We start from the raw sequence: 68,572 nt of genomic DNA, 5'->3' as shown, positions 1-68,572 counted from the left end.
AACTCGCTAAATTCATGGTCTAAGTAATGAGACCAAGATAAACAAATAAAAAAAAACTGAAGAAAATTAAAAAGCCTAATATAAAAAAACTCCAACCTTGAAGGATGAAACTGAAAACAAAAATTAATTCTCAATCAATCTAATATTAAAGAATAAAATTAAAAAAAATAATAATTTTAAAAAACTCGTCAAAGTAAATACAACAAAGAACAACAAATACAAGGATCTATATTTGGGCTTTTTTTTTCCTTATAGTTATGAATTAGAATTAAATTAAAACAGTACCATTAAAAAGATGGTGACTGAAGGAATAAAAACTTACAATATGAGCATCTAAAAGAAGGAGCAAACAAACAAAAACCAAACTAATTAGTTCAATTCAAGATACATTAAGGGCTTCTAACCAAATCAGAACTTGTGTAATTAAAGTTTCTAACTGAGGATTTCAACCAAAAGACCAAACAGTGAAAGATGAGATACAAAATCACATCATAATCAGAGACCTTTGACTCCAAGATAAGTAGATTGCGAACTAACCAGATAGACCAATAAAAGCCTTTGCAGAAAATAATAATAGCATGTCGACACTGAAAATTGTCTTTGACCAACCCGTACCATTCCTGAAGATTCTATTCAGGGTCCCTCGATAGACAACTTAAACACCACACCCGAACCAATGCATGAATCTACCTAAAAAATTCCATGTAGCAGTACAATGATAAAACATATGATTAATAATCTTAATCTCCTCACAAAAAAAAAAGGCAAAGAGTATCCTCATAATTAATAATCCCATTCTCAGCTAAAAAACCCCTAGTGTTGAGACTAATATTAAGCAGGAGCCACATGAACATATCAATTTTAGAAGGTGTGAAACCTTTCTAAAGTAAAATAGAAAAAGAAGAAGCCCCTAAAGCAGATAAGCTATCTAGAAATTTGTAATCTGAATGAACTAAATAAATGCTAGAACTATTAAATCTCCATACATTTATATCTTCACCTTAAGAAAAAACTAAACCACGCTCCACCTCTACAATTAAACTTTCCCACATACAAAGCTCACGGGACCTGAGATTCCTCCTTCAAGTCAAGTTGACTAAATTATCAACCAAGCTATACATATCTGCAAGACTAACTGATTGCTGCAGAGAAAGATTAAATAGTCAATGAAATAATTTCTGAAGAGAAGCCGGAGTACCTAGCGAAGAATTGGTCTAAAATTAAATGTTACTGCCATAACCCACCTTGAACCCAATGTTGGACTTAAGTGGAATGACTATGTTTTTTCTTGAGGAGAAAGCCGAAACAATACCACACTGGTTTGGAGAAAAAGAACTTGCAAACACATGAAGCCCATTAGCAAAATTAGGTTGATACCTTTAAAGAATAAATTCTTGCCAACCTCTTGCCACTCTATTGTCTAGATTCCAAACCCATTCAAAGAGCAAAGCCAAATTTTTGTGATACAGAGACACTAAGCCAAGACCACCAAGATATTTTGACTTAATGGCCTTATACAAAGCCATTTTGCAATTTTCATGGGAATTCAAACTATCACTCCATAAAAAAGAGTGATTAATAGAAGATACAACATTAATAATACCCTTTGGCATATGATAAATAGACATATAATACAAAGGCAAAGATCTTAAAACTGATTTAATCAAACATATCATCCTAACCATGCTCATCTTTTTTTTCAAGTACTCAACTTAGCCCTAATAGTAGACAACACTGGTTTCCAAGTAGAATGCCTACTTGAATTGGCACCTAAAAGCAACCCATGGTATCTGACTGGAAAAGAATCATAGCAATAGAAAATCACGTTAGCCAAACCTAAAGTGTAATTCTCATCCAAGTTAGTTCATATAAGAGAACTTTTATAGAAATTAACTTTAAAACTCAAAATGATCTTGAATTAACGGAGAATCCTCTTGACATGCAACAAAGAAGAGAAATCATCCAGCAGTAATTTCAGATTGTCATTTGTATATTCCAGACGAATTAAATAATATCCTGAATCAGTCTGAAGACCCTTGAAATAACCTGAATATAAAGCCTTGTTAAATAAAATAGTCAAACTTTCCACTGTTATGTCAAAGAGAAATGGGGAAAGAGGGTCCTTTTGCCTTAGCCCATTCTCTAGGCTGAGTTCTCTGCTAGGAGAGCTGTTGATCAGGATGACCATTTCAAAGGTGGATAAACATTCAGAAATCTATTTTCTCCAAAGAGAACCAAATACCATATAACCCATAATAACATCAATATACTCTCACAAAATCGAGTCGAAAGCTTTGTGAAAATCCACTTTCAATAAGAAATCTTGACCTCCCTTGCTACGAATACCATGAACAATCTCATTAGCTATTATGAATCTATTCAAAAACTGATGCCCATCAAAGAAAGCTAATTGGTTGACACTAATAACATCTGTTAGAACATTCTGAAGCTTAGTAGATAGAAGTTTTGTCACTATTTTGTATAACCCATGGATCTAGTTAATAAGCCGAAACTACAAGAACCTGTCTAACCCTCTAGTCTTCGGAATCAACGTTACAAAGGAAGAACTAATATCCTTGGGCAACTTGCTAGTTCAAAAAAATTCATCGACCATCAAAAACATATCGGAGCTAATAAGATTCCATTTTTTTTTTAAAAAAAAAGAATGTGTACCTATCTGGACTAGAAGCTTTCAAATCATCACAGCCCCACACTACTTGCTTCAACTCCTATATAAAATGAGAATGTGTACCCTTTGAAATCTTTTTAAACCGCGAGCCACCCATTTTAATCCTTCTATAATTGAGCTTAGCAAGCATATTAGAATATATATGAATTAATAGATGGCACTTTTCATCTAAAAACCTGAATTATTGAATTACTCACTTTCTTATATATAAATCACTCACTTTTCTGTCCTCAACTGCTAATATTATGGGATACTTTCTGCAACTAACATGTTATAAGAGTCTTGCTTATCTAGGAGTCGATGTCTTCCCTACTCCTCGACCCGTCATCACCGCTCTTCACTAAGAGTCCAAACTAACTTTTCACTTGGTTTCACATATAGATCTCCATGAGCGAGGCTTATAAATATACATGATGAATAAGAAACCATCTTTAATGTAAAAGCTTAAACTTTTGAATTATAAGTTCATTTTTTCGCCATTTACTTGTCTTGTTCTCAACCTTTATGAAACATTTTCTATAACTTATATGTACAATATCTACGTTAACAAATAATATTAATATTAAAAAACATTTACTATTTGTCAAGATGTTTAAGAAATCAATATTACTCGCATGTGGTATATTAAATTATAAAGGCTGGGCTTTTATTCTTCTCACTAATTTTGGAAATTCATGCCGGGTTTGGTTCCGACCAATTAATATTGTCGCTTTTCATTTACTCTTTTTGTCATTTCCTACTTGAGTGAATGACAAGCTAGGCAAAATCAATCTCTCTCTCTCTCTCTCTCTCTCTCTCTCTCTCTCTCTATATATATATATATATATATATATATATATATATATATATATATTCAACTCTATGAAAGTGTTTCGGATTAAAATAAAATTTTTAATAAATTTTAAAATTATATTTTACTTGAAAAAAAATCAAATTATTAAGTACTTTTAATGTATTTTTAAATATTTTAAAATGAAAAAATATTTTTAAAAAATTAAATGTACTACAATCCTAAATACATGAAAGCAATTTAATTGCTAAGTGCTTTGTGTGTGTGAAAATCGGTGCTAACACCCAAATTAAATTAAACAAGATAACGATTAACCCAATCAATTCATAATACAGAATCAATTGCCAGTAATTAATGTGATTAGCTGGGACATGAACAAAAGACTAATACACAGACACCCAGGTGAGTTGCTTGAAATTTAACTAATAAAGTAAAATTTTGTTGAGATATGAACGTGTGTGTGTGATTGAGCAGTTGGGGTTATTACATTTGCACGCTCCATTGCTAAAGTTTTCAACTCACTTTGGGTTGATGCATGTGTTTGATGCTCCTCTGTCGCTGATGCAGACAGCAGAAATTGATTAAAAGATGATTTAGAAATTGTCTTTTTTCAAGGAATCACATGATCTGATCCTTGCTAAGAAAAATGGGGACTAAATGGCTTAAGGGTCCCCTCTTTCTAAAATTCAGCCATAATCTCGAATCGCTTTTTTCTGGATACATTGGAAAGTGCTTATTCAAAACAAAAAATGATTTCAATTATTTTTATTTATTTTATTGTGTTGATCGATGCTCGCAATTAGTGAATTTTCACTAAAATAATTTCAAATATTTATACTATTTCATCTCTAGTTTAAGCTTTTGGTAAGGGGAATAATTATTTTATAGCTTGTATATATTCTTGTATCAGTTTTATTAATTCATCTGCGGTTTGGCCTGAAAATTTCTGCAGGCTTTTTTTAATTTCCATGGAACTTTTTCATTCTGCCCACATGTATAGGATTTGGAATATGTATGAACCTGTGAATGGGATTACAAGATAAAGCAGACCACAGGTTCTTCTTTTTCGGTGTACAAGTCTATTCTTCACAGGGATCTTGCCATACAAGAGTTGGAAAATCTGATATTTCTTGCCTTTTTACACGATAAAGAAGGAGAAGAAGAAGAGAGAATCGGATAACTCTCTCACTAATATGATCACCATGACAGCGCTTATAAAATTAATCTCGTCACGTTAGGTGCTAATTAATTAAGGATACTGTCTAAAATTAATTTGTCCAAACTAAAATCTTAAAGGACATTAAAATAATATATAGAAACTTCATAACGAAATCAAAATATTATTGCTTATGATAAGCATAAATAACTGAGTATGTGAGTGGTATGGAACTAAAAAACTTAGAGGTATATAATATAACATTTAAGAGGTGTTTTAAAGTGTTGTAATAATTGCTTTTTAAAATGTTTTTTACTCAAAAATGTATTAAAATATAATTTTTTATTTTTTAAAAAATTATTTTTTAACATGAGCACGTCAAAATGATTCGAAAACATAGAAAAATAATTTTAAATAAAAAAATTAATTTCTCATCAAACGCTATTTGGAACGCAATTCCAAAATAGCGCCTTAGAATTATATATTGGTTAAGAATATAAATAATGGTCCCACTATAATAATAAATATTAACATATGATCAATATTCTACCATTTTCATATCTTATTTATTATTTATTAAGTAAAAAATTTAAATGTCTATATCTTACCCATTGAGTTTCATTTATAAATGTTCTGCACACACATATATATTTAATATTAATTGCATATATTTTTATTGGATTTTGAGTTGAATTTCACAATATTTATATTTTATCTATGATTCATTGAACAAGGTAATTATTTTTTAAAAACATTATTTAATTTGGTTCGGCTAAATATCCATGGTTAAATTATCATCCTAGGATGCTTATGTGCTGGAATGGATTAATAAGCCAATAAATTAGGTTTCTAGATTGCTTTTTTGTTCAAATTGTTGTCCAATATTCGTTTATACGTCATCAAAGCATGCATATTCTAGGAGAGTTCCATGTACTTTTCAGTGCATATCTCTTTAATGATAGACAATCTAATTCTTAAAAAGAGAAGCAAATCAAATTCTTTGAAAATAACAGAAATTAAATTAAAAATGAAAAATGAAAAAGCATAGCATAAGATAAGATTAATGACTTAATAAGAAGCGTGACTTAATTAGTTTAATCACTCTCATTAAAAAAAACTTAAATAAATTTTTGGACCAAATTTGTGATGTTGAATCCAATCCTATCCCAAGAACTTAAATAGTATCCCACTCATTATAACTTAAGCTTTTTATTATTATTATTATGTGAAGGTAAAACCCATTTGATTAGGTTCTTAATTAGGCCATCAGCTACTTGAAGCGTTACAGTAATTAAGAATATTATAAGAATTAATACACTATAATTACCATTATTAAATCAACAACAAAATCCTTTCCTGAATCCCAAGCAACCCATAAACATTAATATCAACTTCACACCATCAAACAGCATGCAGTCCCTCTAATACTATATATAATACACTATCAACTATAGGAAGAGGCATATGAAACTTGGATGCTATAACAATTTAAAAATATCGAGCAAATCCACAATTAGTTTAACAGTTCCTACTCATCAAAGCATAATATTTTACTTTCGCTCTATATATATATATATATATATATATATATATATATATATATATATATATATATATAAAATAAGTTCTGGGATTTTTATAAGGAGACACTATAAATTATGGGATGGAATTAAGTTTCGATTTCTACTTACATTATATCATTTTTAAATGTTTTATTTCTAGTTATATCAATGCATTCCATAACATTTTTAAATGTTATATATTGAAAAAAGATAAGCTATAAGTAATGAAACTAAGAATCTTATGGAGAATTCGTTTCTAACTTAGAATGAACGCTGGCGGCATACTTAACATATGCAAGTTAGACGGGAAGTGGTGTTTCCAGTAATGGACGGGTGAGTAACGCATAATAATCTGCCATTAGGAGGGGAACAACAGTTGGAAACGGCTACTAATACCCTATAGGCTAAGGAGTAAAAGAAAGAATCCGCTCGAGGAAGGGGTCGCGTCTAATTAGCTAGTTGATGATGCAATAGCTTATTAAGATAATAGTTTAGTTATTTTTTAATTAAATTTAATGAAAATTATGCACCAACATAATTTTATGTGACAAATGGTCTCACCCACCACACCAAAATCCATTTTTCTTAAATTCCATCAAGAAAAAAAATTCTAACCCACCAGAAAAAATGGCGGGTGCATGCTCATCTAGTGAAAAGAATAATTGAGGAGCAGCGACACTAGATGACACCACCATAATCCCTGGAAAGCTTCACTCCAACACCTAGCCTGTAAAGTCAACTCCTAGCAATACTGTGGTTCTCTTTCTCTTGTCCTCATCTATTTTTTTTAATTACATGCACGATAATCCGGATCGACTATCATTTGAGAATGAGGATGTCTGTCGTTTTATACCAGTCTAATGTTATATAATTAATAATAATATTATGCATCAGCATCGTTGCCAATATTTATTATTTATATATGTTCTTATGATCATCCATGGACCATGCATCATGATCATATATATATATGATGCTCATGCATGCCAATCCTTAATTGTTTTAAAAAAGATTTTGAAGTTTCAAAGAAGCATCATACAATAACTGCTCCAATCTTGAGTATTAATTAATTTGTCTATTTAGGGTTTTTATTTGTAAGTATTTGTGGGGTTTTCCAATCAAATGTTTATGCGATGGTAGTTGAGAGTTTTCCTATCCAAATTAATTAATTAAAAACTACAAGCTAAAATTTGGCATGCAAATTTAATAATTAAAGAGAGAACAGGACCGACGTATTGGAATATTATGGTAGATAGATTGGAGTTTTCGTGTTGGATGTCGTCCATGCATGGTTGCCACATAATATAAAGGTCGAATTAATTTATAAATTTGTTAATTCTTGTGATTTTTATTTCATTCTTATGTTAGAGACTGAGTTATTCTCTTACCAAAGAAAGAAGAAAAATGTTCTTGGAACCTGGATTAGTTGGCGTTTCTTAGCTAATAATAGAACTGCTTAATAATGATCTATAAATAAATATATAGCGGTTCCTCAATTTATTTATTTATTGATTAAAAAAGAATTCTTTAGGGAATTGATATCTGTAATTTAACAAATAATGTTTGATGAATATTCACTCACACATGACACATCACACATGGATTGATTGAGGAGAGAAAAAGGATGTACGTATTGCGATTTAAAATTGAGAAATCTTAAAATTAAGCCATCAATTTATTAAATCACAACATAAATCAAGAATTAAAAAAAAAAAAGAATCTTTCGCGCTATAATCAATCAATTAGATGGATTGAAATCAATGTAAAATAGTATTTCGTGAAGGCATCATTTCGAGTATTAATGACTACTTTAAAATTAGACGAACAAAAAACTAATCTTAGTGTGTGAAAACTAATTAATTTAAAATACAATTAAAACAAAAAAGACATGAAATAGGATAACTAAAAGTGATTACAAAAAAAAGTTCACATTCATATATATTATTATATATATTATTAGAGAATAATATAAATCATATCTTTGAACCTCACCCAATAGTTTAAGTTATTGGGTTGCGATGGTTCTTTGACATGATATCAGAGCCTTGATAACCAAATGATCACGAGTTCAAATCTCATCATCCTCATTTATTTGATACAAAAATTAAGCACAAGGTAATGTGAGTCTGTGTAAGTTTTAAACTCAAATAGTTTTTATTTAAAGGGGTGTGTTAGAAGATAATATAAATAAAACAATATCTTAATAATAATTTTCTTTTACACACTTTTGAATAATAGACTTATAGCTAGGATTGCAAGCCACATTGTGACATAACATATAGTTGTTTCGCTACATATAGTTTTAAATAAAGTAAAAATTATATAATATTTTGATTTGTACGTTGATGGGAGAAATCAGATCTCATCTCTGAAGGGTTCCTTCAGATCAATAATAGAATTTAATCCAAAATTTATAATTATTCCCCTTTGCAACTAGCTACAAGTGGATTGAGGGTCAAATTTACTATACTAAACTACTCTATATATAGCTGTCAATACGTATGCATGGTAGGAAAAGAGAATTAAAGAAGATAAATTTTATTTTATTTTCAGGAATTAAATTGATTGCACTTCATTAATAACGTCAAAGGCAAGTTTTGTCTTCTGGTAATCTGACTTAGGAATGGGTACGTACAAAATGATGGTATATATACAACTTTACCTAGCCTGGGTCTATACACACACATTATCAAATTAATATCAATTTCTGGTAAATTGTTCTTAAATTAATTACTAATTTATTAATTTAATTAAATGCCTGGTACCTGCCAAGAATCGACAAATACCCAAAAGAAATATTATTCTGGATATATTCTACACTGATGTCACTCATATTCATAAGGCATTGTCATAATCATCATACGAGGCTCCTTCCTTCCTTAATTTTATTTAGTCTCGAAGTTGAATGTGTCAACAGTTTAAAATACATTTCAAAGCGTCAATGACCATCGCCATCTTCTAGTTTTTCTATCTCTGTCTTGCAAGGAAAAATAAATAAATAAATAAATAAATATTGAAACATGAGAATGATCGATCATGCACATGAAATAAGTTACTTTTATAACACGAAAAAATATTGAGAGCGGCCTGACACTCCAATTTAATTAATTTATTTTCTTTTAGTGCTCTTTAATTATAAATTTAATTTAACTAATTAATTAGTTTCAAAACTTAAAGTTAATTTTTTTCCCTTAAAACTAGATATAATTTTAGGATTTGGTCATATACACGAAAACAAAACATTATGCAAAATTATTGAAAAAAAAACATGCAAGGTACCCATAAATATTTTTAAAATTCCTTTTGAAAAAACATGCTAGGTTGGACCCATTTTAACCCAGCATAGATGGTTGGGTTGGGTCCAGCCCATTTATTTTAAAATAATATATATAATAACATTTAAATGTAAAAAAAAAAAGAAATTTGAAAAATTTAAAATTGATAACAAAAAAGAAAAGAAAAGAAAAGAAAAGAAACAACACGATATAAGAGAAGGAAAATGTAATACTCCATCTTACTAGCAAGATATTATTCATTTTAGCCCACAAGTCTCACGGATTTGTTCTTGACAACAACGCGTGGCCCCAAAACACGTCTTATTAGTCAAGGTGAGCATGTTCATATAAGACCCTCCCTCAATTCCTCACCCGTTGATATGAGATATTACAATCCACCCTCTTTAAGGAGCCCAACGACCCCGTCAACACCAATGGACAGCTAGTGAGTTGAGCTCTGATACCAAATTGTAGCACCACACCCCACTAGCAAGATATTGTCTGTTTTAGCCCATAAGTCTCACGGATTTGTTCTTGGCAGCCACGCATGGTTCCAAAACGCGTCTTACTAGTCAAAGTAAGCATGCTCATGTAAAGTCCACCCTCAAGTCCTCACCTGCCGATGTAGGATATTACAAAAAAAAAAAGATTGTGGAATCCGAAGGGATGAGAGAGAAAAATAAAAAAAAGAGAGGGAAAAAAATTCGTGATGCTATGTCATGGGTGCTATGCTATGGAGAATTAACCTACACACGATATTTTTTTAGGATAGGGATGTCGAGAAGGTTCCATATACACTAAAAAAGCCATTTTTAGAGGTTGTATGATACCTAACACATCGCTCGAAACTCGCTGCCACCTCTTATACGCTAATGTGCCTTTTTCACGTGCCATCCTTTTCCTTCCCTTTTCTCACTTTAGTCTCTGAACCATTAGAAATTATCAAATGAGTCCCAATTTTAATTCCATCAGAACTCAAGCTCTCTTCTTTCAATTTAATCCCTATTTCTCTAATAACACATCATTTTAACCCAGGATTCCATCCAATCAGAGTCTAATTAAGGCTAGACAATAGTAAGAAAGAAGTAAAATGGAAAAGAAAGAGATAGTTACACAACATATTTTTGATTTAGGATTGTTTCCATGACATAGGTCATAAATTTTGATGTTAACCTGGATTGCTCGATGTCGGTCTATTTTGTCAACTTCTTGATATTGAAAAAAGATTACACCCTGAAATCGAGTCATTTTAAGTCTTAATTACATGATAAACATTGCTTAAAAGGCTGTATTTTTTAACGTATATGATTCTCAGTTTGTTTTAGTAGATGCACACATTTATTTTTTGTTAATTACACAATCTTAATTTAAAAAAAAAAGTTGTAGCAAGCACTAATAGTGTTAGCACTTTTTTTTTTGTAAACTCCATAAGGAATTTTAAAGTTAATTAATAATAAAGTGAATAAACAAAACAAATGAGTAACAATATTTTTTTAAACTCTCAGCTATTATGGGAATGACGATATTCTTATGAGTTTGAAGTGAAATGTTATGTAATAAGGGTCAAAAAATAAAATCAAAATCAAAATACCTAGAAAATAGAAAACATAGAAACATGAATAAAAATTTAATGAAATGATTTATACAGAATTGAAAGTACCATTGTGTAATTAAATGAAACTTGAAATAACCCAAGTAAAATTTATTATAAATAGGTGTTGAGATTTGGGAATTTTATCCGAAAATTATAAAAAAATACTATGGAAAGACAAAGTAGGAATTTGACTCATTGTGAAGATGTATATGGAGTGAGAGGCTTATCAGAGAAGCTATTATTTTCTTTGAAAGTGACTAGCTATAAGATTAGAGAGAGAGAGAGAGAGAAGGGTTTTGTGAGAATTTTGCGAAAAATCACACTAAAATTCATCAAAATAAACACTAAAGGGAGGCAAAATTGAAGTGATCTAAGAGAGCTAATGGAATTTTAAGCTAGGGTTTGGGATTTTCCTTGGTAAGAAAAGAGGAGGAAGGGAGGGAGAAGGAGGAAAAAGGGGAAAACTTGTCTTCAAGACCTTTACCACCATTTTCATGGATTTGGGGTGGTAAGCCAACTTGTTTTAAGTTTGGATGCAATTATTTTTGATGAATTGATGAGTAATTTTGTTATGGGATATTATGCAATGACTAAATTGAATGAATTCATGTGTTGATGTTGTATTTTCATGCTTGAATATGTTATTAGAGTCAAATGGATATTAAGTAATAAAAAAAATTGATCTCCCTCTTGATAAATGTTTCGGCCAAGGAGGGGAAGAATTAGAAAGGATGTTGTTGAAATATTTTAGCAATTAAAAATAAAACAAAATGAAATTGGACTGTTTAGAACATGTAAGAGTTAAAAAAAAAAATCTATATTTTTTCACTAGGTGGTATTTCAGCCAAGTGTGAAAGTGTGAAATGTAGAAATTAATAATAGAAATTTCTTATTATTAGATGATATGGCATTGTTTTAATTTAAGAAGGGGATAAATTAATTTAATTGAGAGATTAATAAACAAAATTTAATCCCTATGTAATTATTAAATTTGCAGGGAGGACAATCTCAATATAATCATTGACTTATTAACCATGATAAACGTTCAAAGTAATTAATAATTTCCCTTTCTTTTTCTAATAATTTTTTCAGGGTTCGTAGATCCATCCAACCATAATTTATCTTATATATTTAACTATGTATTTATTTACTAGAAAATAATTTTTTAAAATAATTTTCTAAAAAGTAAATAATTTTTTATGTTAGATAATGTAATATAAAATAAGTTGGAAAACATTTTCGAGTATTTAGTTATGCCATAAAAAATAAATTGAAAAATAATTTATTATTGTTTTAATTTTTTTCTTCAATTTATTAAAATAATAAGGATCAAATCTAACATATAAAAAAGTTTAAGGAGAATAAAATTGAAAAAATATTTAATTTTATAAATTATTTTAAATAAAAAATAACAATGAAAATAACAGAGATCAAACCTGACATATAAAAAAGTTAAAAGATGATGAAATTAAAAAAAATTATAATTTCATAAATTATTTTAAATAAAAAAAATACAATTAAAAGAATAGGGATTAAATCTAATAGATAAAAAATTTTAATTAAAAAAATTAAAAGAGAAAATCAAAATAATAAGTACAAATGTTGATATAAAAATCAAATTACTTCAAATTCTAAGGGATGAAATTCAAAATAAAATATATAACAATAAAAATATTAAGAATCAAATTTAATATAATCAACAAATAACAATATATTTTTTATTTTTTCACAATTTCTAAAAAGTAGTTTTCACTCAAAATAAAAAAAAATATTATTTTTCTGAAAATTAACTCAATTTGTTTAATTAAAAAGTATTTTAAGTTGATCAATTTTTTTAATAATAAATAAAGAAAACTTAAAAAATAATTTCCAAAAAATTAATGTCAAACAAATTGCACCTAAATAATGGTTCCAAATAGCTTGACCACGAAGGGACCCTTCACCTTTCCAGCAGACATACTGTAGCAGCTCACGGTGCTCCACAATATATATGCTTCAAGAGGCATTATATATATATTAATTGGGCAGGCTACTGTCTCATAGTTTAATCATCAAATAAATAAATAAATAAATAAATAAATAAAATAAAATAAATACTTCGTAGAAAGATTCTTCCATGCATGATCGATATCACTCTCACATCATTTCTAGGATATTTTAGATTTAAAAATGAAAGTCTGTCTCTCTCTTTCCATCAAGCTATTGTCAGTCTTTAAGTAATAGAAAGATTCCATTGTTTTCTCATACATTCATGTCAGTATTACACGTAAAATATGATGCATTCACTCGTTAATGGTTTTCTATAAATTTGATTTGACCACTGTATCTTGGTTTCCAATCTAAGAGTATGTGTATCTGTTTAACATGGTATCAAAGTCTTTCATATCTAATAGTTTAAGTTATTTGGTTGAAATGGTTCTTTAACATAGTATCAGAGTCTTGATCATCAAGCGGTCATGAGTTTAAATTTTATTATCTCTATTTATTTGATAAAAAATTAAGCATGAGCTATTGTGGGTCAGAATAATATAAATTATATCGTGGAACTTCACCTAACAGTTTGAATTATTGAATTAAGATGATTTTTTAATATATTTGTGTACGTAGCATACATGAGGAAAATGATTTCAATATTATCATAATCATTAAATAATCTACTTTTTAAATTTGGATCTGAGTTTTATAGAGAGTGATGAATTTAAAATTAAAAAAAGAAAAGAAATCCAAAACAAAAGAAATGGAGAAGAAAACATGAAAATAAATATGTTTTTGAAATATTTTTGAAATAAATTTTATATTTTTAAAATAAAAGATAAAATGAGGATCTGTCATTTCTAGTCTTTATTTTTTTATTGTTTTATCTCAAAATAATAATAATAAAAAATGTTATTTAAGTGTTGGTGAGATGTTATACATGTATAAGGGATTGATAGCAAACAATAAGATGAAAATGAGAAGAAAATGAATTTATATATAAATAAAAAGAATAAACTTAAAATGAATTAATGAAAAAAAAATTATATATTTTTTATTTTTTCAATCTCAACATCTCATTCAAGGGATTTCTTTCTTGTGTGTCGAGTGATCGAATCATGGCAAGATACAGCCCACAATAGGCCCGGGATGGCTTTAAACAAGCCTCAAATAAATGGGCCAAAGCCCAGCGAGTCTTAAGACATTGCTACCTAGTTTTTGTGGCGCAGCCTCTCGTAGTCGTAGCCAATCCACTTCATTGAATCGTGGCCAGAAAAATTCAAAAGAAAATCCAACTCGCACATCGAAGTTTGAACCGACAGTTGTAAGACAGCAAGAGAGGAAATTAAACAATTCTATACTTTATTCATCTAAAAAAAGAATGCTCTATTTTACTTTTCATTTATTTATTTGGTATTATGGTAGTTTTGATTTTTTAAATTATTTTTTATTTGAAAAAACTCATTATTTTAAAAAATCAAAAATATTATTTTGATATATTTTTAATTTTAAAAATACATTTTAAAAAATAAAGGTAGAGGGATTTTCTAGGTTTTCCAAAACCAATAAAACTTGGCATTTCAGTACAGAGGTTGTTACTTGGTGCAAAATATTTTTTTTAATTTGTTTTTGTTTACAAATATATTAAAATATAATTTTATAATTTTTTATATTAACATATTAAAATCATAAATATAAAAAAATTATTAATTTAATTTTTTTAAAATAAATAATTTTTTAAAAAGCACTCAAAAACAAGTTACGAACTCTCAAACAAGTTCTCAATTGTACTGTTTTTCTTTTTCTTCTTCTTTCTATTTATTGATTCTATGGAGTATGAAGTATGAACCTTGTAATTTTCTTAACTAATGTAGCCTTTTTAGGGAGGGTCAAAAAGGAGTCCACATTTTTTATTCTATGGCAGTGCAAGGAGCCTTGAAGTTTGCCCTGCTCCATTCCCCTTTTTCTTTTTCCCAGAGGTAAAAATACAATATCATGAACAAAAGCCAGGAAAACTTGAAGGTACAAAAAGACTAAAAATTGATTAGAATGTTATCCTATCCCTGTGAAATCCAAAACAGAACAAGAAAAGGAAAAGGAAAAAATGCTAACCAGAGACCATAATTACTAGTAGCCCCACCAAGAGTGACAGTTACTCTTTGCAAAAGGAAAATGAGAGGACATGGCCTTTTATAATTTATAAACCATTGTAGTATCACATGGGAGTTTTTGCACTTTGGAATGGCTTCTCATCCCTCGTTGTTCACCGCCTTCTTGCTTTTCATTTGCACTGCATTGTTCTTGATCGCATCTACTAGCAGCAGTCAAAATGTTACACTGTCTTTGTACTATGAAACTCTGTGCCCATATTGTGCAGATTTCATAGTGAACCATTTGGTTAAAGTCTTTGACAAAGGACTCATCTCCATTGTCAATCTCAGATTGATCCCCTGGGGAAATGCTTTCATCCAATCTAATGGCAGCTTTGTTTGCCAGGTTAGTACAGCAATAATCTTTTGTTTTTTTTTGTTTTTTAGAGGTTAATTCTATGTTTTGAATTACATTTTTTTATGGGGGGGTGTCGAAAACATTGCAGCATGGTACGAATGAATGTTTCCTAAATGCTATCGAAGCCTGCACTGTAACCATTTACCCTGATGCGGTAAGCTTACCTTGACGAAATCAATTTCCCAATAGAATCTTTAGTCATGTTCATGGCCTACTTTAATCTGCAGCTTGTGGTGGATTGATTTTCACTTTTTTACCTTGATTTAGGTCAGGCATTTTAGATTTATACACTGTGTTGAGAAAATGTCCTTGGAAAACAAGATGAACGAGTGGGTTAATTGCTTTGGTATGAGTGGGCTGGGCAAAGCACCAATTGATTGCTACACAAGTGGATATGGGGAAGTGGTGAGTTTCGTTCTTGTTAACCACAGTATGATTATCTGATCCTATTTACACCACTGCCAAGTTTCATTTCTTTGATTGTTTGAGTTTGAATGGTGATGAGATGCAGCTTGAGAGAAAATATGCAGCTGAAACTTCCCAGCTCAATCCACCTCATAGATTTGTGCCATGGGTGGTTGTGAATAATCAACCACTCCGAGAGGTTAGTCTATTATAATTCTGAGACTCTAGCTAGTTAACAGCAGCATGTCACCTTGTCTTTCGAATTCAATAGAATGTATATGGATGCAGGACTTTGAGAATTTTGTGAGCTATGTCTGCAAGGCTTATAGAGGGACTAGAATGCCAGAGGCCTGCAAATCACTTCCTCTGGAGAGCAATTCATCGCAGAAGGAAAATCACATTAATTCAGTTTGCTATGTAGACCAAACTAGCAACCTGACATCATCAGCACCGGCAATAAATTGAAGTCCCGAGATCAACCATGCTCGATGGTCTCAAAGAATTAAGGTGGAATCTTGACTTACTGATATGATATTGTTGATCAATGTGCTCTAGTGGGTGTATGGTAAACTTTCCAGCTGATATATAGTATTCAGATTGAGTTTTCTTGTGTTGGTCTGTAGAGATCAGTCTAGCCAGAACAGAATGAGAAATACTACTTGCTGTTGTGTTTAGGTCATTGCAGATGTAGCATTAAGAGCATGCTTCGTTTTACCTTAAAGCAGCATCACAGGGTTCTTAGACTTTTTATAACAGCAATTCCTTATCCCTTGCAGTGGACTGGAATATCTTTACATGGATTCTTCCGCACCGAAAACGAGGAAAAAGAAATGAAGCCCGTAACTTTAGATAAGAATGAATTAAATCATGTTAGTGTTTTTATCATTTATTTTTAAAATATTTTTTACTTAAAAAAAAATTAAAATAATATTTTTAAATTTTTTTTATATTATTATATCAAAACAATCTAAAAACATAAAAAATTTAATTTAAAAAAAAAACACTTTTGTATCATAAAAACAAATGATGCTGAAATCTTATATACTCAAGACGCTCATTTTATATGCACATGCTAAAATAATTGTAACAAAAGCTAAATGGTATAGGAAAATAATTATAGATCAAGAAACCTTTTATTATGGATTGTAATAGTAGTTTCACTTTCAATTTCTCATCTTTTCGTAAGATGTTTCTTTAGCTTTTCGTTTTCTTCCACAATGAATGGGTGGTGTCTGCGCCATCAAAGAGGCATGTGTGATGATTTTCAGTGGCCAAATCTTGTCATTTGTCATCTCACTAGATGCATAATCGTACCCTTTTCCACATGATGTGGCGCGTGTAGATAAATAATGATTGGATTGCTACCAGTAATCGATTGTTTGTGTTTTTTCTTTCTTTTCTCTCTCTTGACAACTAAAGTGTACAATTGTTCTCTTTATTTGTTGTTTATCAAATCAGTCATGTTTGTCGTACCCAAGGTGCTTGGGTCTAGACCCAAGCGCAACTAAAGTATACAATTGTTCTCTTTATTTGTTGTTTATCAAATCAGTCATGTTTGTCGTACCCAAGGCGCTTGGGTCTAGACCCAAGCGCTGAGCCTGACAACTATGTCAGACCTGCGTGCCTAAGTCAAAAAATTTAAAATTTTTCAAAAGAATGATTGGACTGCAAAAATAACATATAGCATAAAAATAACATACATAACTTCAAAAAACCCCAGTTGCATATCATATAGCATAAAAATCTAAACTAAACCTTTCTCGTGGGATCGACCCCTTGCTTGCTCTATACTATTTTGTTTATTTAAGCTAGGGTAATTAATTTGTGTGACCATGACATCGCAACATTGGGTCTAGTAATCATTCCAGGCCCAAGCACCTTGAGTCAGGTAACCATGTCAAGTCCAAGCGCTTAGGTCTAGAAACCACGTTAGGCCCAATCATCTTGAGCCTGGCAATCATGCTAGCAAAAATGTCTCGGGTTTGGTAACCATGTTAGGCCCAAACTACTTGGGTATGACAACCATGTTTGGGTATGGCATGAATGTCAAAACTAAAGCACTTGGGTCTAACATTCAAAAATAAACGCATAGGTCTGGCATGTTTATCAGGCCCAGGCGCTTGGGTCAAAATAAAATTTTAAAATATCAAAAATTAATAGTGCAAAAGCAAACTTAAATCTATAATTTGAAATTTTAAGGGTCAATTAACTAGTTTTATTAAGCTAGAGAAGAAGGGAATAAGTTATAATTAACGCTCTCAAGCTCAATTTTTGTTGTCCAAGTATAGTTATTAGACTCAAGTCGCTTGGGTCAAGCATTTAAAAATAGACGCATGGGTTTGGCATGGTTGTCAAGCCTAGACGCTTGGGTCAAAAATAAAATTAAAAAATATTCAAAAATAACAGTGCAAAAGCGAACCTAAATCTATATTTTGAAATTTTAAGGACCAATTAACTAGTTTCAATGAACAAGAGAAAAATGGAATAAGTTAAAATTAACGCTCTCAAGCTCATTTTTTGTTGTTTAAGCATAGTTATTAGACCTAAAACGATTGGGTTTAGCATTGATTTCAGACCCAAGACGCTTGAGTTTGGCAAATAGTTGAATGGAGGTTTAAAACTTAACATGCTTGATTAAGTTTAATAATACTATTAAAATATTTTTCACGCTCTTAATATTTTTTTACATTTAAAAAAAAATTGATATTGACCTGCTACGGAGCGCGGGCCAGTATACTAGTTATAAGCTAATTACAACATTTCCACCCCAATTTATAAAAATCATCATCATCGTCATCATTTCCACCCCAATTTATAAAAATTATCCTTTAAAAACTAATTTTATCCCGTTGGGGAATTTACATGATTTGTCACTAAGTTGACATTTTGTGTACCGATTTATTATTTCATCTCATCCAAAATTTAGGTTAATTTACTAAGGATGTTAATGCATCACAAAAATTTCTCCTCTCTAATTTATTATTTTTCAATTAAAAATTAATATATATAACACTAATTTACTGATTTTTAAGCCAGAGGTTTACATAATTACTCTTTCTTATTTTTTATTCTTCTGTGGGATTGAATTGTTTTTTTTATTTCATCCTTAAATATTTGGTTTGTTGAGAATTGAATTTTATAATTTTTTATATTTGGTGATTTCAGTTAAATGGTTCGGGTCACGGGTTTTATAAGCTAATAATGATTTTTTAAAAAATTAAGTTTCATGATTTTCTTTATTTCCCTTTCTATCATGTTACATGTTCTCATAACCTAACCTGTGGGTTTGGTGGTTGAACTCGGTGGGATCAAGCTCTTTTTTGGTTTATAATTGCTATTTTTTTTATCCTTTCATATGATTGATGTTTTTTTCTTCAATTTCATCATTCAACATTTGATTAGTGGAAAATTAGGCTTTGAGGTTTTCTAAATTTCATGCTTCTGGTCAAATGACTCAGGTTATGGGCTTAATAGGTTAACATGGGCTAACTTTTTTTTTTGTTTATTTTCTTAGTTGGAAATTGAGTTTCTTGATTGAGCCCTAATTTGAGATTTCACGAGTTATGATTTTGAAAGATTAACTCAAGTCTAAGAGATTCACTTCGGTTTACTTGGGTTTTAATGTTATTAAATTAAGGTTGTGTTTTTTTATGTTATTAAATTAACTGAACTTATTAAACTCAGTCGACTCAATGACTTAAGTCTAAAATTTCTTTTACTTTTATAGAAATTCTCGCATCGCTTTAACTTTGTTCTTCTTATGTCCGGAAAAATTTGGCTTGGCTTACAGTATTGTGCCAACCACTAATATAAGTTTACTTGGGGACTTTTTGTTAGTCTTTATTTAAAATTGTTTTCCTGTTCCAGCCTTTGATATTTGGTTCATTATAATTGGGATTTTAAACTTGTTTTGGTGTGGGTCTTATGGTTTTATCATGATCTCACACCCTAGATCACAGGTTTCATAGGTTAACCATTGTTGGCCCGGGTTGATTCAACGTGTCGTCGTCTCAATATTTTTTAAAAACAAAATGTCATCTAATATATCACCATTCAAGTGTTTTAAATGTGTTTAAGCCATTATGCATCAAGTTTTTTACTTCCAAAAAAATAAAGCGATATATGGTGTAGCGCGAGCCAAGAAGCTATATATATTATTTTGTTTCTCTTATAACTCAAAACTGACCTAGGAACTGTAAATCCTAACGATGTTTTCCTTGAATGTCGCATTAAGATAAACAAATTGATTCTAAATGTAAACATTTATATCAGTGTAGTTATTCTTGCCTTTTCAATGATTTTTGTTTTTTCTTATTACTCAAAATCAACCTAGAAATTGTAAATCTTAATTAGGTTTTTCCTTGGATGTCACATGCAGCGTAAATGAGTTTATATCCATGATTGACGTGTATAAATATATTTTCATGTTCTTCTTAGCCCTTTTTAACATGACAAGTGAATTTGGGCTAGATTGATGTTATTTTATGTATTCCCATTTAGAGCGAGTGGGGACACAAAGCCCCATTTCTAACATAACTAAAGAATATGGTCTAAATCCCACTCAATCATCATCATTCTTCAAGATCTAACATCTATATTTCATAAGTGAAAATTAGGCCTCATTATCGGGCCAAGATCCCGAATCAGTACCTTAGATCCAAATAGTTTCTTGCCTTTAATAAGTAAACACACATATTTTAGCTTACTCAAACTCTTAGCATGCATGCATAATAGGTATCTTTTATCATGAAAAGCAAAATCAAAACAATTTAAGTATGATGTTTTAAGATAAATTTCATATTTTCTTTGATATAACTAGCTTTTTACCTATGGCCTTTGAAAGACTAGTTAGGGTTCCTGGTCACTATAAAACTAGATGGAATTTTTTTTTTCAATTTTATCCCCATCAATCCTAATCAACTTGCCTAGATGTCCCTTGCAACAATTCTAGTCCTAGGTCTAAACTCTAATCCTTAAAGAGAAGAAAAAAACCTAAGAAATAGTTATAAAGTTAATATAAGGATTCCTAAACTAAATAGAAAACAAAATTATAATGACAATATTTCATTTTGCAAAATTAATCCTGCATCGATTTTACTAGGTTGGAAAGAATTAACTTGTCCTCGAGTTCATATTGTCTATAAAAACATCCAACATATCCTTCTTCAAGTAGAACCTCCTCATTCAGAAATTATCGTCCATCATGAACTAGTCTTTTATGATCTCCAACCATTGTAACTTGAAACCACATTAAAAAAACCACTAGGAATCATTGGTTTCTGATACAAATTGACGCAGACAAAAACAATACAAGAAAGACAGCAAACACAAGTAACACAAAATTTTATCAAATAGGGTCAACACTAAAAATCCTAATTCAGAATTTTATTATTGAATATTTCTCTTCAAGTAGTTTGTTGAAATATAACATAAAAAACAAATGCAAGCGGAAGCTATAAGGATAGCAATAACATAGAAAACATAAAAAGTTGATAAGCAAAAAGGTTGCAGATGTAAACTCTAAATTCACAATTTTATTTTCAGAAAATAAGACTATGAAATTTGTCTTTTTATGAGATTTACATAACTTTTAATTAGGTTAAAAACCCTATCTTTACTAGAAAATAAATAAACATTAGAAAGCACAAAGGAAATTAAAGCAGAATTCGAAATAAAAAAAATCCAAAAAACCCTAGTAAAAATAACAAAATTGATCCAAAAAAAACAACTCCTAGGCCTAATTTTGAGAAATCCAATGGTCTTCAAACTACCTGTAGAATCTGTAGAATCACTTTGAAAGCATGAAGGAAATTAACGCAGAATTCAAAATAAAAAGAATCCAAAAAAACCTAGGAAAAATTAAAAAAAAAAAAATTGATCCAAAAGGCAACTCTTGGGCCTAATTTTGAGAAATCCAATGGTCCAATGACCGATGAAATGGTTCTCAATTGGAAAACTAGAAATCTGTAAAGTCACTTAGAAAAATTTGAGCTCGATATCCAATGCTCTAATCTCCTGTTATTGCCTTTTTGACATATCTTACTAATCCATAATAATATATATTGGGTCATCCACATAATATATATATATATATATATATATATATATATATATATATATATATGTCAGATTTGTATTTAATTATGACATTTCTTATCTGAATGCTAATAATCTTCAATGTTTACAAACTTAGTTGCATCAACAACCACATTTATACTAGTAATGACCTAAATTGAAGAAGAAAAAATAAAATTTTTAAACTGAATAAATAGATAAAATAAAATTATCAAGTGTGATATTTGATTTTTTAAAATAAATAGGAAAAAAATAAAATACCATAAAATAAAACTATTTTTTAAATAAAAAACAAAATAAAAAAAATAATCATACTCGTTGTATAAAGAAAATGAAAATATTTTAAACATATAGATATGAAATTAATTAAGGGTATTGTTGTCCGTTAATGATGATCAAAACTACACCCTTTATAACTTGATACTCTGTGGAGATCGAAACATCTACGTACTATGCTAACAGGAAAAAAAAAAAAATGGCTTCTACAAAACAAGTCTTCTCATTCATCGTTGCTTCCTTCTTGGTCTTCCTTCTACCTCCATCTCATGCTGCTTCTCACTCAGATTTCGAAGATATCAAGATATCATCCTCTATCGATTCTCAAATGGTTAACCTCTCTGTTTACTATGAAGCATTAAGCCCATCTTGTGCAACCTTCATTATCCAAAATCTCACAGGTGTCTTCGACGATGATCTCATCACCATCACCAATCTCAGGATGGTACCTTGGGGTAATGCTCATGTCAACGAAACAGACAACACCATCATTTGTCAGGTCATATCCATCTTCTCCATCTTCATTTGCTATTAAATTTAAATTGCCATCTACTCATCTGCCTGCCCGTACTTTATAATTAAATGGCGTTTTGGTAGGGCCAAATTTTTTTCTTTTTTCTTTTTTTCCAACTACATGGAGATCACCATCTGCTTTGGATTTGGAATGATAGTTTGCATTGCCAAAACTTGAGAGACTTTTAAGGCTCGATGGATTGAAGCAGCGTAAGAATTGTTTATATGGAAAGCTAAGCAAAATTGTTTTAACTCATAGAGCCAAAATCTGTAAGATCCTACGTTTCCAAACAGGACAATGGAATACCAGAAAGTGAAGGATTTACTGTAGACTCACCATTCATTAAGAACGAGGGTCCATTTTCTGTTTTTTCATGGTTAAGTATATGACCTTGTTGAGTTTGCAAGATGGAAAGAAGAGAATACATTATAACCATCAAAAATCAGCATTACGCCTTCACAGTCATTTCCATTGAAGGATGGCACCAGAAAATGTTAGCCCAGTTAATGCTGGATACCATAGTGATAAAGATGTGCAGCCACCATAAAAATTTTCGTGTTTCTTTTCATTTCTTTTCTAGTAATAGCTTTATTTATCTTATGCAAATCTAAATTTACCAAATTAGCAGAATGGTCGTGATGAATGTTTTCTGCATAAAATTCAAGCCTGCGCCATCAATGTCTGGAATGATGTGGTATGACCTCCTTTCTATTCTTGATCCATAGCTATAATCACCCTATGCATATGTTCATAATAACTCGAAGCAAAATTATTGCCAAATGTTTTTAAAATAAATTATTTGAAAATAGATTTATTCATCTATTCTCTAACGCAGGACAAATATTATGCACTGATTCACTGCATGGAGTTCCTTGTTATCGATGGAACGCATTCGGATTGGCAGTCTTGTTTCAACTCGCTTGGATTGTCTGAAGAACCTATTTTGGAGTGTTATAACAATGGAACTGGAGCAAAGGTAACATCAAATACTTTTTTAACTTCATCATTTCGCAATTCTGATATTTCTTCTGTAGCACTATGATGTCTTTCTTGTTCTTTCATGTTGATTATGCCTTAACATTTAAGGCAAATTGCTATGCAGCTTCAAGCTTTATATGGTTATGAAACTGCACATCTTGATCCGCCTCATGTGTTTATGCCTTGGGTAGTCGTGAATAATAAATCACTCGGAAAGGTTAGTCCCTAATCCTTGGTTTCTCTCTTTCTCTCTAGTGTGCAACTGATAACCCTACTACTTATGCAGGACTACGGAGATTTCACCACCTATATCTGCAGTGCATACGAAGGCAAAGTCAAGCCAAATGCCTGCAAATCATCCACCTAATAGTGTCAGCTCAATTAAGGAGGAAAGTCCTATCCATACAGTTTGATACCATGGTGGGGCTAAGAATTTGACGTTTGTTGAGAACAATAAAGAGAATTCCAAGGTTGAAGAGAGCTTTCTGGAAATTTCCTGTAAAGGGATTCAAGTAGTTTACTCTAGTGCATTTTGGCGAGTTGCTATGATATCCATATGCAAAAACTAGTCTAGCCTATTCAGAATTGTGCAGGTTTCAATGCCTGAGTTTCGCATTGTTGTACTTTTCGCTCTCTTTATTAATGAGAAGAAATCTGAATAAGATGTTAAGATTTGATGGTGTAGGCGTACATAACTCAATCAATTTAATCCATCCTTTTATCCTGATAGCGCAAGTTTCAGGCATGTGAGCTGGAAGTCAATAACTAGTAAAATCTGGAGACTGTAGTTTCTGCTGCCAAAGCCATGGCCTGTTAACACCATAGGAAAACCTGTAGACTAAATGTGTGTTGCCTTAAACTTGACCTGTTAACCTCGCATCCTTTGTCCAGAAGCCCTGCGGGACTCTGAAGATGATTTCACAAATAGAAAATCAAGTTCCCACTGAACTTCAGCTTCAGCTCCAAGCTTTAAACAGTCTCATCCTGTGATTATGTCATTCTAACATTATACTTTTTCGAATTCTACCGCTTATTGCTAAAACACAATCGTAGATTAAGAGAATGATTTGTGTAAAAATGCTTCCAACAATTCATCATTAATGGCATTATTATTTTATGGTCACAATTCTGGCTCAAGATCTCGGATCATTCCGGATTTCTCATCCAAATCTCCTCCATTCTGTTCTGGTTCCGAATAAAATTGGAAATCTTATAAAGGGGAGAAGAATGGCTCGTCCTGAGTATGAAATCTAAACAGTTTCAACGTGGCTTCAGGTTACAACCACGTTGGATTGGTGCAGACAGGTCAGTATAAGTGGACTTCATACATTAGTTTTGGTCTCTTAAAAAGGTATTTGCGTTCATCAAACAGGGGTCTGAACTTTAAGCTTTGGATATATTAGCTTAGAGGGTACTTCCTTTTCAAGAGTGTGGACCGAACGCCCCAAGATTTCCAAAACTAAGAAAGTAGTTGTGTTTACAACCAAGAGCAATAAGGCTATGGGGTTAGGATCATTATACATGAGTGTCGTCTTACCATTGAATGATTATAGACACCTTTCTTTATAATGAAGTATATATTTTTGGAGTTTAAAATTCTTGAGAAATAATTTAAATTTGTGGACTATTTACAAGTTTAACGATTTTATCTCTTAAAAAAATTGTTTGTATATTTGCTTAAAATTTGATTGAGTTGGTGTTATTTTTTTTCCTTATTAATTTATTAAATGAGTGAATTTGTGATGTATAAAAATGATTTAAGTTGGAATACTATTAAGATATTTTTATCTACTTTAACTTTAAATTAAAAAGTGATTCATTTTGATGGGGAGGATGAGATTAATGGAAATGATCATATGTCTATTTGATAACTTTTTTTATATACTATTATAAGATGAAAATCCTTATTTCTATGTTAATAATGGAGATAATGTTTGATTATTATTTTTTTATTAAAACCTTTTATTTTTTTCATTATTTTGGGATTTTGCTTGTGTTAAATTACTTTCAATTAAAGTTTTTTTTCTAATCTTAACTATTTAGAAATATTTTAAATTTTAAAATTATATTTAGATATATAATATTATGTTTGTATTGTATAATTTAAAATTAATTTATCTTTCGATTTGAATTGGAATCATATATGTTCCATTACATCTATTTTGAAAGCATTGAATCTCATAATGAAATACTGAAATATTTTGAAAAAAAAATTTATCTTCCAATAAAAAAAAAAAGAAAAAAGAAACGCCAACTAAGACAGAATTGATAACCTTGTTTTATCATATACAATTTTTTTTTCAACAAAAACCAACATAACACAGCTGTGAAACAAGAATTCATGGACAGACCTACTTGATGCTGAAAACAAGAATTTCCAGGATTTGGCAGACATATTAGAAGTTAATTTAGAAGCATGTGCCTTGTATCATCACAAATTTATCATTTTCTCGAATGGGTAAGACATTGAGATTCTTACAGTTCATCGATCGATCGAGCTAATTAATTTTTGTTTCAACTTGTAAGAAAGTGGTTCCCAAAATGACATGGAAGTTAGATGTCTTTGTTGAGGATTTTGCATCATGCATCATGGCTGGTCATCCTCTTAAAAGTTTAAGGATCCTAATTAAGGAATAAATTAATTTTCAGGATATTTTCTAAGACCTGCATAGTTTGTGGATGACCTGCATATTGCTTTGCCTGTAATTAATGATATTAAAATTTATACAACAAAGTGGAAAGGCCACTAACACTAGTATGAGCAGCAGGAATGGTATCGGTACTGATGGCAGCAGATATATATAATCTGCAGAGACACAGACAACAGACAACTCAATCATCCTCATCTATTTTCTTCGAAGCTAAATTACTCATGGTATATATTAAAATTACAAGTTAACTTGTAAAATTATATAATTTTACAAGTTAATTTATATTTATTTGTAAAATCAAACTAAATAAATAAAAAACCAATAAAATACATGATATTACGTGTCAATTTATATTTACTTGTAAAATCAAACTAAAAAATTAAAAACCAATAAAATTAGACTTGATTTTAGCAAAATCAATACACTCGGTAAAATTGATCCAAGTCCAATTTACATGAAGTATAAACAGTTCCAAAGTCCTTTTCCTTCCTCTATGTTAAACCTAGACTAGCACTAATGTTCATATATAAATTAGATAACTGATGGAAAATAAACATTATGGTTCGTCAAATATTGATTTGTTTGATGTCATTGATAGTGTAACATGAAAAAAAAATAAAAAAAAATAATAATAACAATGAAAAGATTTCTAATAATACTAAAATAAAAAGTCATGGAATTAAAAATAATTTAGATATTCAAAATAATGTCAATCCAGATAATTCAAGTAGTTTTGATTTAATTATATTGATATTATTAGTGTTAATTATAGTAGTAGCAATAATAATTTTCTAGATGGTGATGATCTTGATGAATATTTTAGATGTGAAAATTTAATAAATTATAATCTGAATAAAATAAATAAAATATCAATAAATTAAATAAAAAGATTTCAGGTATTGTAAATAGATACAATAAAATAAAAGAGAAGATGTTATTTTGTACATTAAGTAAAAAAAAAAAGAATTGAGACAAAAATAAACAATCCTATGCCTTCGTAACATGTATTCCCTGGTAGCAAACTAGCAATCAGCTCACCTAACTATTGATTTCCTATTCATTTTTAGGTTGTATCCTGTTGAAGAGTGTGACGTTCATGCGGATATTTTGACAGCAGCATGATTGGAGATGTACTTTCTAACTAGGTTGTCTTGACACCCTTGATATTGCATAGAAAATGAGGTTGATTTCCTAGCATTTTCAAGCTTTGCCTAAAGCTTACATGGCTCATAAAAATCTATCTCTTCTGAATGTAAGCAGCCAAATGGTTTTGCTTTATGGGTATGATGTCAGATCCGATGTAAGGATGCATGTTCCAGCTCTTTCAATGGCTGAGAGTTTTTTGACACTGGGCAGTCTAGACACTTGAGCTCCATGGCCTTGGCTAACATCTTGAAAAAGTTCCTTAAAATAGATCTTTTTTTATGCAGCTCTCTCTCTCTCTCTCTCTCTCTCTCTCGCTCTCTGAATCTGCATGTGCTTTGGAATGTTGAGCAATAACTTTGGCACCTATATTTCTCAAGTTCATTTAATTGAATTAAAAAAAAAGAAAAAAAAAAGGTAACAAATGACTGGAAAAGCAGCTTAGGAGCTGGCGTCTGGGTTGCTGCAGGGCAATTGGTATACCATTAATGCATAAAGAATGGTGCCAGGAGTTTAATTGTTTTGGCGACAACCATTTTCTAACACTGCAAGAGGGTAGGTATCTGATTATTAATGGAACGCCTATATTCTACAAGTTCATGTTTCATGACTCTTTTTGTCCATTCCACAGTTGCCCTCCACTTCTCTTTCTCACTGCGTTGGTAACTTTTGATCAATGGCCGTGGTGACACTGTGTTTTCTGACTTGTAACACAGTTCTTGAGCTCTGTGTAACTTTGTCACTTGTGTCTGACTGACTGAAGTTGACCAAGTGCTAGCAACGGAAGCAACCAGCCAACTACTAGTCATCCTAACCAATATGAGAGACGGCATGAGTTTTTTCTTGGAATCACTCTTCTTTCACCCTACTCGTGTACAGCAGAGACTGGTCGTTAACAGCTCAGAGCAGGATGAACGGCTGCTTTCTGGTCTCTAAAATTATCTCCCATGGAAAAAGTGCAGAAGAACCCTCGCATCCTCTGCCTTAAATCGTTTCCTAACGGGGGCTGACAGGAGAGTAAATGCACTTAACTATTATAGCAAACTTATGACGACTTGAAGAGCTTCACCTTTTCAATCTCTAGGTTGCACATGCCAAAAACTCTTTCGATGAGATCACTGTCGTGGCATTAACGCCAGCCACTTAAATGTTGACGACTTGCTGCTAATCTCTCGTTTCCTGAGCTCGATATTCCACCATGGTTTCGTCGAGTGATTTGGTAGGCTCTTGCCATAACTGTTAGACGATTAGGGTGGTCGGTGGCCAAAGTTTATGCTGACTTTAGTCTCATGCCAAACAGAAAGGACACAGTGTACTTGGCTGAAGAGACGGAGAAAAAACCATAATATAAATCTATTTTTATGATAATTTTAAAATAAATTTATATTTAAAAAAAAAAACATGTCACTTCCATCTCCGTATCTCCAGTATTTATGTTTAATTAACTCCATTTTAAGCTGGTGCTTCAATAAATCAGTCTATCAGATGAATATGTTCTTAAAAAGAAAAAATGTTTGGTAGGTTTCAGCTACTACTCACAGAGCATTGATGGTAGGGCATGAGGTGTCACATTATCTGACTGGGACAAAAAAATATTTCTCGTCACTTGCTAGACCTATAAATACCGCACACCACGTTGAGTTTTCAATGCACCAACCATCAAAAAGAGATGGGCTCTTCTCCATTACTCTCTTTCCTTGTTCTCACTTCTCTGGTGGTGTTGTTCGTCACCCCTTCCCATTCTTCAGAGTATGATGTTGTTCAGGAACCAGCGCCTCCTGTTACGTCCAGGAAAATCTCTCGCAATTCTGAGAAAGTTACAATGTCTTTATATTATGAATCTCTTTGTCCATATTGCAGCAGTTTCATTGCAGGTCCCCTAGCTCAGGTCCTGGAGACTGATCTCATGACCATTCTCAATCTCAGACTGGTTCCATGGGGAAATGCTATTCTAGACTCCAACAATACCATTGAGTGTCAGGTTGCAATTTCCATCTTCAGTATTGTTCTTTCTTTTTGTTTCTTGTTCTTTCCATTGTTTGATCAATCACCGTTTACTTCGGTATTTTGCAGCATGGGGAAGATGAATGCTATCTGAACATCATACATGCTTGTGCCATCAACCTCTGGCCTGATTTGGTAAAACCTGCTCTCTCTGATAAATACTTAACTGTGAACAAAAATAAACATGGTGAAAAAACAAGCATTTATTGTAATTTAGAAGATACAATTCAGCCACAGAATGAAATTGATCTTCAGTTAATTACTATGCAGAAGAAGCACTTCGATTTCATCAAGTGTATCGAAAAGCAATATAAAGCTCCTGATAGAAATCGAGCAGAAGAATCCTGGGAAGAATGTTCTGGTAAATTGAGACTGTCTACACAATCCATCAAGAAATGCTATGACAGTGGACATGGAAAAGAGGTTTGGTTCATCCACTGATCACATTTTATTTGATTAAAAAAAAAATTAGATTTGCTTGCCTGGAATTCAGACAAGCCTAAAGGTAGGCGATTCAGATTTTCAAGAAGGTGGTGCGCAGTTTTGGATGCAAAGTTACTTGCTATGGCTCTTGGCTTCTTTATACTGCATTCTAAGTTTAAATGCTAGAACTGATGTTTCAAGTAAATAAACATGCAGCTTGTCCTCCAAAATGGCAAAGAAACAGATCATCTCAGACCGCCTCACAAATACGTGCCATGGGTGGTAGTAGATGATACACCTCTCCTTGATGTCAGTCACAACCCTTCTACGATCTCTATTCCCCTCTGAACAATATCCTTGTTCGTGTTTATTTATTTATACATTTATTTTTTTAATGCAGGACTATGGGAGTTTCATTCACTATGTTTGCAAGGCATACAAAGGCAAGTCTTTGCCCAAGACTTGCAGTTCACATCCCAACACCTCAATTAACAAGGACACCTCACTCCAATCAGTCTGTCATGCAAGCGAAGCGAGGTCAGGTGACAGTTCAGGAAAGCACCAGATGAAGATGGAACCCCTTGCATGATTATTATGCATGCATCCTTTTATTATAGAATAAAATAAAGGGAGTATGTACCTATGGCTTTCAATTTTCCAGGCATGGTTCTTGCACAAGGAACTCCCCAGGTGGATTCCTGTAGTTCATAAACCATAGGGTGATGTAATTAGCGGTTCTGCAAGCATATAAACAAAAGGGAAAATGCATTTAATAAAGTTCCACTCCATGTGCTGTGATTTCGTAGCTTTCATCCAGAAAAATCATATCAACATTCTCCTTTTCTCCATTCTTTTGAGAAAAATATTAGCCTTTTTTGATAATGAATAGAATAGTAGGGAAACAAGGTTTATAAACTATCACATTTCATTGCTGCAACAAAAGTGAACATACAAACACTAGAATGCAATGCCTCACAAGAGCACCATCACATCTGAAGGGACGAAAGCCAAATACATTCAACAAAAGAAGACCACCTCCTACAAAATAAGTGACCAAGTATATTACAGAAAGACGCATTAAAACCAAGTAGAAGCACACAAGCCAGCTGAAGATATCCAAACAGCTATTGCTTATTTATCATCTCCCAGATGCTCTGACATATTTCAAATGAACTTATCTTTGTCGGATCAAATTCAAATTTCTCAACAGCCTTGTTATCTCTATGCACAATATCTATAACCAATATTAAGGACAGTCAACCTTCCACAATTAGCAAACAGCATTGAACCTGAAAGAAAGACACCCGCTAGGAAGAAAGAATTTCAACACAATAAAAAAAACAAAACAAAAAGAAATCCATGTGAGTCAATTGTAATATAAAGGATACGGCCAGAGATTTTGGAGTGATCATCCAAGTCCGGAATGATATTAGTCACAGATGCATACATTGAAAGCATCCTCCTGCAAGCACAAACAAAAATGGGAAGCATTACTAGGTATCACACAGTCATCAACACCTCGTCTTTGCAATACTTATTAAAAAAACAAATGCACATTATAAGATTCAATATTCACAACTGGGATTGAACACAAAGACTTTAAAAGAAATAAACAATCGAAATCAATCTTCTGCATTACCAGTTAATCAAGCTACTAATAACATATAATCATTTTCGGTACGCGCAAAAAGATAACACAATCACAATTTTCTTTCCAAACAGTTCAAGTAACACATAGTAATCAATTCTTTCTTTCTATCTACCAGGTATGAAGAAATACTCACTGTGCTCTGAGCTCATCTTTCTCGTTTTTCTTCATATTTCGCTTTCGTTCCTCAAAAGAAACCCGTTGACACTCCAAATCACTAATCTCATTGTTGATCACTGTGTTTAAACAAAAAAAACAATAATCAATTCCCAGTACCACCAAAAAAATAATAACAAATAATTATCCAAAACAACTCAAGTAAAGTACTTATCTGAGCTCCTCCATAAGAGCAGCTTCTTTTTGAAGCTCCGCTTCCAATTCCTGCTCCAGAATCTCCATGTCGGCATCGGAAACAACTTCCGCTTTCGCCTTCTCCGTTTTCTTCTTGCATTCTTCTATCTTTTTCTCATAATCTGCTCCAAATTGCTAAAACCAATCAGATCTACCAAAAAAAAATTACAAATTAAATTTAAAATCAGCAAACAGAGACCTTCGATTAGGGTTTTGGAGTCGTTGAATTCAGCATCGCAAGAGGATTTGAGAGAGTGTGACTGTTGAAGACAGTGACTCAAGTTGTTAATGTCTCTTTGATCCTTCAAAACGGCGACGAGATCGTCGCTGAATGAGATTAGTTTCTCTACGTCGATTTTTCCAGAGAAATCCCCCATTTCTTTTTTTTTTTAGGGTTTCTGTAAGATACTGTGAAGTGTTCGAATTTTCGAAATTTGTTTTGTTGAAGAAAGCGGAAGGATAAGAGAGGGAAAAACTCGAGAAATTAATTGTTTGATTAAAAATTGGGAAACGATGTCGTTTCACTGGTCGCATTCGACCTTTTGTGAATGAATTAATTAAAGAATTTAGGTGAAAAAGATAACTGTAAATAAAGAACAAAAATATATTATATGGATTTTTGGAAATCTTTTTATATAATTCTAAAATAAAATTTCATTAGTTGATGATACTAAGAGATTAAAAAAGAATTCCTAGCAGAAAATTACCACCTTTTCTTTTAACAAATTAAATTTAATTGAAGGAAATTATAAAACAATGAAATTTAATATACTAGTTTTAAAAAAGAAAGACTTCTTCAATTTTTTCTATATTATAGATTTAATGTGATCTAATTACCGAAGACAAGTAAAAAAGGATATTTTTAGTTTACTTAAATAGTAAAATTAGAGGAATTTATAACCCTGGACTACTTTTTAACCTTAATAAAATTCATTACAAGTTATTATTTTCGGTTAGATTCGATTTTTATCAAAAAAATAATTAAAACAAATTTTTTTTAAAAAATTAAAACCGAACAAAAACTGGTTTTGGTTCAATTCAGTTTTTAAGATAAAAACCAGATCAAACCGGTTTGACTCAATTTTGACTCGTTTTTTTCCGGTTTGACTCGGTTTTTTCTAGTTTTTTCGGTTTTAGGTTTATAAAACTGAAATCGAACTGAACCAGTTGATTTTTTTAAAATTTTAATCGGTTTTTTTTTTCACCGTTCAGTTTTTTCAGTTTTTTTTCTCGATTTAATTAGTTTTTTTTGCTAACCCCTAAAATTTATCATGTCATTAAAAAATTGTGTTTCTTTCTTTAAAATATTTTTATATACATCTAGAAGGGGTTTTTTAAAATTATCTAAAAAAATATATGTTCGATTAACATGTTATTAAATAAAAAAATAGTAAAATTGCACCGAACAAGTAAGAATAACACTATCACATATTTTTTTAATCATTTAATAGATTTATGAGCATGGAGTTCTTTTTTCATATATAATTATAAAACTCCAAAACATTTTTTCTTCAAAATTAAAAAAAAAAACATAAAATTAGAAGGAGAATTAAGAAAATAATTATTAAATCAACTAAGAAAACTGAAAATATTGCATCCTCCATCATCGATGCCCTTTTTATACAAAACAGAATTCTTCCCTGAGCTAGACAGACATTTCTCTTCTACAGTTAGAACTTAGAAGTAATGAATCTATGCAACATGGAGTAATAAATTTATTATTTTTATATTTACTTGAAAAATAATTTTTAATTTTTCTAGCTTTAATTTCTCCATGTAGAAACTCTGACTAACGGAGTTGATTTCCACTCTAAAATCATCTCATTTCCCAGGTCTCCCCCGATCTTTACTCCGTAAGAACTTTGCTTGCCTCCCACCATTTCTCTAGCTTCCTCCAGGTTCACTCTGCTCACCCTCCATCCTTCTAACCCATTTCCCAGCTCAAGATTGCAACCTTGCTTCATCTCCACCCACTTTTGGTACCAATCCTGGGAAGAGATGTAAGGTGCCACGAACAGACACTCCAATGCCATTCTTGCTTCTGTGAGATGAACTGGGAATTTGGACTCGATTGAATCAAGCAGGGCTTTGTAATGCGCCAAATGCCCTTCGAAAAATGATCCGAAATCGGAACTGTTCTTCAAGTTTTCACAGGAATCACCATCACCAAAAGTAATAATTCCCCTGCTGCTGGAGTTGCAGAAGGCAGAATTGGCCAACAAGGCTTTGGCTACCCTTAGGAACTGTTCAACAAGCTGTCTGCTCCTTGCCCTTCCCATGTGTGGAAGTCTGAGCATGCTGTTGAAGATTAACCATTCTTTCCCACCACCTCTTTTATTTGCCTTCTTTTCCTCATTCACCAAATCTTCAATTCCCATCTCCTCTACCTTCAAGTTTAGACCAAAGTATCTTGCATGATCAAGAAGTCTCCTTTTCGCCGCATCGAAACTCCAGACCATGGGAGCCCAATTGCAGTCATCCTTTTTCCATTTTATTGCTGTCAATCTCACTGCCTTTTGTTGGTGTGCAAAGGCCTCAATCAATGGAGGCCATTGAATGCCTTCCCCAAGATCGAAGTCCACTATGTGTATTGTCTCTGCATCAGCTGGAATAGCTTCAAGGATTGCTGAATTGGCAGCAAAGTGAGCAAATCTCCCATATGGGAAAATTTGGTAGAATGCCCTGAAAGCTGCCTCAAAATTCCTGCAGGATTCTCGTTTTATATAATCCCCTTGCTTCTCAAGATCTTGGCATAGATTAAAGGCGAGACACTCCAAGGCTTCACCAGCAGGGCTAACTTTCTCACTCATACATCTCATGATCACATCTGCAAGCTCACTCTGTCCTCCATCCATGGCTTCTCCATAAGCCTTGAGTAAATGAAAGAGACTCACTTGATTTTCAAGCTGTAGCTCTTCCCCTGGTAATTCAAGTGTTGACTGTGGAATTGGTGTGGTGTCCATGGATGCTTCACTTGATTTTATTGAAGGGCTAGGACTCCAAACATTTTCCCCTTCACTGGATAGCTCCTGTGAAGAAGAATTTCCCTCGCTCTCGCAGAATATAAGCTCCATGTCCTTGATGAGATTAGGCTCAAAGCCCTCCATCAAAAAATCCTCAACGCGAGGTACCTTGACTTGGACGTCATCGGAAGAAACTGGGGATTGGACAGACTGATCACCATTGAAAACTGTAGGAAACATTGAGGAAATATCATAGATATCCTCATTGTTGGCAAACGAAGAAGAGAATTGACAGGCATCAACATACGCATCCATGTCAGTACCATAGAAACCAAGTTGGTCAAGATTAGCTGAGCTTATGACCCTGTAGAATGGCCATGAAGGCTGGAAAACTTCTGGTTGCATCATCATTAATTTTGATGAAAGGTTCAATTAAATGTTAGGTAGAAAAGAAGAGTTAATTTGTTGTTGCTGCTTCTGATCATTTTTTAGAACAAGATTAGTGGGTATTTATACAAAGATTAGAGAACAATATAGAGACAGATTAGCATAATAGAATATGATAGCAGGAAATGAACATTAAATTAAAAAAATAAACGGTCCTGCCAATCATTCTCACAGGCTTTCTATAGAGTTTTATTCCCATCAAGTTACCAACCGAGCCTTCCTTTCTTTGTATTTGTAGCCTCTTAAAGACATATTATATTCTTCATGCATATCCATTTATTTAGATACTTCTATTTTAATCCAAGAGATTAGGTTAATTAATAATTTAAATTTCGAAGTAATTACCTTACACTATAATTACTTTGTCTTGCACGTATACACACACACACACTAATATTTCCAATGGGGCACCATTTCCTAGCCTTTTCCTTAATTCATCCCACCTAGATGTGTACGATTTAATCTATTCTCTTGGAAGAAAACAAGGTACGTAATGGAGTAAATAATGCAGAATATCCATGTCTTTGAATGGGGTTTATAGGTATTCGGGAGTATTCCATTGATTGTTTTTTTAAAGTATTTTTACTAATAATATTAATACATTAATTTTTTTTGTATTATAAAAAAATTATTTAATCTCCAGTGAAACGAGTTAAATTAAGGCATCAACACTTTATTTTTTGTATTTATTGATACATGTAGTTCTTAATATATGTAATTAAATTTATGTATAGATTTTTTTATTTATAAATAAAATTAAAAAAAACATATTTGAAAATTTTGTGTATTTATTTTTTATTAAAAACAATTACCCAACCCGCACAATAAATGGGTAAAATAACTACTAACTTACTATTGAATAATGAATACATACAGAAGGCATTACAATTGGTTCAATATGTGAAGCAACAGCCCACAAGGGGAAAGGTGATTTCATACGATCCTTCAAACGCCTACTTGTGCATTGTTTTTAGTGTTTATAAATTAAATTTCTTGGGGTTAATTTATTCAAACAAATTAGACCTCTTCCACGAGCCTTGGAGTCATCAAAATATTTTCCTGCCAGGAAAAGACAAGCAAATATACAGTAAATTTCTTCTGGGGTCTGATATATATAAGCTACATTATTAATTACTTTGATGAGTTAATTTATTACGGTGGAATGAGACTACGTGTTTTTACCATCTTCCTGTCTGTAAAAAGAAATATTTCCTCTCTGTTTTCTCAGATATTGGAGAATGTCAAATGCTTTCTAAATTACCAATCGACCCCACTTAAATATTAAAGAAGAAATTACGGTCCATCAACTTTCTTTTTTTATATATAACAATTGATGATGTTAATAGTAAATAGTTACTAAGACAGGGAAGTAGTATTTTTACAACAAGATTACCTTTCATTATAAATTTGAGGAGTTTGCCTGTTCTTGCTTGTCGTAGCTCAAAATCTTACTAGTCATAGTTATTAAGCTTGACATAAAACTTTGGTTATAACTAGAGTGAATTGTCCTAAATTAATAAAATAATTATTTTTAATAAAATTAAAATGAAATTGTTTTTTAAAAAAATAATCATTTTGGTTGGGTCAGGATTAACTTGAAAGTAAATAAAATTAAAATAAAATTTTAACCTGATCTAAGCTAGAAAATAGATTAATGGAGTCACGAGTTGATTTATCGATCAGTGTTCATTTTGGTTGAGTCACGGTTAACTTGAAAGTAAATAAAATTAAAATAAAATTTTAACCTGGTCTAAGCTAGAAAATAGATTAGTGGAGCCGAGTTGATTTGTCGATCAGTGTTTAATATCATGAATTTATAAATATATAGAGTTTAATAATATCATTAAATTAAAAAAAAATTATGGATTGTAAATTGATAAATATTGAAATGGACGACTCATCATTTAATTGAACGTTTTTATGAACACTTCTTTGCATTTTATTGGCACTTAACATTTCAAAGATGGACGAAACTTCATGTAAATTTCTCGATGTTTTAAGCTTTTGTCCTTTCATGCATTGCGTTCTAACAACACGTGTATTGGATAATCATTAAATTAAAATGAAAATCACATCTAAACACACAAAGATTTGCGTGGCACTGATCATTAATTACTTAATTTAGCTCTATAATTATATTTTCTTTATGGAATTCGTTTCATCATCTCATTATTTTAATTACTTTGTAGTGGGATATAATTGGCTAAGTAACCCTTAATTTACTTGAACACTTTAACCACTCAAAGTGGCATAAAATTTATAAATTAATTAATTACTAATCGGGTGTTCAAGCCGAGTCAACCGGATTGTAAATTAATTACTAAATCTTCTGCATTTAACTATGTTAATTTCAAAATCAATTTAAATCAGTTTCCGATCATATGGATTTATTCATCCAGTGGACCAACCAAGCTCGGATTAAATAACTATAATATAGTTTTTTTCAGGGCGTGCGTGCGAAATGCTATGTAGTTGAGTGAGGAACGTCTCTGCCAAATAATTTTGTCATTTCTTTGACTTTATAGACCAATGAGAGAAGAAGCCTTGTCATGAATAGTGCCATAATATGTAGCCTAACAACTGCCGTGACTCTTTCTTCCTGCTTCCACTGCCACCATACGGGATCTTTCCCTGTTGCTTTAAGTCGGACATGCTTTGTTTCCACACACAATGGATAAGCATCGACTTGCTGATTAATTCATTTATTTAGCAAATAAAACCTTTTCTTTTTTTTTTAGTTTAACATGGGTGTCCAGATCAGCTTGCGCGCACCTCGACTAATTCCACGGGCCCTGAAGTTAACGACTATGTAAACCTCTAGTAGCCATCATATGAACAACCACAGGGCTCGAACCTGAGACCACAGAGGGAACAAACCTCTTGGTCCCAAGTTCTTATCACTTGGCCACCATCTAAATGGTTCAAATAAAACTCTTCTTAATTTGATTAACCAATACCATTCCTTGTACGATAATTATGATTGCGATTGATTAATTTTTAATAAACATGTTTTCCAGTGCTTTATATTTTAAAAATTTAATAATTCAATTAGAAATCATTTACAAAAATTTTTTTACTATAAGACAATAATTAATATCCATCCTATGTTTCTAAGATTTGTTGGGACTCTTTTGCTGTTTTAAAAAAAAAAACAAATGTGGTGGATAGTTATATCATAAAATTTGCTCGAGAACATGTTACAAATCATTTTCTTTTAAATTTTTATTTTTATTTTATTTTTATTAAAAATTATTTTTTTTATGTTTTTAAATTGTTTGAAAGTGTTAATCTTAAAAATAATTTTTAAAAATTAAAAAAATATATCATTTTAATACATTTCTAATTAAAAAATATTTTGAATCACAAACTCTACTATAATTCCAAAATAGACCGTTAATCATTAATTATTCCTGCCTATAATTAATCTCTCCAAGTTCTTAATTCTTGGTATAAAGTTTTGTAACCTTTATACCAATACCTTCTGCTAGTTGAGCTGGGAAATAATTACGTTTGCTACTAATACGCAATAACATGATCTCTAAAGGAAAATATATATATATATATATATATATATATATATATATATATATATATATATATATAAATAAGGGATTTCCTAATTCCATTCTTTGTTTTAAATTAATTAATAAATAAACTTAATCAAGCCATTATGATAATCCAATTAGCTGTTTCCGAACTAATTAATTGTGATTTCTTAGGATAAGATGAAGATTTCAATCTCTTGATAAACCAACGTTTTATTTGTTGCATATACAGTGTATGTATTTTTATAATTTATACGTACCCTAAGAATTGTATTATACCGATTTCGATGTAGTTATAGCAACCCTTTGGGATTCTTAATTTGTTGCATAGTCATGTTAGAATGGTATCGTTTATTTTCAAAATATTTTTATTTAGAAATGTTAAATTAAAATTATTTAAAAATAGAAAAAAATAATTTAATATATATATATATCTTTTTTTTCTTTTTAAAACAAAAAAAACTAATAGATTCTTAATCTAACCAGCTCTTTGTATTTTACCTCGGAGCCCTGCATCACAAAATCATTGCAAATCTAACAAAACAACAAGAGAGAGATCGTTTGTTCATTAAAAAATCTGTACAGTTTAACATTTTTTTTATTATTATCGTGGGGTGTCCAGGCCAGCTTGCGTGCATCATGACTATTCCCCACGGCCCACTAAGCATCCTGCAAGCTCAGTGAACAGGTAAGGCACCGCGGAGGTGACAGGCGTGCACATAAAGGATCGAACTCGGGATGGGGACGGAACAAGTCACACGATTGACCATTGAGCCAGACCCTCAAGTGAACAGTTTAACATTCTTGTTCTAATCGGAAATGTCTTTGTCTGTGATATATATCCTATGATCTGCCATGGTTTTAGGAACAAAAATGGCATGAGAATTAATCAATTAGTCAATGAATGAAACAAGTTCATACATTAATTATAGAAATTAATCCCAACATGCATTACCAAAGATTTCATTATCTTAAATATTGGATTATGTGGACTCCATTAAATATTGGATTCCATCATAATACAGATAATTTATACATCAAAACATGGGGGAATTCTTAAACATAAATTCATATTTAATTTCCAAGTTTGAATAAAAAAAGAAAGAAAAATAATGTGAATATATAAAATTAGTCTATTTTATGAGTTGTCATCGTTATTTTAAAATATGAATTAGTCCGGCATGTCGACTTAGGACCCAGTCGACCCAGGATATGGACTGATATGGATTAAAAAATAAAAAAAAAAATTAGTTAATTCAAGGTCTAAACCAGTCCTAGTTATAAAAAGACATGATTGGTCCCATCAAAACTCGATCATCAACTTGTTGATTTTATTTTTTAAAAACAATTGATCAAAATTAGCCTTAAATCATGTTTTAAGATTATAGTTGCTATTGAGTTGTCTTCTTTTTTTTTATGAAATCAAGATTAATATGTATATAAAAGATAAAGGAAATTCTTAATAGAGAAAGCAAAACTTTAACTACATAGATTATAGCCATGGTTAAAATCTATCGATAAGAAAAAAAATAAGAAACAAACGGTCCTATTAATAGAGCAACAGCACAAAAAAAACTAATTTTTTACTACCGAGTAGTTTAAAAATATTTATACAAAATAAAGAAAAACTAAAAATGTCAACACACTTTCAAATCAAAGCAACAAATCCGTTCATACTAATCAATTTCTACAAACATGTATGTAGATAGATAGCATTAAAATTCTGTAATTATATTTTATTTAATTCCCAATTAATAAAATTAATTAATCATCAATGTCTTCTTTTGTCATGCATGATGCATGGAGAGATTGTCGAATATTCTTTTTTGGATTGCATGAGGAAAGATACATGTGGAAAGGTACGTACCTGCCACGACCGTCCAATGATTAAAATTTTGAAATATTTATTCTTCTATTAACTAATTAAATCGTAAGCCAATCAGAGACATTCGTTTCCCATGCCACCTGAGGAGGTGTCCAATCTAGTGACAAATTAAACTAAGTGTTGTTGTATTCCCTCCTCTGCGGTCACAATGGTATCTGCCTTCATGCTTGGACTTATGTTAAAATATTATTTTAATATATTAATAGATTTTTTCAGAGATTTTTATTATTTTTATGCAGTATGTTTTTTAAATATTTTTTATTTTAAAATATATTAAAATAATATTTTTTAAATTTTGTTATTTTTGAAATTAATATATTATAATAATAATAAAAACACTAAAAAATATTAATTTAAAAACTTTACAGAACAAAATTTAAAAATTTAAAAATATATAGCCTAACTACACTCCCAAACAATGAAGAAATGATAAGCATGAAGAACTATGGTTTACCTTCAATGTCTTTCATGTTAATAGCCAGCAATTTGAGTGATTGCTATAATATATATCAATAGCTCAATATTATAGAATATAGTGGTTCATTTACTTTTTAAAAATGTTTTTAAATTTCAAATGTATCAAAGTAATATATATATATATATATATATATATATATATATATATATATATATATATATAAAATTAAAATCATTTAAAAATACATGAAAATCATCAATTTAATGTATTTTTAGATAATAAATAATTTAGAATACACTTTAAAAAATAGATTTGAACATAAAAATAAATATTCACTAGTTTGCAGTAAAAATAGATACACAAAAGATATTTTAATTTATTACAAATTGGGTGTAGAAAGTGTTCGTTCTATCTTTAAATTTGCTTACAATTCAAATAACATGCTTACAATTTAATGATTTTATCAAAATATTCTCTAACTTTTTTTATCCATAAGAATTCTTTTGTTGTTTTGATAAATTAAAGGTGCGTATTGTTATTGTTGCTGATGTACAATTAATATTAATTAGTTACCGGAAAGAAAAGATTTAGTCGACATTAATTATGCCATCGACAGTTATGGCCTGTGAATATGATTCATCGATCGATTTGTTGATATAATAATAATAATAATAATTAATTTAGTGCAATTAATTAACAATATTATTTAAGTGGGAAAGAAGGATAAGATTAAGAGAGAGTGATGGCAACATTTGCAGCCCAAAGTCTTCTTGCATGCATTGTTTTGTTCTCCTATAGTTGTTGAACCATTAACGTAAGAACTATGTTTTTTTTAGTTCTTTGTTTATGCCATTAATGTCCTGCCACAGGATCTCCGACATGCCCCCTTGAATCAAACAACAAATATAGCATTGATCTTCCCCATTCTCTTATCTTATTCTAGTTGTTTGTTTATGAAGAAGGAGATTAGGTAACTTTTTCCTCAGGGAAACCTTATCCGAACCCTTTTTTTTTATAATGAAATGTTCATTACCTTTTTCGAGCTAGAATTTGTCATCAAACTAATCCACAAAACGAGCACTCCGCTTTGAGATGTGTAGCACTAATTAGTAATTAGTTATAGCATAATTTTTAGATTAGGTAAACGTTTTTGTACAGAAGAGAAGAAAATAAAGGAGATAGACAAGACATGTCTCCATGAACTTCTATTTTAAAAAAATAAATTCATACCAAAATTATCCTAGAAAAATATTTATTTTAAGTTTTTGTCTCCTTCATTCCAACCAAACATGTTGTATTACTTAATTTTATCTTGGGATATTAATCAAGCATAATCATAATCAATTAAAAGATATATTTAGTAGTTTAATCTTATTAATAAGTGATCATCAAGGTGGCAAATCAATCACAAACTATTTGTTTTTTAAGAGAACAAGAAGAAAACAAACTGGTCATGAAATTTCAAATTTGAAACCCAAATTTGAGATTTTGGTAACAAATTTTTATGACAATTCGACTCTTTTTTTTTTTTTTTGGCAATGATGCTCGATCTCAAGGGTTGAGATAGGTAGTAATTAATTTGGATATGAATTCAGGTCGTCCCTTATGAAAAAGAAAAGCATAATATATAGTGAATTTTGCATGCCTAATTAAATACGTTGCCTGAACTTTTGGTAACTAAGATAGAAAAGGCCAAAGCATGAATCTACCTACCTATACCTACACATTAATTAATTAGCAAACATAAATTTAGTGTTTTGAACGTTGCATGAAATCTTGAGAAAAATCCTTTTGACAATATTATTTTACAAGGAAGGACAGCTTGACTAAAGTTAATATTAACCTTAATTCGATTGGATAACCATCAATCACAGTAAAGAAAAACAACAAATTAATTAACTTCGTGAGATTAAGATGTGTTTGCCTTTGCTAAGACAGTGCCGGATAAGGTGCAGAATTTCAATTAGACGGGAGATCGATCGAATTCCTCAAGGGAATGAAAATTTGTCTTCCCTTATTTTCTATATATAATCCAACTCCATAATTATAGTTAATGTTCTCATCATCATCCAAGTTGTCAAACAAGGTGGTTTAATTGATATCAGCCCTTCTTAGTTAGCCAATCAATATGAGAGACTTTGAGTTCTTTCAGCTTCCAAGCCCACAATGCTACTCTAACAACATACAAAGGCATGACTATTTATATTTTGAACCAGCCATGGATGCTGATATACACCATTTTGAGTCCTCTCCTCCTCTCGCAACAACTGATTCAACTTCCAATGAGTTGGAAGATTTTCCTGTTGATTCTGATTTAATGAATATTAATGAATATTCACCGCTTGATTTTGAGGAGTTTGAGCTCATTTGGAGGGACCAAAACGGGTACTTGTCAAAGGGGCTCGAGGAAAGTTGTTCTTTTCAACCATATATATTCTAGTGAAGGAAAGGTGACCGAAAAATGCAGCCCTAGACCATCCACTATTTGGAGTGCTGGTGCAATATCAATATCAACCATGGATGCTTCTTTGATCCAGCAACCGCTAACCTTGCCAACAGGATGTTAAATTAATTAAGATTAAATAAAGAAAGGAGGCTAGAATTCTAAATAATCGGTTTATTACGAGTGCTTAAGTTAACCTAAATACAAAGGAATTATATATAAGTTAAACTGAAAATACTATTCTACCCTTAATAAATAAAATTAGATAAATATTACTTAACATCTCCCCTCAAACTCACGATGCGGCATCTACAAGCATCGAGAGTTTGCCAACTAGAAAACGAAAATGAGATATGGAATGTGTCTTGGTAAAGAAATCTGCAATCTGCAAGGAAGAATGAACAAAAGGCAAAGTAATGGTGCCATGCTTGAGATGATGACGAGTAAGATGACAATCGATCTCAATGTGCTTAGTTCGCTCATAAAAACCGAGTTGTGAGCAATCTGAATAGAACTCTGGTTGTCACAATTCATAGGAGTAGGATGAGAAAAGAAAACTCTCCTATCAGCAAGTAACCAACGTAACCAAACAATCTCTTTGGTAGTAGATGCCATGACAGAAGCTGTAGGAAAGTCGAAATACCAGATTGTGCAGAAGCGGAAGACAAAATATCACTCCAAATTTTTTTATTTTTCTTGCAAAAACTTAATTCAAATACCAAATTGCAGAAACTGAAGAGAAGACGAAATACCAAAAGAATTGCAGAGACAGAACAGAAATACCAAATTGCAGAAGCTGATATCAAATTGCAGAAACTGAAGAGAAGACGAAATACCAAAACAATTGTAGAGATAGAAAAATCTTTTTAGTTAATCTTTCATAAAATATATAGTAATTATTTTTTAAATTTCATAATATTTCAAAGAGATTAGTATAATTTATCTTTATTTTTTCTCTTATATTTAATATAAATTAATCATAATTATATGACGGACTTATAAAAATAACAATCATTTATTTTTAGCAATCAAAATTAAACTCTAAAAGAAAAGGCCAAGATTATATATTTGAATGTGCATGTATTTATTGCAAGTATGTTTGAGATTATCACATATGATATTTTTTATTTAAAAATATATTAAAATAATTTTTTTATAGATTTTATTTAATTTTTAATATTCAAACATCAAAACCGTTGAAAATGAATTAATATCTTGTCAAAAGTATTACAATGTATCGTCATTTTCAAAAACCTCTTGAAACCGTGTCAAATGGGCTAACAGGAACATACCCTCCTCCCTTCATTTATTCCCTACAAGACTTTATGCAATTTAATGGAACCCTAATATTGTAGTTCTAGAAACAGTAGAATCAATGATTTTACTTTTAGGAAGAAGGAAGAGTTAGAGAATTAAGTTGCTTGTTGGGCAATCTTACGTGTGGTTCTTGTTGTTAATCTTGCTTGAAAGGTTTTTTGCATGTTCACAAGTGTCAAAATCACTTTGAATTTCCTACACTCCATCGCCGGCTCTCGAGGCTGACGACATGAGAATTTTCAAGTCTTTCCAGCCAGCCAAAAATGCCACGAATAATCTTCTTTGGGTGTACTGTTTTCATGCATTCCATCCTTTTGTCTAGGCAGCTTTGATATTTGATTTATTCTTTGCCTGTCCTACGCCACATGTTCTTGAGATAGGCTTGGACAATTTCAAGTCTTTATATCTTCCCAGTCATCTTGGGGGGTTCTCACGAGCTCCATCTTTTTGCTTAAACACTATTCTTGTCTCAAAAGTTAATTTCCCAGTTGCAAGTTTATCAAGATTCCATGGCCTCCACGATTTGTTTGTTTTTGTTGTACTTGTTCATTTCTATGATTGTTGAGGCTCAAAGTGTAGAGTTCATCTTCAATGGATTCAATGCAAGTGAAAAAGACCTCTCAATTGATAGAGCTTCTATTATCAAGCCTAGTGGTTTACTAAGGCTCACCAACAAAACACAATATGCTGTAGGGCATGCATTTTATTCCAAACCAATACAGATGCTTGACACAAGTTCAAATTCTTCTCCAAATGCTTCATCTTTCAGCACAACCTTTGTCTTTCAGATAGTCTCTCCAAAAGGAAAAGGAGGCTTCGGCCTTGCTTTCGCCTTAGCTCCCTCCAACCAGCTTCCCGGGGCTGACGCGGAGCATTACCTAGGTCTTTTCAACTCTTCAAATGATGGCAATAGCTCGAACCATATTTTTGCTGTTGAATTTGACACGGTTAATGGGTTCAACGAGAATTCAGACATTGAAGGAAATCATGTCGGAGTCAACATTAACAGCATGCGTTCGAACTCATCGAGGGCAGCTTCCTATAGCGAGGATGACAACGCAAACCTGTTTGAAGATTTGATGTTGGAGAGTGGTGAACCTATTCAAGCCTGGATAGAATATGATGGCGTGGCTAAACTTGTTAATGTAACAATAGGTCCCATGGGGCTAGGCAAACCGATTCAACCACTTATTTCTTATCGCGTAGATCTAAGCACAGTTGTTAAGGATAGCATGTATGCTGGTTTCTCTTCCTCTACTGGTAAAAAGACAAGCTCTCATTACATACTGGGATGGAGTTTTTCCACTGAAGGAGCAGCCCGTCCGCTCGATCTTTCTCGACTTCCCGTCGCACCAATATTTGAGGACAGTTCATCCTCTTTCCAACCCTCAGTGATTGCTATTATCGCTTCTTTATGCGGTGTGACCACTATTCTGTTTGCAATACTGTTCTTTCATGCTGTGTACAGAAAGTGGCCTCAGTCTGAGGCTCTTGAAGACTGGGAATTGGATTGTCCACACAGGTTTCGCTATCAGGATCTACATAAGGCAACTAAGGGTTTTAAAAAGAGTGAGATAATTGGGGCTGGTGGGTTTGGTGCGGTGTACAAAGGTAGATTGCCCACAAACGGAAATGAAGTTGCTGTTAAGAGGATCACTACCAATTCAATCCAGGGTTTGAGAGGATTCACTGCGGAGATCGAGAGCCTGGGACGTTTACGGCACAAGAACTTGGTGAATCTCCAAGGATGGTGTAAGAGAAATAATGACCTCCTCCTGGTTTATGACTACATCCCAAATGGATCCCTTGCCGGTCTCCTTTTCATTCGGGGAAACAACTTTGTACTGAGCTGGGAGCAAAGATTCAATATTGTTAAAGGCATTGCAGCAGGGCTTTTGTATCTGCATGAGGAATGGGAACAAGTGGTGATTCACAGAGATGTCAAGTCAAGCAATGTCCTGATAGATGCAGGAATGAACGGGCGGTTAGGAGACTTTGGTCTAGCCAGGTTGTATGATCATGGCACCATGTCGCACACCACAAATATTGTTGGCACGGTAGGGTATATCGCACCTGAATTGACACGGACCGGTCAGGCTTCTACCAGTTCCGATGTGTACGCATACGGTATTTTGCTCCTTGAAGTGGCTTGTGGCAGAAAGCCCGTTGAAACGAGTAACTTCATCCTGACAGATTTCGTGATTGAATGCCATCAAAAGGGTAGAGTTCTTGATGCAGCTGATCCAGAGCTGAACTCTGCCTTCGTGGTCAAGGAAATGGAGGTGGTGCTGGGGTTGGGTCTTCTGTGTTCTCATCACAAGCCTGAAGCCAGGCCAACCATGAGAGAAGTCATACGGTATCTCAACTGGGAAGACAAGCTCCCAGTGATTGATGATCTGGGCTCTTCTGATTCTCCATGTAGGAGCACAAGATATATGGGAGAGGTTTCCATTGAAATGATCACAAGTTCCATAGATGCTGGCAGATAGCAGAATCCATCTTCCTCCTGTTTCTTCCTCGTCAACAGCCTTTTTAGCTTACAGTTTTATGTACGTTGACAACGGTTAATTTTCAAGTCTTGTATTGGTTCCATCATTAACCATTTATTCCCTCCCAATAATGCAGAACAGTACATTGATTCTTGACTTTGTCATCATGATTTTAATTTGGTCTGAACTCAACTTGCATTGGTTTACCAAAAGCGCCAACACGTTCTTACCACCGGTATAATAGAATATTAGAATATTTATTCCGGCTTTATATTTTAAAAATATTTTTTTAAAAATTTTATTTTATTTTATTTTTTTTAAAATAAATTTTTTAGTATTTTTTTTATTATTTTGATATGCTGATATTAAAAATAATTTTTAAAAAATATAAAAATATTATTTTAATATATTTTTAAATAAAAATTATTTTAAAAAATAATCAATACCATATACTTAAAACAACTTAAATTCATGACTCAAGGAAGCCCTTCGTCCAGTATTTTAATAATCACAATTCACAACAATTGCTTCTGTCTTTTGCCAGAATTTTATGTTGAATTGGAAGTCACACTGGAAATAAAATATATACGACCAAATTATAAATAGAATAATATTTTATTGAGTAAAATGCAATAGTTCCTGGTCTAAAATACTGAAAAATAAATTTATATTGGTTTGGGAAAACACAGATTTTCAATAGTTTTTCTTTATGAAGTTTTTATTTTTTTCAAAAAGAAAGCGTAAAATGATCAATAATGAAATTTTAATATATATATATATATATATATATATATATATATATATAAGATTGTTAAAATCATGAATTAATTAGTAAATTATATAATTTTATGAATTAACATATATATAATATATAAAATCAAGTTAAAAACTTAAAACTTTGTAAACTCAATTAAACTCGATCCAATCAATAAACTCGGATCGAGTTTACGAGTTTTTCAAAAGCAAGAAAATTAATTGACTCCCCTTATAAAATAAGGATCAGGGCTCTCAAGTAATGATGTAATATTTATTCCTCTTCCTCATGTACGGGTTTTTGCTTCTTTTTCTCTGCAATGATCGATCAACATCTGTCACTTTCTTTCTTTGACAAGTTTACTCTGCACTTAAATTGTTGTGTTCAACTGTTGTTCAGCTAAAGGGTGAATAAAAAATCAAAAAATTGATTAAATTAAAAAATTAAAAAAATAACAGAAAAAAATGAACAATGAAAAAAACCAATTAAACCAATTAGAATTTTTAAAAACTGACTGGTTTGGTTTTGATTTTATAAGCCTGAAACTGAAAAAACCGAACCGAACCCAAACCGGAAAAAAACTAAAAAAACCGAGCCAAATAAAAAAACAGAGTTAAACTAAAAAAAACCGAATCAAACTGAAAAAACCGGTTTTTGTTCTAAAATAACTGAACCAAAACCGGTCGGTTTGAAACAGTTTCGGTTTGGTTTTGGTTTTAAAAAAACAGGTTTGGTTACTTTTTTTTTGGTAAAAATCAAACCGAACAAAAAATAATCACTCCTGGTTTAGCTGTTGTGTTGCTGTGAAAACTAGCAAAAACCAGAGTTCTAATATCAAATGTCTAGATTCCAGGACAAAACTACATCTTTTTCAAGAGGAGAGGGACTGGAATGTAAGTTGTTGCATACAATTTCTGCACTTCTAGAACGCTTCTCAACGCCCAAAATCACCTAATAGATATTCAATAACCATAAATATTTTACCTTATCCCAACCCCTTTTTCTAATGAAATATTCATTACTTTTTTCGAGCTAAAATTATTAGTCATCAAACCAATCCACAAAACGAACACTCCTAGAAACTAATTCATTACTTTTTTTAATGAAATATTCATTACTTTGAGATGTGTAGCACTAATTAGTAAGTTATAGCATAATTTTTAGATCAGGTAAACGTTTTTGTATACAAGAGAGTAAAATAATGGAGATAGACAAGACATGTCTCCATGAACTTCTATTTCAAAAGAATAAATTCATACCTAAATTATCCTAGAAATATATATTTAGTCTTTTAATAAGTGATTATACAATTTGTATTCCTTTTATCTTGGGATATTAATTAAACATAATCATAATCAATTGAAAGATATATTTAGTCTTTTAATAAGTGATTATACAATTTGAGGGTCTCAAATCAAACACATACCTAAAGCTTCATGTTTGTGTATTCTGCATGCTGATAATGTTTTCCCTTTTCCTTTGCATTCTATTCATGGAGTGCACATTATTTAATGCGTCTGATATGCGTGCACTAGCTACTCTTTGGGTGTATTTGGCAACGTTATGTTGGTTGTATTCTTAAAAATTTTAATTTGATTTTTTATTAAAAATTAAATTTTTAATATTTTAAAATCGTTTTGATGTGCTCATGTAAAAAATAACTTATAAAAATAAAAAATTTATTTTGATGCATTTCTAAATGAAAAGTAATTTGAACTGTCATCGCTATCACAATTGACAAAATGGTGTAAACCATATTCTAAAAAATTTAGAATTTTGTTTTTTACTTAAAATGATTTTTTTTATGTTTTAAAATCGTTTTGATGTGCTGATGTTAAAAATAATTTTAAAAAATAAAATAAAAATTATTTTAATACATTTCTAAGCTAAAAATATTTTGAACCGCCACTGCCACCACAATCCGAAACAGTCTCTTTAAGGCTATGCTGTGTTTTTTTAAAATTTTATTTTTATTTTAAAATTAATTATTGTGAGTATTTTTGAATTTTTGGAGTTATTAGAAATAAATTTTAAAAAAATAATAAAAAAATTATTTTAAAACAATTTGAAATAAAAAAGCATTTTTAACAGTGTGTCAACAAACACTACAGTAACAAAGTTATTGTTACAATAGTATTCATTGTTTGTTTTCTGCTTACCCAGCTCAGTCGCATAAAGTAATATTTGACTGAAATCGTGGTGACTTTGAATTCACTAGAAGAACAACCCAGTAAACGGCTCAGGGACTGCGTCGTGAAAAGAGTGTCCCTTTTTTTGCCCTTATTTTTATCAAAACTATTGACTGGATTTGATGAAGCTAGTGTTGGTTTCTTAATATTCATATAAGCAGTGGAAATAATGAAAAAATTATTTTAGATTTTCTATGATCTTGATATATTTAGAGTGGTATAAAATTTACCTAAAGATATAATTTTTGGCTTTGATTAAATTTTTAGGGTTACGTTGTCGTAAATTACAAGTGTGTCTAATTGTTCGGTCTTGAATAATAATCCACACAAACCACCAATAAAAAATAAAAAAAATTGATAGATCTAGAGTGCTAACTCTAATTTTGTGTTTATATTGTTTTTCTTAAAAATTGTCTGACATAACTTTTTTTCTCTCAAAATAATAGACTTAGTTTTATATTTATAGAGAATTCTAAAAACTATATAAATAATAAAATATCAATTTGTCCCTTAAATAATATCTATGTATTATTTAAAGATAATTCTAAAAATTTAATCAATCAACTCCCCTGTTAATTAGTTTAGGACTAAAATTATAATCTTTGAATTAAATACATTATAATGCTTAATTTCTAAACTTATTTTCAATCAAGTCACACTTGATTAATTATTCAAATTAAATTTTTACTAATAGTTCTTAATAAGTGTGACCCATTAGGTTCCTAATATGTTGACTTAAATATGAATTATAATTTTAAATAAATAGAGTTAATAAATAAATAAATTTTGAATATCAAGTGCACCGTTTAACAACATGTCATAATTTCTCAAATATTAAAAAAATCATAAATAGTTTGACTTAACAAGAATAACATTTGAGTTAAAGTTGAGTGTTTGTTTAAGTGTGCATCTAACATAGTGGTGGTTTTTGCGGTTGTGATTTGAAAAAATAAATTTTAAAAAAGTTATAAATTATAATTTTTATATAATCAAGATTTATTAATAACTGATTTATTAAAGCCTTAGAATTGGGCTAAAATTTTATTTTTAAAATCACAACAAGTCCACGAAGCTTGAAAGTTAATGTGTGGTTTGCATTTTGTTTATGAATGGTTTTTTTGTATGATAAAATTGCAAGAATAAAGAAGAATTTAATAATTTGATTTGCTTATGGATAAAGAATTATGAACTTACACATAAGTTGTATTTCTAAAATTTAATGAAAGAACAAAATTTTTAAAACTTCTTTAACACATCAAGTCCACGAAGCAACTTACCTCAGGTAGGGTGTGTTAAGGGTGCTAATACCTTTTCTAACCACAATCAGTCCTTTACCCGTGAATATCTGACAAGACCAGTATATTCGGGTTTCCTAGTAGCCTTCAATTAAATACTAGGTGGCGATTCCAAGGAACGAAGCAAAGCAAACCTTTACAAAAAATTCACCAGCCCGATGCCGCGTGGATTCTGATGTGCGACAGAAAGCATCGCACCACACTCTCTTGAATAGAACATGTTTGGGAACACGGTCCAACTCATGTCCCAAAAAAATTTTAATTTTTTTTGTTTAAAATTAATTTTTTTTAATGTTTTTGAATTGTTTTGATATGCTGATATAAAAAATAATTTTAAAAAAATATATTATTTTAATATATTTTTAAATAAAAAATATTTTAAATCATAAATCATAATTTTTATCATCTAGATTCAAATCTGATGGGATGGATACTAGAATCTGACGCCAGGGTAAAAGTTGATTCGCCCCTGGAGACTCATTCAAACTTTGATGGCATATTTTACGAGTGTTATGCACAATTCTTCGATGACAATGATCGATTCCATCACAAAGAGACACAATAATCAAGATGCAATGCACTAAGACCAATTCTGACGATGCATCACAAAGAGACACAACTACTTTTCTAGATAATTTATTAAGTACAATTATTTCACCTGGGAATGCGTTATTATTTGTTTTATACAGTGTTATAAAATCCGGGTCGGCCTGCCTGAACCAGTGAATAAGATAAAAAACCAGCCAAAGAAAAAAATTGGTCAAACACAGTTAATCCGGTAAATCAACTTGTGACTCAGTCAATTCGAGCTAACCTGAGTGAGACCCGGTATATATATTAACTTTATTGAAAGATCACTGAGGGAAAGCAAAAGGAAAGCTAGAGTTTTTGCACTAATTTCTTGCAAAATAGACAACAACCAAGAGATTTACTTCTGTTGGTATTTCCTGCAGAATAGACAATAATTAACAGAGAGTTCATTGGAGAAATCTACAGATTCTCTATCTCTTTTACGTTGATATTGTGTCCAAGCTAAATTATTTGCTTTTATGATTTTCGCATCTGCAGCTCTGCTACTTGCTTTTCACATTTGGGTTTTTTTCTTTGAATCTTCTAGCCCCTATTGGATCTCCCATTTCACAGCTTACATCATTCCCTTTCTGTCATTGATTTATTATTTGTTAAATTCATGTTTTTTTTTTTAACTTTCTCATACCAAACATTCTCAGGACAGTTTCATAATAATTTGTTAATGAATATACATTATAAAAAACATGCTCCTCTTGGTTTGTGCTCTGTATGATAATCTGGAATAATTAATGTTTTTACGAGTCTTTTATCTGATAATGTTTTTACATTTTAATCTGGAATAATCCAATTTGTGCACATTCATTTAAACCAATTACTGCCATACATGTCTATCATTACTCTGTACCATGAATCAATTATTACTCTGCCGAATTGAAATTGCCTGTATGCTTTTTGGCAAGATGAATATCAAATTATTATGATGATGAGCAGTTATTTTCATTGCTTCTATGAGTTCCATATTGCAAGTTTTTTAATTTTGTTATTTGAATTAATACTGAGTAAGAAGTTGATTTCTTCTCTCTACATTCTCAGTCTATCATAGTCCCAGTTTCCCTAATTTCTCATCTTGGTTTATTTGATTGCTCGTCCTGTAAGGGGAGGGGAAAAAAACAAAGATAATATTGTTTACAGGGGATGCTCCCGTGATTAAAATTTGAATTTTTTTTAAGAATATATTTATCTTAAAAAATTATTAAATCAATATTTTTTTAAATGTATTTCAATAATTTTGATCTTTTAATATAAAAAAATTTTAAAAAATTTAATCATATCCTATACTACAATACGAAGACACGCTAGTACTATAAAAATTTAGTTTTTGGATAAAAATGAAAAGATTGTTAAAAAGGAACGACCTTCTCAATTGAATATAAAAAACTTCAGTAAATATTTTAATTTTAATTGAATGAATCAACAAACAAAAACTATTTTAAGATTCTGTCAAAATCATATGCTTTGGAATTAATACATTAGGTAAGAACAAATTGTGGAGGTGCTTTTTATATACATGCATGCATAGATTTTAATAAGATTTTGTTTAGAAGTGTAGTTGTGATTACAATTTAAAGTATTTTTTATTTAAAAATATATTAAAATAATATTTTTTTTATTTTTAAAAAATTATTTTTAAAATTAGCACATCAAAAACAATCTAAAAATATAAAAAAATTTAATTTTTAATTAAAAAATTAAATTTTTAAAAAATACAAATTCACCCGTATTTCCAAACAGGCCTATTTTATACTTTTATTCTAAAATGCCGTCTGTCTATATCTATCTAAATCATACATTCCATGTCTTACAAGTCTTCTCAAATAATTAAGTAGTATTCTAAAAGGAATGGGAAAGCACTGTAGCTTTCCCATGCCTTTTAACTTTCCCCCGTCATTTCCTTATTATTAATATATTATATTATTATAATTATTATATTATATTATATTATTCTATTTTATTGTAACATATCCTAAAAAGTAGTGTAGCTGTCTTTTTTTTTTTAATGAATTTTTTTTGTTTAATTTAGTTTGTTAATGTTAATTTTTTTTTATTTTGTTATCAGATTTTTATGACATGATTTCCGGGTTTGATGAGTTAACCTGGTTTGATAAGTTAATCCAGATTTTTTTTCTTTTTAATTAAATTTTTTCATTTAGTTTAGTTTGTTAATGTTAAATTTCTTTCTATTTAATTATCAGACTTTCATGTTTGTGCTTACATCATCCCTTACATAAGAAAGTACTGGAACACACTTAATAATACACCCTAATAATACAAACGACACACTTAATAATACAAACGACAAACTAGTACAATACTAATATCAACCGACAATAGGCTCATGCTCTAGAGAAAGATTCTGATCTGATAGGTTGTCCAGATCACGAATAGCTTGGACTTGTAGGGCTAACACATACTCATCGTCGGCAAGCATTTCCAGCTCACGTGGTTCCAAAAGCGTTTGTATGCCCATAATTATCTGCTTGAGTTTTTTGTTTTTGTATTGGATTTGCAAGTCATGGAGATGAGCAGAGTATTGAGGGTCATATAAGTCATAGTCCATTTCTTCATCAGGATCTGTGCCCTTGGGCCATACTTCATCCGGAATAATGTTGTTCTTGAGACATTGTTTTTTGCAAGGTCCGGAGTTTTGGGAGGTTATCTAGGGGGCTTTCATAGAAGGAATATGTATGAGTTTTGTAGATTGCAGCTTGTGGAAAACTCATAACCAGATTGTATGTAGAAGCTTGAAAGGGCCTGTGGAATGTGAAAATAGAGAGCAAATGAGCAAAAGCTTGCTTAACAGACTTGTTACGACTCAGGCTGCGATGTACTTCAATCCAGCAGGTTTGTGGATGTGGGAATTTGGATTTTTCCTGTTGGAGAAGAGAGATCCATTGTGTGGGGTTGTGGAACCAAGTGAGGAATTTAAGGGTGTAGTAGCAAGAGTCTACCGGCCAGGAAGTCCGATGAAATCGAGAGAGAAAGTAATCAGTGGGAAACTCAATAGCAATATGGTATAGGTGATAGAGATACCATAAGAAAAAGTAGAGTTCTTTGGGGAACAAGCCAGAAGGCTTAAAGGTGAAAAGGTGAATGAAAGGGTATTTGGGATGAATGCCTAGGCTTTGGAAACAAAGAGAAGACATATCATAGTTAAGAAGGAGGTAGTCTTGGAGGCTAAATAGTTTGTCTTTGGTTTGCAGGTTGAGTGTGTGGTTAAGCACCAAGTCTCGGGCAAGAAGGGGTAAATCGTCTGCAGGGAAGTCTTGTTCAGGTGGAGGTGGATTGGAAGAGGAGGCCATAAGGATCAGGGGAAGGAGTAGTTTTTGGGATTTAGGTGGTCTGGTAAGCATGTCTGGGATCAAGTTCTTGGTTCCTTTTATATGCTCGACGGTGAAGGTGTACTTGGAAAACCACTCTGCTAATCGCAAAAGTTGTGGATGAGGAAGCATCTTTCGTCGGAACTGTAGCATCTTTGGAAAGGAGGAACAATCCATGATTACTGTAAAGTGATAGGCTGCCAGGTGGAACTCGAATTTTTGGATGCCATACTTTACAGCTAATATTTCCTTGAAAGTTGAGTGATAGTAGGTTTCTGACTCCTTGAAAGACCCGCTTTTGTAACCGCATATGTGTCGGTGGCCATTTTTATCTTCAAGGAGGACAGCACTCCAGTACTGGTCATTGGCGAAAACCATGTTGAGTCTGTGGGTTCAATTAATCCTTGAGCCTGTAAGTGGGCACATTCCTCTTGAGCTAGCAGCTTGTGCTTAGGATTCATCCTGGAGTGACTGGCTTTCGTTGGGTTGATGTCCTCATTAAGCTTGAAAGGAAGCTTAATAAAAAACTGTGGATTTTGCCATAATGGTTGAGAACATTTAGCAAGAAATTCCTGATGAGAGTTTGAACATGAGTGTTGGATTATTTGAGCTTTGATGAGGGCGATATGGTCTGTGGAAGAGGGTTGTATTTCATAAAGGGAAGGGGTAAGAGTATAGGGAAGGAAATGGGTTTTATACTGAATACCACGGGGAAGGATCTTGAACTTAGATTTGAAGTAAACGTCAAACCCAATAACCAAATCTTTTCCAGGTAAAGGAGAACTAAGGACATGGGTTTTGACTGAACATTGGGGCAGGATTTGTATGGTAATGGGCCTTTTGGTTTTGTATTGGGTGCAAAAGACTTGGTTATCAGCGGCTCGGAAGTATTCTTTATGGGTAACTCAACAATGTAGTGGGTGAACTTTAGGGTTAAGAATGGTTCTGTGGGCTCCGGTGTCAAATAAGGCGATGCTTTTGATGGGCTTAGCATAGGTGGATGTAAGAATAGTAACAGGGGCTAAAGGTATTGGATGTGAAGGGGTAAGTGTAGGTTGGGCTTGGTAAAGTTCATAGATCTCGTCATCAGAACTTTCATCTGCCACAGCGGCTATGGTATCAGGAGTAATCTCATCCGTGAGTGAGAATAATGATTCCACTTCATCATCATCAGGATTGAACTTTGTGGTTTGGGCTAGGAAATCAATTAACTTCAAGGACTGGGCCTTCTTTTGTGGACACGTTTTGGCAAAGTGACCTTTGCGCTTACAAATGAAGCATCTGTTGGAGCTGGAAGTGAAGGGCTTAGGACGTCTAGTATGGCAATGTCGTAAGAACTTCCATTTCTTTGGGCGGCCATGAAAAGAAGATCGGTGAATTTTCTTAAAATGCTTCTTATTTTTTATGGGGCAATTGCAATCAGCATTTGATTAGCAAATCTGGTCTTTTGCAAGCACAGAGCATAGTTTTATCAGGCTGTAAGATCTTGGTAAAATATTTGTGTTGATCGCACATTTTGTTGAGGGCTTCTAACACCTGATGAAATATAGTGCCGAGAGATTGGTTGTTAATAACTTCTTTTCTGATTTTGAATAATCTGAAAGTTTCATCAGCCATATCTCTAGGTATGGATGCCAAAAAGGCATGCTTAAGGCTTGGATCATCGAGACCAGAGAGAATATGGTATCTTCGGTACATTTTTTTAAAATGTCGTTCAAGATCAGATCTCAAATAGGAACAACACTTCATTTTAAAGTACTCATACCGTGCTATTTCCTTATCGTTTAGAGCTTCACCAAGGAATTCATAATGGAGCCAGCCCCAAGCTTCCGAAAGAGATGCACTGTTTACAAATTGCATTTGCCGATAATCACCTAAGGCATGGAACCAATCCCATAAGGTACCAGAGAACTTGACAGAAAATTGTTGTAAGGCATCTCTGAGGGTTGCGCCGTCCTTGAGCATATAGCTAGTGAGCCATGAATGAAATTCATGGATTTTGTCTCGTCATTTGACTCGTGGTATGTCATCCAGAGTAAAATAACCACCAGTGCTTGGAGAATTGATATGGGGTTGATAATGGCGAGGATTGAGAGGTACCTCATCATCACTACTAACTAGTTCATCCACACTCACTATTGTGGTAGAAGTTGGAGGAGGCACGTGGTAAGTTCGTGAGGATTGAGGATCTGTAGGAGGATCAGCCATGAGTAACGGTGGTATGGGACAAGGGTCAGAAGAATCATCTTCAGTAAAAGATTCTTCAGAAGTAACAAGTGTTGCAGCATCAGAATCAGAAGTCTCTTTGTCAGAGGTATGGGCAAGAGGTTTATGAGTAAGGATCTTGGGAATTGTCTGTTGGGAATATATGGTGAGAAAAGACTGAATAGGGTTGGAAGGTTGATTACATGACCCCAGTGAGTAGCTGTTGAATGCCTAAGAATGGTCGTGTTAAGCAACTCTGTTAGGGTTTCTGTCTAACTATATAGTGGTATCAGAGCCCTTCTGGTTTGCGAGTGACCATGACTTCATCCTCGCCGTCTTCACCTCATCCCTCTTCTCTTTTAACTTCTTCTTCCTCTTTTCATCTTCCTCCTTCTCCTTCTATTCGCCAGTATACCTCTACTAAACTTAACTATCTCTATGAGGTTAGCCTTTTAGATGATACCCAAAAAATTTCTGAAACAGATCTTCCTCTTGTCAACCCTTATCATGCTTTTACAAAAAAAATCTCCATCTGTTATCCGCAGTCTTAAAACTCTCATCAAACAACCTTCACGTGTGGTCAAAGAATATGTTCAAGCTTCCTCTTTTGATCAACATAAAATTCCTGCTACTTCTCGAGAACAATTTGTTACTCTTGAAATTCAAATTGAATTTCCAGGACAATGGATTTCTCAAGGCTACACGCATATTCATTTTGGTGCTATTTGGCTAGCCTTATCTTACCATGGCCGTAAAGGCTTACCTGTTGCAACCCGATTAGCTCTTTTAGATACCCGATATCTAGAGTATCAACATGCATGCATTGGTTCTCTTGAAACCACCCTCAATTGTGGCACGGTAGTTGTTACTTTCTATCCCAACTTCAATATGGCATTGGACGATCCTCAACTCCATAATTTTTTAAAAGTCCAACTACAGATCACTGGTGCTGATCAAGTTTTAGACACCTATCAAGCCACTCTTCATTATCAAATGGCTTACCGGGTCCAAAATCATGCCTTTGATTTAGTATTCCCTGTTACCAATGATGCTTTGCTTATCACTGTTGATACCAATCAAAGAGCTACCTGTACTCATGTCCCGAGGCAAATCCCGAACGAGGATTTACAAAAGTTACTCCCTTCTTTTTGGATTACAAATTATGAAAAGTTGCATCAAAACTCTGTCCCTATACAATCCACAGAACCTGAGTTCACCAAAAAAGCTGATGGTACTGTTGAAATCATCTTCAAGAAAGGAGACTCTTCCCCTTCTACACCAGGAATCTTTTCCTCCTCCATCTCAATGGTGCAACCCGCTCAAGCTCCTCTTCCAGTACCTGTCGAGTCCTTCTCCAAGGACGGCTGCCCAGTCTATTCCTTTTCTCAGGACAGCCATGTTTTTTGGGACATCTGTAATTGTGCGAGTTGTTGTAATGAGGACTTGGAAACTGACTCCCCCAAGCAAAATCGAAAATCCTCTGGTCAAAAGCTGAAAATTAGATACAATCAAGGGGACTGCACAATTGACACTTTGGGGTAACCCTCTGGCAAATTTGACTACCTTGTCAAATATACTCCTCCCTCTTGGGGATCTCCAGAACACGTCCCCACAGTCTCCATGTATCAACCTACAAAATCTTATGATGATGATTTTCCTACTCTACAAGAACAGGTTAAAGACAGGGTTCGAACTCTTCCCCAAGTTCACAACCCTCAAGATGTAGATGCTGATGGCCGCCCTAAACAAGTCACACAAGCCGAAGCCGTTCTTAATTGGCAAAGTCAAAATGCCATCACTCAAAATTTTGTTCTTCATAAAATTGAATCTAAGGTTGACCTGGTGCAGACTAATCTAAAAAAGATGACAGTCTCTGTTGATTCTAGAATTCTCCATCTCGAGCAACTGTGTGTTGAAATTCAACAAAGGATCTCCACCATCCATGAGTATTTACTCCTTCAAGCTTCTAATGGCAGACAGGTAGACCCTCAGAAGGAACATGAGATTCAGTCTCTCAAAATACAACTCAAGTCTCTTCAGGCTGAATTGGCCAAATCCAAATCTAAGCCTTTACCATTCCCTGAACCTCCACAGAATAAGATGACAACCCACAACCTCCACCCACTACATCTCAACTATTTGGCAACCCAGACACTGAAAAACTTTTCAAGCGTCTCCTTAAAAGAGATAAAGGGAAAACCCCAGCACCAACCATTTCCAAAAAACCTCGATCACCAGCCCCTCTCATCTCTTCATCCTCTGACTCTTTTGACTCAAAAAAGTATGACCCAGATGACCCCTTTTAAGATTCCCAGGACCCTTATCAACTTATGATTCAGTCCAATCAACCTTCCAACCCTATTCAGTCTTTTCTCACCACATATTCCCAATAGACAATTCCCAAGATCCTTACTCATAAACCTCTTGCCCATACCTCTGATAAAGAGACTTCTGATTCTGATGTCGCAACGCTTGTTACTTCTGAAGAATCTTTTACTGAAGATGATTCTTCTGACCCTTGTCCCATGCCACCGTTACTCATGGCTGATCCTTCTACAGATCCTTAATCCTCACGAACTTACAGCGTGCCTCCTCCAACTTCTACCACAATAGTGAGTGTGGATGAACTAGTTAGCAGTGATGATGAGGTACCTCTCAATCCTCGCCATTATCAACCCCATATCAATTCTCCAAGCACTGGTGGTTATTTTACTCTGGATGACATACCACGAGTCAAATGGCGAGACAGAATCCATGAATTTCATTCATGGCTCACTAGCTATATGCTCAAGGACGGCGCAACCCTCAGAGATGCCTTACAACAGTTTTCTGCCAAGTTCTCTGGTAACTTATGGGATTGGTTCCATGCCTTAGGTGATTATCGGCAAATGCAATTTGTAAACAGTGCATCTCTTTCGGAAGCTTTGGGCTGGCTCCATTATGAATTCCTTGGCGAAGCTCTAAACGATAAGGAAATAGCATGGTATGAGTACTTTAAAATGAAGTGTTGTTCCTATTTGAGATCTGATCTTGAATGACATTTTAAAAAAATGTGCTGAAGATACCATATTCTCTCTGGTCTCGATGATCCAAGCCTTAAGCATGCCTTTTTGGCATCCATACCTAGAGATCTGGCTGATGAAACTTTCAGATTATTCAAAATCAGAAAAGAAGTTATTGACAACTAATCTCTCGGCACTATATTTCATCAGGTGTTAGAAGCCCTCAACAAAATGTGCGATCAACACAAATATTTTACCAAGATCTTACAGCCTGATAAAACTATGCTCCGTGCTTGTAAAAGACCAGATTTGCTAATCAAATGCTGATTGCAATTGCCCCCTAAAGAAGAAGAAGCATTTTAAGAAAATTCACCGATCTTCTTTTCATGGCCGCCCAAAGAAATGGAAGTTCTTACGACATCGCCATACTAGACGTCCTAAGCCCTTCACTTCCAGCTCCAACAGATGCTTCATTTGTAAGCGCAAAGGTCACTTTGCCAAAACGTGTCCACAAAAGAAGGCCCAGTCCTTGAAGTTAATTGATTTCCTAGCCCAAACCACAAAGTTCAATCCTGATGATGATGAAGTGGAATCATTATTCTCACTCACGGATGAGATTACTCCTGATACCATAGCCGCTGTGGCAGATGAAAGTTTTGATGACGAGATCTATGAACTTTACCAAGCCCAACTTACACTTACCCCTTCACATCCAATACCTTTAGCCCCTGTTACTATTCTTACATCCACCTATGCTAAGCCCATCAAAGGCATCGCCTTATTCGATACCAGAGCCCACAGAACCATTCTTAACCCTAAAGTTCTCCCACTACATTGTTGGGTTACCCATAAAGAATACTTCCGAGCCGCTGATAACCAAGTCTTTTGCACCCAATACAAAACCAAAAGGCCCATTACCATACAAATCCTGCCCCAATGTTCAGTCAAAGCCCATGTCCTTGGTTCTCCTTTACCTGGAAAAGATTTGGTTATTGGGTTTGACGTTTACTTCAAATCTAAGTTCAAGATCCTTCCCCGTGGTATTCAGTATAAAACCCATTTCCTTCCCTATACTCTTACCCCTTCCCTTTATAAAATACAACCCTCTTCCACAGACCATATCGCCCTCATCAAAGCTCAAATAATCCAACACTCATGTTCAAACTCTCATCAGGAATTTCTTGCTAAATGTTCTCAACCATTATGGAAAAATCCACAGTTTTTTATTAAGCTTCCTTTCAAGCTTAATGAGGACATCAACCCAACGAAAGCCAGTCACTCCGGGATGAATCCTAAGCACAAGCTGCTAACTCAAGAGGAATGTGCCCACTTACAGGCTCAAGGATTAATTGAACCCACAGACTCAACATGGTTTTCGCCAATGACCAGTACTGGAGTGCTGTCTTTCATGAAGATAAAAATGGCCACCGACACATATGCGGTTACAAAAGCGGGTCTTTCAAGGAGTCAGAAACCCACTATCACTCAACTTTCAAGGAAATATTAGCTGTAAAGTATGGCATCCAAAAATTTGAGTTCCATCTGGCAGCCTATCACTTTACAGTAATCATGGATTGTTCCTCCTTTCCAAAGATGCTACAGTTCCGACGAAAGATGCTTCCTCATCCACAACTTTTGCGATTAGCAGAGTGGTTTTCCAAGTACACCTTCACCGTCGAGCATATAAAAGGAACCAAGAACTTGATCCCAGACATGCTTACCAGACCACCTAAATCCCAAAAACTACTCCTTCCCCTGATCCTTATGGCCTCCTCTTCCAATCCACCTCCACCTGAACAAGACTTCCCTGCAGACGATTTACCCCCTCTTGCCCGAGACTTGGTGTTTAACCACACACTCAACTTGCAAGCCAAAGACAAACTATTTAGCCTCCAAGACTACCTCCTTCTTAACTATGATATGTCTTCTCTTTGTTTCCAAAGCCTAGGCATTCATCCGAAATACCCTTTCATTCACCTTTTCACCTTTAAGCCTTCTGGCTTGTTCCCCAAAGAACTCTACTTTTTCTTATGGTATCTCTGTCACCTATACCATATTGCTATTGAGTTTCCCACTGATTACTTTCTCTCTCGATTTCATCGGACTTCCTGGCCGGTAGACTCTTGCTACTACACCCTTAAATTCCTCACTTGGTTCCACAACCCCACACAATGGATCTCTCTTCTCCAACAGGAAAAATCCAAATTCCCACATCCACAAACCTGCTGGATTGAAGTACATCGCAGCCTGAGTCGTAACAAGTCTGTTAAGCAAGCTTTTGCTCATTTGTTCTCTATTTTCACATTCCACAGGCCCTTTCAAGCTTCTACAGACAATCTGGTTATGAGTTTTCCACAAGCTGCAATCTACAAAACTCATACATATTCCTTCTATGAAAGCCCCCTAGATAACCTCCCAGAACTCCGGACCTTGCAAAAAACAGTGTGTCTCAAGAACAACATTATTCCGGATGAAGTATGGCCCAAGGGCACAGATCCTGATGAAGAAATGGACTATGACTTGTATGACCCTCAATACTCTGCTCATCTCCATAACTTGCAAATCCAATACAAAAACAAAAAACTCAAGCAGATAATTCTGGGCATACCAACTCTTTTGGAACCATGTGAGCTGGAAATGCTTGCCGACGATGAGTATGTGTTAGCCCTACAAGTCCAAGCTATTCGTGATCCGAACAACCTATCAGATCAGAATCTTTCTCTAGAGCATGAGCCTATTGTCGGTTGATATTAGTATTATACTAGTTTGTCGTTTATATTATTAAGTGTGTCGTTTGTATCATCAGGGTGTATTATTAAGTGTGTTCCAGTACTTTCTTATGTAAGGGATGATGTAAGCAAAAGCCTCACACATAGTATAAATAGAGGCTGTGTGTAATATTAAAAAGGCAGAACCTTAGAAGGGTAGACCTCAAAGGAGAAGCCTCTTCAATAAAAGAACTTGTTTTTCTAATTTCTCTGTCCTTCAACCTCTTTACATTCAAAAAACTAGAAGGCTTTGTTATCATTCAATAAGATATGACCCCAGTGAGTAGCTGTTGAATGCTTAAGAATAGCCGTGTTAAGCAACTCTGTCAGGGTTTCTGTCTAACTCTATAGTGGTATCAGAGCACGTATTCCGGGCTTGACGGGTTAACTTGGTTTGACGGGTTAACCTAATTAATTCTGGGTAAACCCGCCAATTTTTTTTTCTATTTAATTATCAAACTTTCATGACGCGGATCCCAGGTTTGATGAGTTAACCTGATTTGAAGGGTTAACCCGGTTAGTTCAGATTTTTTTTCTTTTTCTTCATTAGTTTTTTCTTCCTATTGGTTTTTTTCTTTATTTTTTTCTTTTTAATTAATCTATTTAGTTATCACACTTTTATGACACGACCTTATAGCCAGACCCACATCCAATGCTCTTGGGTTCGGTGTTGCAGCCAGACTTACTTAAACTTAAGTTATATAAGTTTAATATTATTATTAATATTATAAATATTACTCTTGGATCAAGCGTTGCAGTTAAACCCAAGACTTTTGAGTATATCTTTGCAGAAAGACCTAACACTCTTAAATCTTAGCCTTTTTTGATATTTTTTATACACGAAAAAAATTAACTCGTGGCGTATACCTTTGGTTTTTTTTCCTTTTTCTTTTCCTTTTTAAGCCTTTTACTGTGGAATGCACAGTGCAGTACACAGTGAAAAATCTTATGTCTTTAGTTTATTTTTTCTATAGTTTCTCAATATTAATTTTTTTCTTCATTAGTTTACCCCAGTTGATTCAGATTTTTTTTTCTTTTTCTTTATTAGTTTTTGGCTTCCTGTAGGTGTTTTTTCTCTTTACTTTTTCCTTTTTAATTCATCTTTTTTTTTTAATTTAGTTCATTAATATTAAATCTTTTTTCTATTTAGTTATCACACTTTCATGACACGGATCCCAGGTTTGACGAGTTAACCTGATTTGGCGGCTTAACCCAGTTGATTCGGATTTATTTTTTTTTCTCATTAGTTATTTCTTCCGATTTTATTTTTTAATATTGCATGCAGTCAACAGTGAAAAGACTAATGCCTCTAGCTTTTTTTTTATACCTTTCACTGTGGACTGCACAGTGCAGTCCACGATGAAAAGGCTGATGCCTTTTTTTTCTTCTTTTTAATTAATTTTTTTATTATTTTGTTGATATTAAATATTTTTTTATTTAGTTATCAAACTTTCATGACACGGATTCCGGGTTTGACGGGTTAACCTGGTTTGACGGGTTAGCCCAATTAATTATGGTTAACCCATCAGTTTTTTTTTTCTATTTAGTTATCAAACTTTTACAACGCGAATCCAAGGTTTGACGGATTAACCTACTTTGAAGGGTTAACCCAGTTCATTCAGATTTTTGTTCTTTTTCTTCATTAGTTTTTTAAAGAAAAACTTATGGATTACTACAATGTTTCCCTACATGGCTTTTTTTTATGAATTTTTTGTTCCTTTTTTTTTCCAAAATAGTCTTTGTCGATTTTGCTTCGTAGTTTTTTTTTCTTTAAAACACTGTGGATTGTTGCAATATTTCCTCATATTTTTTTGTTTTACTACAATGTTTCTCCATATTTTTTTTTTAAAATTATCTTTGTAAATTTTTTTTAATATTGAGTTGGTTGAGAATTCAGCTTTAATTTTCCCCACATGTTTTTTTCCTTTTTTTTCCATTTTTATTGCCTTTTTTTTCCCAAAATTGTCTTCTTTTTTGTGTTTATTTTATTTTATTTTTTAAATATCGAGCTGGTTGAGAATTTAGCTTTGTAGTTTTTTCTTTAAAACACTATAAATTGCTACAATGTTTCTCCACATGGTTTTTTTTTCCTTTTTTTATGATTTTTTTTCCAGAATAGTCTTTGTCGATTCTATTTTTTTCATATTGAACTGGTTGAGAATTTAGCTTCGTGGTTTTTTTTCTTAAAAACATCGTGGATTGCTATAGTGTTCCCCATATGAATTTTTTTTTGTTATAATTTTTTTCAAAATTATCTTTATCGATTTTATTATTTTAAATATTGAGCTGGTTGAGAATTACAACTGTAGATTTCCTCATGAAACACTATAGATTGCTATAGTGTTTCCCTCCATGTTTTTTTTCCCTTTCGATTTTTTTTATGATTTTTTTCAAAATTTTCTTTGTTTAATTTTGTAAATATTAATCTGGTTGAGAATTTAGCTTTGTAGCTTTTTCCTTGAAAACATTGTGGATTGCAACAATTTTTCTACATATAATTTTCCAAGACTATTGGGTCTGGTATTGCAGCCAAACCCACTTAAATTTGGGTCATGCAAGTTTAATGTTATTATTAATATTATAAATATTACTCTTAGGTCATGCGTTACAATCAAACCTAAGATTTTTGGGTATAGCTTCGTAAAAAGCCCTAACATTTTTAGATTTTAGTTTTTTTTCATATTTTTTATGCGAAACAAATTGACTTGCGGTATCTCGCGAGTCATGTAACTAGTATATTTCTATAATTGATGGTTTAGATAGGACAATCATGATAAGGCCAACAGTTTCTCTATACAATCTTTTATTGTGTATTATTTTTTACTTATTTTTGTCATAGATTCTCAATTTTGTTAAAAAAATAAATTTTATCAATTTCTTCATCAATGCATTAGAAACTTCATGATAATGGCATGCGAGAAGTGTTCTTTTGTTGTATGAAATAATATTTTTTATTTAAAAATATATTAAATTAATTTTTTTTAAGTTTTTAAAATTTATTTTTGATATTAACATATCATAATAATCTAAAAACATTAAAATAATTAATTTTAAAAAAATTAAATCTTTTTTAAAACATTTTTACTTCACAAATAAAACAAAACCATGGAGAAGCCAATTGGAATATGAATATGAAACAAAAGTAGAATAAAGAGGACGTGTAATAGAAAGGAAAGAGACTGGTTGGCCAGCAAGATCGGCCTCTTTGTTCGAAAGCCGAAACAAGCCTAAACAAGGCACCGAGGCTTGTGGCCAAACGATCTTGCCAAGGTTTCTTGCCTCTGCATCCAAGTTCAAGCTTCAGCATCATGTATGTTTGGTATCTTTGCGGTATTTTATTTGTTTGCTGAGTTTACAAGGTTTTCAATAAATTCAGGAATTAGTTACAGTAGATGTAAACTAACCTGAAAACCTGGTTATATATATAAAAAAAACAGGTACATGTCAACAAACCGATCTTACGTGAGCCATGACGATTAAAGAAAAAAAAGAGACCCTTTTTCTTCTTTCTTTCCTGTATATCGATATTCATAGAAATTGAATTCATATCATGATCATGAAATAATAGAATATTTAATTATTTTTCCATCCCATGCATGCCTAGCAACATCACAATTCCTCCCTCCTTTTCCTATCTTGCAACACTACTAATATATCCAAGTACTTGTTAGTGGAAGCTCTACAGGTTATGTTTTGAATTTACTCTTATTTTAAGTTTTTAACCACTAAAAATTAATTTTAAAATTCGTTAAGTTAATCAAAATACATTCAAGTGGGCTGAATATTCATATTAATAATAATAAAAAAAGTATTTAACAACACTGCAGCATCACTTTCTCTCTGAAATTCTGGTTCCACGTCGTGTCCTAAACACAGAGGGAGAGACCTCAAAAACTCTGAAATGGAACATTAATAAATCTTGGCTTGTAAAATTTGAGGTTTGGTGCAATTTTCAGGTTAGTCTTCTTATTCTTTGAAATGTTATCCAGGTGTGCCATACTGCTGGTTGAATGAATGCAAACCTGAATTCTTTTATTTCTTATGAACTCAAGATTGGCTGACAAGCTTGTTTTCTTTAATTTAATTATGATAATAAGGTTTGATTTTTTATAATATCTTTAGCAAGACTTGCTTGTTAAATATTTTTGAGGATCTCACATCGTCTGTTGGTCATTAAGAAATACTATTTTGTCGTGTATTAAAGGTAGACCTTTTGTTTTGCCCAAAAAGAATTGGTAATGAACTAATGATGAAGTTTTTATCTTTTCGTAGGATTACTTCTCTACCTTTTGTTTCTCCTTTCTTGCTTTTTTATGATCACATTTTCTTTAATCTTTAGTTCTTTGTGAGTGATGGTAATTGTTATTATGGGGTGTGTGTAAAAAATGCTTCTTCTTCATTAAAAAATCACTGATAATTAGCTAGATATTGTTAGATGGTTTTAAAGATTTGATTAATTGATGATTTTTCTTGTAACACAGAGCATTGTTTTCTTACATTGTATGCCAAAGCAGGAGTTGAAAAGTAAGCAGGAAAGGAAAGATAATGGAAGACCTGTGGACGTTGTTTTGTGGGGAATCTGTCAATTAGGATACAAGTGGAAAGCCATCTGGTTCTAGCTTGGTATTTCAACCAACTTCATGTATCAATCACGCGCTGATCATTTGCTTCGATGTTTTGCTTCTAATCGTGCTCTTGTTCACTTTCATGCAAATATCTTCAGAATCTTCAAAAATATATAAAATAACACCTCGATTTAGAGGCTATTCGAGTCTACAGATAGTTTCTGTTATACTCAATGGTGGTATCGGATTTGTGTACTTGTGCTTGGGCATATGGATTTTGGAAGAGAAGTTGAGGAAAAACCAAACTGCCTTGCCATTGAGAAGTTGGTTAGTGGTGCTGTTTCAGGGATTTACATGGCTTTT

The 68,572-nt window shown here is 32.4% G+C and overlaps 7 protein-coding genes across 8 annotated transcripts in view; 5 read left to right on the top strand and 2 right to left on the bottom strand.

Moving 5' to 3' along the window:
• The first annotated feature begins 15,099 nt into the window (after positions 1-15,099).
• On the top strand, positions 15,100-16,747 carry LOC133677047 (gamma-interferon-responsive lysosomal thiol protein-like). The gene is made up of 5 exons (XM_062098887.1): positions 15,100-15,536; positions 15,637-15,702; positions 15,816-15,953; positions 16,060-16,152; positions 16,242-16,747. The coding sequence occupies exons 1-5, from the start codon at positions 15,282-15,284 to the stop codon at positions 16,416-16,418; spliced, it is 729 nt and encodes a 242-aa protein (XP_061954871.1). The 5' UTR covers positions 15,100-15,281; the 3' UTR covers positions 16,419-16,747.
• Positions 16,748-22,360: 5,613 nt separating this feature from the next.
• LOC133676641 (gamma-interferon-responsive lysosomal thiol protein-like) lies at positions 22,361-24,366 on the top strand. Its single transcript, XM_062098356.1, has 5 exons — positions 22,361-22,803; positions 23,447-23,512; positions 23,654-23,794; positions 23,921-24,013; positions 24,083-24,366. The coding sequence occupies exons 1-5, from the start codon at positions 22,504-22,506 to the stop codon at positions 24,161-24,163; spliced, it is 681 nt and encodes a 226-aa protein (XP_061954340.1). The 5' UTR covers positions 22,361-22,503; the 3' UTR covers positions 24,164-24,366.
• Positions 24,367-29,020: 4,654 nt separating this feature from the next.
• LOC133676793 (kinetochore protein SPC24 homolog) lies at positions 29,021-32,466 on the bottom strand. Of its 2 annotated transcripts, XR_009835665.1 has the most exons (7): positions 32,216-32,466; positions 31,997-32,138; positions 31,802-31,903; positions 31,406-31,479; positions 30,970-31,251; positions 30,658-30,715; positions 29,021-29,760 (listed from the first exon to the last, which is right to left on the bottom strand). XR_009835665.1 is itself a non-coding variant. In XM_062098532.1 (5 exons), the coding sequence occupies exons 1-5, from the start codon at positions 32,391-32,393 to the stop codon at positions 31,142-31,144; spliced, it is 606 nt and encodes a 201-aa protein (XP_061954516.1). In that variant the 5' UTR covers positions 32,394-32,466; the 3' UTR covers positions 30,925-31,141. The 2 variants fall into 2 exon arrangements, 1 of the variants encoding a protein (XP_061954516.1); XM_062098532.1 differs by lacking the exons at positions 29,021-29,760; positions 30,658-30,715 and having other exon boundaries at positions 30,925-31,251.
• LOC133676792 (gamma-interferon-responsive lysosomal thiol protein-like) lies at positions 29,260-30,822 on the top strand. Its single transcript, XM_062098531.1, has 5 exons — positions 29,260-29,571; positions 29,664-29,729; positions 29,865-30,017; positions 30,234-30,326; positions 30,418-30,822. The coding sequence occupies exons 1-5, from the start codon at positions 29,260-29,262 to the stop codon at positions 30,604-30,606; spliced, it is 813 nt and encodes a 270-aa protein (XP_061954515.1). The 3' UTR covers positions 30,607-30,822.
• Positions 32,467-33,496: 1,030 nt separating the features above from the next.
• Positions 33,497-35,444, bottom strand: LOC133676555 (protein NODULATION SIGNALING PATHWAY 2-like). Its single transcript, XM_062098239.1, has one exon. It carries the CDS (start codon positions 35,388-35,390, stop codon positions 33,780-33,782), a length of 1,611 nt encoding a protein of 536 aa, XP_061954223.1. The 5' UTR covers positions 35,391-35,444; the 3' UTR covers positions 33,497-33,779.
• Positions 35,445-45,543: 10,099 nt separating this feature from the next.
• LOC133676412 (probable L-type lectin-domain containing receptor kinase VI.1) lies at positions 45,544-47,674 on the top strand. Its single transcript, XM_062098049.1, has one exon. It carries the CDS (start codon positions 45,544-45,546, stop codon positions 47,521-47,523), a length of 1,980 nt encoding a protein of 659 aa, XP_061954033.1. The 3' UTR covers positions 47,524-47,674.
• A 20,360-nt stretch (positions 47,675-68,034) lies between these two features.
• The window catches only part of LOC133676778 (ABC transporter C family member 10-like), a 6,922-nt gene continuing 6,384 nt past the window's right edge, over positions 68,035-68,572 (top strand). Inside the window, exon 1 of the mRNA XM_062098513.1 lies at positions 68,035-68,572. This exon is cut by the window's right edge and continues 1,660 nt beyond it. Coding sequence (XP_061954497.1) covers positions 68,352-68,572 — 221 coding nt within the window. The 5' untranslated portion in view covers positions 68,035-68,351.

The sequence above is a fragment of the Populus nigra genome, chromosome 17 (genome assembly GCF_951802175.1).
Source record: "Populus nigra chromosome 17, ddPopNigr1.1, whole genome shotgun sequence".
In the NCBI taxonomy this organism is placed as follows: Eukaryota; Viridiplantae; Streptophyta; class Magnoliopsida; order Malpighiales; family Salicaceae; genus Populus; species Populus nigra.
The sequence above is the reverse complement of the archived record's forward strand: the minus strand, read 5'-3'. Positions and strand labels throughout refer to the sequence as shown.

Excerpts from the sequence above, each read along its gene's own strand:
- LOC133676555 (XM_062098239.1), bottom strand. The coding sequence starts at position 35,390 with ATGATGATGCAACCAGAAGTTTTCCAGCCTTCATGGCCATTCTACAGG.
- LOC133676641 (XM_062098356.1), top strand. The coding sequence starts at position 22,504 with ATGGCTTCTACAAAACAAGTCTTCTCATTCATCGTTGCTTCCTTCTTG. Across the intron at positions 22,804-23,446 it reads ACAACACCATCATTTGTCAG|AATGGTCGTGATGAATGTTT; the intron begins GTCATATCCATC and ends CCAAATTAGCAG. Across the intron at positions 23,795-23,920 it reads ACAATGGAACTGGAGCAAAG|CTTCAAGCTTTATATGGTTA; the intron begins GTAACATCAAAT and ends ATTGCTATGCAG.
- LOC133676792 (XM_062098531.1), top strand. The coding sequence starts at position 29,260 with ATGGGCTCTTCTCCATTACTCTCTTTCCTTGTTCTCACTTCTCTGGTG. Across the intron at positions 29,730-29,864 it reads TCAACCTCTGGCCTGATTTG|AAGAAGCACTTCGATTTCAT; the intron begins GTAAAACCTGCT and ends ATTACTATGCAG. Across the intron at positions 30,018-30,233 it reads ACAGTGGACATGGAAAAGAG|CTTGTCCTCCAAAATGGCAA; the intron begins GTTTGGTTCATC and ends ATAAACATGCAG.
- LOC133676793 (XM_062098532.1), bottom strand. The coding sequence starts at position 32,393 with ATGGGGGATTTCTCTGGAAAAATCGACGTAGAGAAACTAATCTCATTC. Across the intron at positions 31,904-31,996 it reads GCTCTTATGGAGGAGCTCAG|AGTGATCAACAATGAGATTA; the intron begins ATAAGTACTTTA and ends TTGTTTAAACAC. Across the intron at positions 31,252-31,405 it reads TCACTCCAAAATCTCTGGCC|ATATTGTGCATAGAGATAAC; the intron begins GTATCCTTTATA and ends TATTGGTTATAG.
- LOC133677047 (XM_062098887.1), top strand. The coding sequence starts at position 15,282 with ATGGCTTCTCATCCCTCGTTGTTCACCGCCTTCTTGCTTTTCATTTGC. Across the intron at positions 15,703-15,815 it reads TAACCATTTACCCTGATGCG|GTCAGGCATTTTAGATTTAT; the intron begins GTAAGCTTACCT and ends ACCTTGATTTAG. Across the intron at positions 15,954-16,059 it reads CAAGTGGATATGGGGAAGTG|CTTGAGAGAAAATATGCAGC; the intron begins GTGAGTTTCGTT and ends GATGAGATGCAG.
- LOC133676412 (XM_062098049.1), top strand. The coding sequence starts at position 45,544 with ATGGCCTCCACGATTTGTTTGTTTTTGTTGTACTTGTTCATTTCTATG.